This window comes from Capsicum annuum, chromosome 9 (genome assembly GCF_002878395.1).
Source record: "Capsicum annuum cultivar UCD-10X-F1 chromosome 9, UCD10Xv1.1, whole genome shotgun sequence".
In the NCBI taxonomy this organism is placed as follows: Eukaryota; Viridiplantae; Streptophyta; class Magnoliopsida; order Solanales; family Solanaceae; genus Capsicum; species Capsicum annuum.
The window spans coordinates 169767617-169839705 of record NC_061119.1 but is presented as its reverse complement, the minus strand read 5'-3'; the positions used below and the strand labels follow the sequence as shown (position 1 = coordinate 169839705).

Genomic DNA, 72089 nt, shown 5'->3' with positions numbered 1-72089 from the left:
TCAATCTTTTCTTTTATATCCTTAAGCTACTTCGACTACCTCTATTCATAAGGAAACCCAAAGGATTTCTTCTTAATCAAGGATTTGAATTGATTCCTTGATTGAGGGATTGCACCATGTGGTACATCCATATCAGATATGTCCATACTTGTGGTTGTAACCTTTTTTTCTCAAATATAAGCTCATAACCATACATATCCATATCAGATATGTCCATGTAGAGGGTGTGATATTCTTTCTTTTTTCCTTATCATGAGAGATGTTGTTGTGATTGACCGTCAATCATCTCCCTTATACTTAAGGATCTAATAATATCCTTGATTAATGCTATTCCAATTCAGCATCGTCTCCTTATATGTGGATACTAATTTCCTTGTGCAAGATATTTTTCCATATGTTTCTCCTGAGAGATCTTCTTTGATGCAATTGTATCTTCATTGTATCCTACAAAATATTTGTTTATTAGTTTGTCATTATTAAAACATATTATGTGAATGTGGAATTAACAATCTCCCCTTTTCTGATAATGACAAACAATAAACATCAGTTGACTTCCCTGTTCCAATAGTCGACTTGCTCCCCCTGACTCGAAGGCCATTATGATATTTTTATATTCTCCCCCTTTTGACATAATAAAAAAGAAAAACACACAAAAAAAATGCAGGCAAAGAGAAATATCAAGCACATAGCAGATAAGCAGTCAAAGTACTATCCCAAAAAAAGAGTATGGCAGAGTGCGTTAAAAATTATTTACAACCCCCCCAAAAGGTATCAGGACCCCTTTTTGAATAAAAGTCTTATCTTAATGCTTGGCAAGAAAATATGTAAGAGTATTTTGTATGTTTTGACAGAAACATTCATTTGATTTTTTGACATTCTTAGAGAAGGAGGAATTAGAGTTCTAGACTGATATTACAAGGTTGTTATTTGAGAAGTTGGTTTTGAACTTCAGAGATTTCACGCTAGCAAACAACTTATTAAAAAACTTGAAGCCTTCCTATTTGAATCTGTCAATAGTGAGTCGTACCTTGCCTACACCAGTGCTTGTGTCTTCCCCAACTGTAGCAGCCTGTTAGTCGACTCTTGAAGAAGCATCAACCCTTCCTCAATTGTCTTTATAAACCCTTGAGCTCCTATAATTTCTTCAACATAGGAAGCATAGGGTTAAATTTAGACTAGCTTAGCTTAGGAAGATCTGATTTTACTTTTGCAAAGTCCTTCTTGCTCCATTCATTGTCCAAAAAAATGTATCCCGTGTTAGAAAAGGTCTTGGAATCATAAGTTACGGAGACTTCCACTACTTGGTATACAGATAGATCAATGGAGTAATAGATGAGGATTCTAGTAATCAGTAGTCCATAAGGAAGGCTAGCGGAGGCATGAGCATAAATAACACTTTCCAGCATGTATTCTCAAAATGAAATGACCCAATATATTTTGTACTTTTTCACCATGTAGTACAACACAAACACATCACGATATGTCATATTGCTAAAAGAGCCCTTTCGAGGAAACAGTGTGGTGACGATGGTATGAGCCATGAAATGGTATTTAAAGTAGAGAGACAGGGTACCAAAGTTGAATGAATTGATGTCCGGGTCATACACAACCTTTTTAGCTTCCTCAAATCTAAATTCAAAATCTTCAGGCCAGGAACCACTCATTAAGGGAATTAATCCTGAGAATTTTGTGTCAAAAACTTTTTCAAACAAAAAATCATTGAGAATGTTTCTTGTGCCAAGCATTAGAGTCTCCAGTTCGCCACTGTCTTCAACAAGGCGAAGGTTTGCATAAAACATGCGCAATGGGTCCTCATAGAATTCCAGTCCATAGAGATGAAAAACTAGAGATAAATCTTGAGATTTGAAAAAGGAACGTACATTGCAGTGAGATTCCTTTAACTAGGAGAGATTTAATATCCGTCCAGTCATAATTGAGCGGTTTTTAAAAACTATAAACTTGTCCCTTTGTGAAAAAGTCCAAAATTTATGTATGTACTCTGGTAAAAGAGAATTTACAGGAGTCAAACGAGATTTTTTTACCGGTAAATTGGGGCTTGGAGCGGAGTATTTCTTAGCGACAAATGAGTGCCGAAAATATAAAAAGGCTTCCTCAGAAGAGCCAAAGATAAGCATAGGATCATGATTATCAGAGTGACAATCAAGAAGGCTTTTGGTGAGATTAGCCACTGATTGAGTTCTAGTCATTTAAGAGAGAGAGAGAATCTTAGCAAGGGTTTAAAAAGGTGGAGAGGGAGATAAATGAAATGGGGTGAAGTGAATCAAGAGGAAGGTGAAAAAAATGTAAAATGAATAGAGGCGACTGCTGAAGTGAAAGAATGGCAGACGTGTTGGGAAAATGAAAGGGTAAAGTGGAAATAATTAAGGAGAGAGAGAAAAAAATAGGCATGAAAAGTGGTAAAAAGATGATGATGATAATTTAGAAAAGGAATTACTAATATTTAAAAAATCACAAGTCATTAACGAAGGTAATACCAAGCCTTTTTTGTAAGTAACAAAATCTTTCTTCTAACAAGGGTTCTGTAAAAATATCTGCCAACTGATTTTTGGAATCAACAAATTTTAAAGAAAAATCATCATTTTCTACATGATCTTAATAAAAATGATGTTTAATGCCAATGTGTTTAGCTCTAGAATGATGCACAGTGTATTTAGATAAGCTAATAGCACTAGTGTTGTCACATATTATAAGTACAAATTCAAATGACAAAATAAAATCAAGTAATTGATGTATAATCTATAAAATTTGAGTACCACAACTTCCAACGCCTATGTATTCATGAGCTTCAGTAGTTGATAGAGCAACTGAAGTTTGTTTCTTTCTATGCCATAAAATCAGGGTATCACCAAGAATTTGACATATTCCACTAGTGCTTTTTCTATCATTCTTATCACCTGCAAAGTCGGCATCAAAGTCAGAATCTGAATACCCAACTAAATCAAAATAAGAGGAACAAGGGTACCATAGTCTAACATCTTGTGTCCCGATAAGATATTGAATAATTCTTTTGACAACAATCAGATGAGACTCTTTGGGAGCCGATTAGAACCTTGCACACACACACGCTGAACATGATATCCGGTCGGCTTGCGGTCAAGTAGAAGAGTGATCCAATCATCCCTCTATGTGTCTTTTTATGAATATCTTTTCCAAATGAGTCTGAATCAAGATTTATGGAGGGGCTTATTAGAGTTCCATATGCCTTTCCCTTTTTCATATCAAACTTTTTTATGAGTTCCTTAGTATATTTGGCTTGACGGATAAAAATACCTTTGGGATTTTGCTTAATTATTAATCCTAGGAAGAATATGATCTCTCACATGAAACTTATTTTAAATTCTTCTTTTATTGAGTTTGTAAAATTCTTACACAAGGAAATATTAGGGGTACCAAAGATAATATCATCAAAATAAATTTGCACAATGAGTAAATTGGAGTCAAACTTTTGTGTGAAAAGAGTTGTATCTATTTTACCTCTTTGGAAATTATTGTTTATCAAGAAAGTAATCAACCTCTCATACCAAGAATTTGGAGCTTTTTTGAGCCCGTAGAGTGCTTTTAATAGTTTAAAAACATGGTTTGGATAGGATGGATTTTCAAAATTGGGAGGTTGTTTTACAAAAGTTCTTCATGAATAAAGTCATTTAAAAAGACACTCTTGACGTCCATTTAATATAATTTAAAGCATTTGAAGGAAGCATAAGCTAACAAAATTTGAATTGACTCAACCTTACTATAGGAGCAAAGGTATTTTCATAATCAATACCTTCTTGTTGGGAAGAGGCTACAAGTTTGATCTTGTCTCTGATAACCTTACCTTCTTTATTCAATTTATTCCTGTAGACCCATCTGGACCCAACTACTAAGCAATTTTTAGGTTTTTTGACTAGATTCCAGACTTGATTTCATTCAAATTGTTCTAATTCTTCACTTATGGCCTTGACTCAAGACTCATCTTTGAGGGCCTCATCAACTTTCTTGGGCTTGATTTGAGATATATGAGCAACAAATTCTTGTTTTCTTAATGAGGCTCTTCTCTGCATCTTATTATCAGGGTTTCCAATGCTTAATTCATTTGGAAAGCTATCCCTATGTCTCCATTCTCTTGGAAAATTTGTTTTAGTTGTTTCATCAATGGGAGTTGACTTTAGTTGGGCAGTAGTGGACTCATCGGTTGATAGTTCAGGAGTTATGTTTGCTTTGGCTCCTGATTATTGATTATTTACTTGCTCTTCATCAAAACTCAAACTCATAAGAGAGTGATTAGCTTTATTCAATACAATATGCATAGATTCTTTAACACATAAAGTCTATTTATTATAGTCTCTGCAAGCATGACTAGTGGGAGAGTACACAAGAAAAATACCTTCATTACTTCGTGGGTCAAACTTCCCTAAGTTATTCTTACCGTTGTTATGAATGAAGCATTTGCATCCAAAAGGATGAAAGTAATTGATATTAGGCTTTCTCCCTCTTCATAGCTCATAAAAAGTTTTCTTTAGGATTAGTCTGATGATACATTTGTTGAGAGTCTAACATGATGTGCTTACTGCTTATGATAAAAAATGATCTAGTAAATTATGTTCTAGAAAAATGATTCTTGCAGTTTCTTGAAGAGATCAATTTTTTTGTTCCACCACACCATTCTGTTGGGGAGATCAAGGAGATGAAAAGTTCTGAGAGTAGGCGTTTTGAGAACAGTAATCCTCGAAAGCTTTGTTTTTAAATTCTTTACCATGATCACTATGAATATAGGTGATGAAATGTCCTGCTTCTCTTTTTACTCTCTATAAAAGATCTCAAAATTAGTGAATGCTTAATGTTTATGAGCAAGAAAAATTACCCAAGTAAAATGAGAATAATCATCAATAATAACAAGTACATGTCTTTTTCCACGAATATTTGTGGTCTTGGTGGGGCCAAACAAATCCATGTTGATTGTTTAAAGAGGTTTTGTGGCAGTGACAATATCTTTGACTTTAAATGATGTTCGATTCTATATACTATATTGATAAGCATCACGGATGTGATTTTTTTCAAACTTTATCTTTGGCAGACCATTCACCAGTTCAAGTCTAGAGAGTTTCTCGATGGCATGCATACTGACATGCCTAAGCTTTCTATGCCACAACCAGGTGTCATTGGTTTGCACAGTGAGACAAGTCATAGTAGCAAAGTTAGGATTATTAAGAGCATAAATATTATCAACACGTTCATCGATAAGAGAAATGTCTCTTCTTTTATGTTTGATGGAGCAACTCTCAACTTTGAAGGGGACTCTGAATCCTGCGTCACATAGTTAACTGATACTCAGCAGGTAGTATTTGAGTCTATCCATGAGATATACTTTAATAAGTTTGCAGGAGGAGTTGAGCATCACTGATCCGACTCCAATAAAGTCACCTTTGGCGTTAACACCAAATATAACTGATCCTCCTTCTATTTTCTTTAGAGAACACAATTTTTTTCAGTCATGTGTCTGGAACATCTACTATTGATGACCCACATTTCTTTCCTATAGATTTTGCGGTTATGTTCCTACATGATAAGAAAATAAATTTTGTTTAGGTACCCATGTGGTCTTGGGTCCTTGAGGGTTCGATGTACTTTCTTTGGATCCCCAAACCCACACACCTTTAGATCTTTGTCTACAGTTGTGTGATTTGTGTCCCTTCTTACCACAGGTATAACAGACTAGTCCTTGAAAAAAGAAAGAGGTTTTAGCCGACTCAAACAAACTTAATGAGGAATTTTTTTATTTTAAAAGAATTTAATCGTATGGAACTGTGACTTGGTGATTTTCTAATGCTGTTTAATTGTATTTTTACATCCTCAAGTTCTTCTTGAAGTAAGTCAATTTTTATTTGACATGCTTCAAGTTTTGTTCTTTTCAAGCTTTCGTTTTAACTGAGCTTCCTAGTTTTTCTTTTCTTGAGCAAGTTTATTATATTCATCAATAACTTTTTATTAGATCGTTAGTAATCATAGCAAGATCTGTTTGAAGAATATTGCAATTATGGCAATTGTAGGGTCTTACCTCACTTAGTTCACTTTTTTCCATAAAGCACATATTGGCCATTTTTGTCTCTTCTCCAATTTCATATTCACCGCTCCATGCCCCAAAGTTCTTATTTCTTCTAGATAATATTCTCCTCATTCTAGACAATTTTGTTTAATGTGACCTGGCTTTCCACAGTAATAACAATGATCATCATTCCTTGTGAATTCATTGTTTTTGAATCTTTGTGGTCTCTGCTGCCTTTGTTTCAAGATCTGCCTTAGTTCGCATACAATTTTACTAAATCTAGCAAATATTGATTCCATGCCTTTATTTTCCTCCATCTTGAAGAGCTCGTACTCATTAACTAGAGTGCTAATTTTTTCCTTTTGGACTATGGTGGTTCCTTCATAGGTTACTTCTTATTTGTCCCACATTTATTTTGTGGTTTCACAAGTTGATATCTTGTCATATTCTTCATCGCTAACTGCATAAAGGAGTAAACTTATAGCTCTTGCATTAGTTTGAATTACCTTTTGTTGTTCATTGGTGACTTCAAAGTTTTCAAAGTCACCCAACTCAACATTACTTGATTCCTTGTCCTTCTATTTTTCTTTGAGTCCTAGAATGGGCTTTGGTTCCTTCTTAATGACAACCCGCGCTTGGAAGTCATTTGATTCAAAAAAGATTTTGAATCTATTCTTCTAATAGGAGTAGTGTTGTCCATTGAAGTATGGTAGTCTTATGGAAGAGTGAACATCTTGAAGGAGATCTTTTGAAAGTTGATAGTTTGCCAGTGGATCTTTGCTCACGTAAGATTAAGTAATACTTTTAGTGAAACCCGCTCTGATATCAATTGAAATTCAAGAGGGGTTGAATTAAAAAACTTTTCGTGAGTCGACTAGTCTGACTTGAAAATCATCTCACCTGCAGATCGGTGTACTTAATAGAGCAGATTAGATTTAAATAAATAAGCAAGTAAATACATAATTGAAATAAGGACACAGATTTATCCTAGTTCGAAACACTAATGCGGTGCCTACTTCCAGTCCCTTTGGGTTTCAAAAGTTTCCTTAGGGTTTTTCAATGTGAAGTCGGAGTACAAATGTAGTGGACAAGTTCTAAAGCTTATTTTAAATTTCAGATCTTGTGACACAACCTCAACTAGATTGACTAAGTTGACTCGATCCTACTCTTTTGTAACTATTGTAAACTAAGAAGTACAAAGCTTTATTGAGACTAAGATTGAGACACACTAAGAATGTCTTATGAAGTTACATATTGTTTTCGGTCCTCAAACTTTTCCTTTATATCCTTTAGCTTCTTCAGCTTCTTCTCTTCACAAGTAAACCCAATGGATTTCTTCTCAATCAACGATTTGGATTGATTCCTTGATTAAGGGATTCCACTATTTGGAACGTCTATATCTGAAATGTCCATACTTTTGGTGCAACCTTCTTTTCTAATTTATAAGTTCATAGCCATAGATGTCCATATCAGGTGATAAGATCCTTGATTGATGCGGTTCTAAATCCAGTGTTGCCTTCTTGTGGATGGATACTAATTTCTTTGTGTGAGATATTTTTCCATATGTTGCTCTTGAGAGATCTTCTTTGATGCAACTGTATCTTTATTGTATCCTACAAAATATTTGATTATTAGTTTGTCTTTGTTAAAACATATTATGTGAGTGTGGGGCTAACACCTGCCGCGTTCATAAAGTTGATGAACCGGGTATTTCGATCGCATCTTGACTCCTTTGTTATTGTATTTATAGGTGATATCTTGATTTATTCCAAGGACGAGGCTGAGAATGAGCAGTATTTGTGGATTGTAATTCAGAGATTGAGGGATGAGAAATTATATGCTATGGTCTCCAAGTGTGTGTTTTGGTTGGAGTCTGTTTCTTTCTTGGGTTATGTGGTGACTAAGGAAGATGTCATGGTTGATCCAGCAAAGGTTGCAACAGTTCATGATTGGTCTAGACCTACTTTGCGCACCAAAATTCAAAGATTAGTTTGCTTGGCAGGTTATTATTGGCGTTTTGTTGAGGACTTTTCATCTATTGAAGCTTTAGCGACTAAGTTGACTCAGAAGAAGATTTATTTTCAAGGGTCCGATGGTTCTGAGGTGAGCTTTCAAAAGCTCCATGATTGATTGACTTTAGCTCTTATATTGACTTTGACCAAGGAGAGCATGAGTTTCATCGTGTTTAGTGATGCTTCAGGTATTAGATTGGGTGTTGTGCTGATGCAGGAGGGCAAGGTGATTGTGTATTCTTCTCTTCAGTTGAAGCCCCATGAGAGGAATTATCCTACCTATGATTTGGAGTTGTGTGTGGTTGTGTTTGCCTTGAAGTTGTAAAGGCTAGGTCTTCTTTGATGGAGTAGATTCGAGCCCATAAGTTTGATGATGCGAGATTAAGATCGATTCGAGATAAGGTGTTGAGTGTCAAGGCTAAGGAAGTCTCACTTGATGCGGATGGTGTTTAGAGGATTGGATTTGTGACACGATCCGAAATAGGGCCTTGTTGTAATGGGCATCCCAGGTCCAACAAGGATCGGGGACAACTCCTGATACCCAACCCAACCTCCAAGCGCATACCCTGAGTCGGATGAATTCCAAACATACAACAAGATATCATTTTTGAAGATATAATGACTTTGGGATAAGTCTACTTCCTAGACCAACCCAACAAGTCAATCAGTCCAATAACCAACCAAACCAAGACAATAACCCAATATTCTTATGTATATTCCCAAAACACAATCATAAATCAAATACAGTCGACTGGTATTAGCCATAATACCAATACCAATGCCAAGGCTGACACCAATACCGACACCGCCCATACCAACCCATATTAGTCCCACAAAGCCTCTAACCAAAAGCAAAACAATATCTGGTTGGGACATGGCAACCTTTAAAACCAAGTAAACAACCATATGCATTCACATCCACACACACACATACACAAATATGTATAAAAATATATATAGATAATCCATGTCGGGAAAGAGAACCAGGTTTAGCATGCCTTAAAAACCATTAACTTGGGTATGTGTAGATTAACTGTTCTAGAACCACCCTTGGGCTATATGGGTCCAGTTTTACCCCTGAATGAGCCCCGATGTGTGTAGCCGCATAAACCAGAGATACCATAGGAGTAGGGGATTCTCGTGTACCTTTTGCTCTCCATAATACATATATGGAAGTGTAACTTAGGGTATTCCCATGTACCCCATAAGTATCATTTATGGTCGCCATGACCAATCCTCATGTCGGCAAACATGAGTTTCCAGTGTTTATCCATTGGACTCACACCTTCATGGTTAGCTATCACACCCTACCATTATTGCCCAATTAAAACCATTAGCACACAACTAAACCACTATTTCATGTAATATTAACTAAGGCTATAAGTAGTGGTATCGTCATACCGACTTTAGCTTGTAAGCAATGTCCTTAGCCAATCTTTCAAAGAATTCCCATGTACCCGAAGATTCCATTATCATCAAGTTTAATTGGGGGATTCCTATGTACCCCCACAAGTAGTTCATTATTATGTTTGCTTGGGGGATCCTTTGTGCCCCACAGTGCTTTCAATTAAACCAAACCATGACCTCTATGACCTTAATATTTAACCATTTAAAACCATCCAATCTAGTTTAAGTTACATTACCAAGTTGTATAATGCAACAGTTTCATAAAAAGTCCAACTATGTAATAAAAACATTCTCATAGGCATTTTAACAAACACATTGGGGACATATAGCCTCCAAAATCAAAACCAAGTACAAATTAGCCATTACAATACAACCACATGTTCAAACCACCATTAAAATATAAAAATCATAATTAAAAGACGTGGGAAACCATAACTAACCATTATAATCAAAAACACCAATATATATTTGAAAACCCAAAACCATACCACAATTATGCCATGTAAACCATACATTAAATCATGCCTCTAGTTGAAATAACAATGAGGGAGGAGTAACATGCCTTAGACTATAACAATGACGGAGAGACACCACCATTTACAATCCCCAAATTGATCCTATTAACGAAACCCTAGCCTTTCTTGACCCAAGAGCCTTGAGAGAATTTGAGAGAGTGTTCTAAGTGTTTAAGATCAGAATAATAGGGTAAATGATGTCCCAATAGTGTTATGAGCCGTGGGGCCTTAAGTGGTTAAGGTGTAAATGTCCAGATTACCCCAACTAAAACTATATAAAATTCCCACATAAAGGTATGACCACCCTCCCCCAAACCATACCCTATGGTATGAGTGGTACCCTAATCTCATATCCTATGCCTCCTCTTGGACCCTAACACTGTCCAACATACTACCACCATGGCCAAACTGTACCCAACCATACGACCAGTACCCAAAAGTTGTACCATAGGCAGAATAGAATCTACTAAGTTAAACATTAGGAAACATACGATTGTCAACATACTACTAGTACCCTAAGATACGTCTAGTATGACCCAACCGTACCTTGGATAGAGATCTACCAACCCATAGTGATTACTATATGAACAAGACCAAACAAACCATAGCACATCATACGAGAAGTACCCCAAGTCATATTATGTCCAGAAGCCAAAAACTGAAAAAAAATTCTAAGGATCAAAACTCAGGGTGTTTTAATTCTCCCCCACTTGGATCATTCATCTCTGAATGATGGACAAGGTAGTTAAAGCACGATTTACACCCCAACACCTAGACTCTAACCTTTAACTAAGTTAGAAAACAAAGATGCAAGGAGATCTATCTTTCCTTTAACAAAGTTTGAAAACAAAAGTATGATGAAGAACACATACCTTCCGCACGAATTTTGGGAGCAGAAAAGAGGAATAAATACTTGTACTTTATGTCCTCTTTCGCTTTCTAAGTAGCCTCTTCCACCTTGTGGTTCCTTCAAAGAACCTTAACCAAAGCTATATCCTTAGTCCACAACCGACGAACCTGCTGATCCAAGATCTCAATCGGGACCTCCTCATATAATAAGGAATCCGAGATACCCAATCCTTCTAAAGAAACAGCCGATGAAGGATCACTGACACATGTCCTCAACATAGAGACGTGGAACACCGAATATATGGAGCTCAAACTAGAAAGCAACTCTAATTAATACACAATATTGCCAACCCTTCTTAAAATTACATAAGGACCAATGTACCGGGGACTAAGTTTCCCTTTCTTTCCAAATCACATTACTGCCTTCATGAGACACACCTTTAGGACACCCTATCCCTAACCTCAAATTCCAAGTCTCTTTACCTTACATCTACATAGGACTTTTGGCGACTTTGGGCAGCCTTAAGCCTATCCCAAATAACCTTTACCTTCTCTATTGCCTGGTGAACTAAATTCGAGCCAAATATATCTGCCTCATGAAGCTTAAACCAACTAATAGGAGATCTATACCTCCTACTATACAATGCCTCAAAAGGGGCCATACCAATACTAGAATGATAACTATTATTGTAAGCAAACTCTGCAAGAGGTAAATGCTTAACCCAATTACCACCATAGTCAATCACACATGTGCGAAGCATATACTCCAATGTATGAGTAGTCCTCTCTGCTTCCCTATTCATTTGTGGGTGGAAAGTAGTACTCAGACTAACCTTAGTCCCCAACCATTTCTAAAACGATCACCAAAAGTGAGATAAAAACTATGTACCACGGTCAAAGATGATAGAAACCGGTACCTCATGCAGCTTCACAATCTCATGAAGCTACAACCTCGCATAATCCTCAGCCAAAAAGTTAGTCCTCACTGGCAAAAAGTGAGCCGACTTTGTACTCCTATCCAGGATGACCCAAAATGAATCAAATTAATTTCGAGACCAAGGAAGACCTATAATGAAGTCCATATTGATTACTTCCCATTTCCATTCAGGCAACTCAATTTCTTAATACAACCATCCGGGCCTCATGGGCTTAAATTTTACTTATTGACACACCATGCACTTGGCAATAAAATCATCCATATCTCTCTTCATAACAGTCCACCAATATATCTCCTTGAGGTCATGATTCATTTTAGTTGAACCTAGATTAAAAACATAGCACAATTCATTTGCCTTAGCCAAAATCCTTGCTCGCAGACTATCGACATCAGAAACACAAAACCTTTCTTGGTGCCACAAGGTACCATCACCACTAATCTCGAAGTCCATCACCTTCTGCCCACCAACATCACCCTTAATCCTTAACAAGATAGGATATAACATTTGTTTCTCCTCGATCTCAGCACCAAGAAATGACTGCACCACTTTCTGAATGAACAGACCACTATTCTCAGAGATCAAGAGGCGAATTCTAAGGTTAGACAAATAATGAATATCTTTAACCAACTTCTACTTCTCCTTATCCACATGAGCTAGACTCCCCATGAATAACCTACTAAGAGCATCAACAACTACATTAGCTTTATTTGGGTGGTAGTAAAGACTCATACCATAGTCCTTGAGAAGCGCAAGCTATCTCTTCTGCCTGAGGTTAAGCTCTTTCTGAGTAAACACATACTGCAGGCTTTTATGATCTATGAAGATATCTGCATGCACCTTATACAAATAGTGCCATAAGATTTTCAATGCAAACACCACAGCTAACAATTCCAAATCCTGAGTAGGATAGTTCCTCTTAAGCACCTTCAACAGCCTAGAAATATAGGCTATTACCTTACTATGCCGCATTAAAACACAACCAAGTCCCACCCGAGATGCATCACAGTAAACCACAAACCCTTTAATGCCTTCCAGCAAGGTCAACATCGAAACCAATGTTAGCTTATCCTTCAGCTTCTCAAAACTACCCTCACACGCATCCGACTAAGAGAACTTTAACTTTTTCTGAGTCAACTTAGTAAATGGGGAAGGTATAGTCATAAAATTTTTCACAAACCTCCTATAATACCCGACCAAACCCAAGAAGCTCTGAAAGTCGATTGGAGTTATAGGTTTAGGCCACTTTTTAACCACTGTAACCTTTTGTGGGTCCACCATGATTCCCTCACAAGAAAAAATATGACCCAAAAAATTGACAATATTTAACCAGAACTCACATTTCAAGAACTTGGCAATAACTGCTGTTTTTTCAAGGTATGCAACATAACTTAGAGGTGATTGACATAATCCACCTCACTCTTAGAATACACCAGGATGTCATCTATGAACACAATGAAAAAATTTATCCAAAAACTAATGGAAGACCCTATTGATCAAATCCATGAATGCCACCAAGACATTGGTTAAACCAAATGACATAACCAGAAACTCAAAGTGCCCATACCGGGTACGAAAAGTAGTCTTGGGGATATCCACCTCCCTAATCTTAAGCTGATGATACCTATACCGAAGATCAATCTTAGAAAAAAATTTGGCACCATGCGACTGATCAAACATTTCATCTATCCTTGGAAGAGGATACCTGTTTTTAACCGTCGCCTTATTCAACTGTCGATAGTTAATAAACATCCAAATGAAACCATCTTTCTTATGTAGGAATAACACTGGTGTACCCCATGGGGACACACTAGAACGGATAAAACCCTTGTACAAAAGATCCTTAAGCTGCCCCTTAAGCTCTTTCAACTCAGTTAGAGCCATTCTATGAGGGGGGGATAGAAATTGGATGAGTGTTCAAAACCAGATCAATCCCAAACTCATTCTCCCTATCTGGAGGAACACCAGAAAAGTCATTAGGAAATTTATTCACCACCAAAACAGAATGTAAAGAAGGACCTTCCGAGTTAGAATCTTTAACCCGAATCAAATGATAGAGACCCCCTGGAGATTAATCTTTGAGCTCTAAGATATGATATAAAATTTCCCTTAGGAGCTAGGGAACCACCCAACCACTCAATAATCGGTTCACCAGGGAACCTAAAGACAACCTTATAGGTCCGACAATCTAAGGATGTGTAGCACGAGAGCAACCAATTCATACCCATAACAATATCAAAATCCACCATATCTAACTCATACAAATCCACCAAAGTCCCCTTACTATCAACAGATACCACACCCTCCTATAGACTCTTTTAGCAATCACAGAGTCACCTATCGAGGTAGAAATAGAAAAGGGATTCGAAATAACCTCAAGACCAAAACAAAAATACACAACCATAATATAAGAGAGAGTAGACCCTGAATTAAGTAAACTATACACATTATAGGAGAAAAGTTTAACATACCAGTTTCGATATTACGCGATGCCTCAAACTCCTGTCAGGTAGTGAGTGTATATAATCGGTTCTGGCCTCTGTCAGTACCAAAAATAGAAATAGATATAGAAGAAGCACCCTTTGGTGTAGGAGCATATAAAAAGGAAACAAGAATCTTTTTTGCTCCCGAAGCAACCTTACAAACTGGAAAGTTTCTAAGTATATGGCTTGATTGACCATATTTGAAACACTTGCCCCTCTCCTTATCACAAAACCCCCAATGTAATCAACCATAGAACCTACAAAGATGATACTATAAATCCAATTGTGCCCCACTAGTTTGAGATTGGGCACCCTATGCCCTAAAGTTATTGCCACCCTACTGACGCTTATCTCCCGACTACTTCAATTAGGGAGCACTAGCTATGGAGAAAGAACTAAAACTCTCCCACTTTTTCTTTGGTCACTTACCACCATCTCTACCACTTTGATGTTGGCCACTACCCTGCTTAGAGAACCTAAACTTCTTACCCTGTCTTTTTTCAAATTCGGCATGCTTTCTCTTTTTTCTTCTTAACCTGTTGCATATAAATAATCAACCTAGAAATATCCATATCCTTGATTAGTAAGACAGTCTTACTTTTAAGGATTAACAAACGAGACAGTCCTGAGGTAAACTTTCTCATCCTAGCCCTTATATTCGACACCATCTCCGGAGCATACTTAGACTACAGGTGAAACTTCAAGGCATACTCCTTAACCGATATCTTCCCTTGTTTCAGATTAAAAAATTCCTCCACTTTTGCTTCCCTCAAATCCTAAGGAAAGAAGCGGTCCAAAATGCATTAGAGAAAGTCTACTATAGAGATGACTCCTTAATATTACCTTTTGTAACATCCTACTCCTCGTACCATTGGTACACCACATCCTTCAATTGGTAGGCAGCAAAATCCACCCTTTCTACATTCTTGGCATGCATAACCCTGAAAATTTTTTCTATTTCATCTAGAAAACCTTGAGGATACTCCTCCACCTTAAAACTAGTGAAAGTTAGAGGACACAACCTCATGAACTAGCCAACCCTTATGGCCTCCGAAGATGGAATACCAGATGCACCACGTCAGCCTGAGAAGCTAACAACTGAGCAATCATATGAATCATATGATGAAACTCTGCATTCATCACATCGGCCTAAGGAGGACTAAAGAAAATTGGTAAAACTCTAAGAAAAATTAGGTGCTGGACTCATTGACCGAGTATGGATCCCATGAGTAGAGCGTGTCCCATCAACATCATCCCTAGTTGAGACAGAGGAGTTTTTGTACGTATCAGATCATCGAGGCATGATCGTAAAAGTAGACAAACTAGAATTAAAGAGGATTTCAGGACCTTAGACTTTATATCTTGAAATCAAAACACAAGAAAGGGAAATGTTCCTAAATGCCTTGTATCCCTTCTCTTATGAGTGTGGCACGCTACACATCCTTAAAAGAGACTCTACTCAACATGGCTTTCTGGACTTCCAATTGATCAAGAACCTAGGACTCTGATACTAACTTGACATGACCTGAATTGGGGCCTTGTTGTAATGGGCATCCCATGTCCAACCAAGATAGAAGATTACCCTTGATATCCAACCCAACCTCTAAGCTCATACCTTAAGTTGGATGAATTTTGAACATATAACAAGATAGCATTTTTGAAGATATAATGACCTTGGGATACGTCTACTTCCTAGACCAACCAAACCAAGTCAATCCGTCCAATAACCAACCAAACCAAGACAATGACCCAATATGTTTATATATATTTCCAAAACAAAATAGAACAATCGTAAATCAAATACAGTCAACCGGTATCAACCATAATACCAATACCAATTCTAAGGCTGACACTAATACCGACACCGCCCATACCAACCCATAGTAGTCCCACAAAGCCTCTAACCGAAAGCAAAATAATATTCGGTAGGAACATGCCCCACACTATAGCCAAAACCATAGTCTATAAAACAACCAAAGTATGTAAAAACATCCATAACATAAAATGGAGCCTTCCAGAATATGGAATCTTATTACTTTAATCCAATTGTGTTGTCCCTAAATGTAATCACTAAGCAGAAGGAGTACAATGGACGGTTCCTACATCTCGTGGGGATACTACGCCCAAAGATGGGTTAATGGGTGAACGCTAGCATGAACTCAGGATAAGGATAAAATAATTCGAACCTTTAAAACTAAGTAAACAACCATATGCATTCACATCCATATACATATATAAAATTCATATTGGGAAAGAGAATTGGGTTTAGCATGCCTTAAAAACCATTAACCTAGGAATGTGTAGTTTAACCATCCTAGAATCGCCCACAAGCTATATGGGTCCAGTGTTACCCCCTGAACTGGCCTCGATGTGTGTAGCCACACGAATTACAGATACCATAGGAGTAGCGGATTCCCATGTACCTTTCGCTCTCTATGATACGTATATAAAAGTGTAACTTAGGGTATTTTCGTGTACCCTATAAGTATCATATATGGTCACCATGACTAATCCTTATATCGGCAAACATAAATTTTTAGTGTCCATCCATTGAACTCATACCTTCACGGTTAGCCATCATACCCCGCCATTATTGCCTAATTAAAATCATTAGCACACAACGAAACTACTATTCCATTTATTATTAACCTAGGCTATAAGTAGTAGTATCATCATACAAACTATAGCTTGCAAACAATTTCCTTAGCCAATATTTTACAGAATTCCCATATACCCGAAGATTCTATTATTATTAAGTTTACTTTGGGGATTCCCATGTACCCCAAAAGTAATTCATTCTTATGTTTGCTTAGAGAATTCCTTTGTATCCCACAAGGCTTTCAATTAAACCAAACCATGACCACCATGTCCATACTATTTAACAATTTAAAACCATCCAATCCAGTTTAAGTTCCATTACCAAGTTGTACTATGCAATAGTTTTATTAAAAGTTCAACTATGTAATAAAAGCATTCTCATAAGCATTTTAACAAACACACTGGGGCATATAGTCTCCAAAACAAAAACCAAGTACCAATTAGCCATTACCATGCAACCACATGTTCAAACCATGATTAAAACATGAAAACCTTAAGTAAAAGACATGGGAAACCATAAAAAACCATTATAACCAAAACCCCCAACAAATATTTAAAAACCCAAAACCACACCACAATTATGCCATGTAAACCATACATTAAATCATGCCTTTAGTTGAACTAACAATGAGGGAGGAGTAACATGTCTTAGATTACAAATATGACGAAGAAAAACCACCATTTGCAAGCCTCAAATTGATCCTATTGATGAAACCCTAGCCTTCCTTGAACCAAGAGCCTTGAGAAAATTTGAGAGAGTGTTCTAAGTGTTTAAGATTAGAATAATAGGGTACATAATGCTCCAATAGTGTTATAAGTCATAGGGACTTAAGATCTTAAAAGGGTAAATATCCACATTGCCCCCAACTTAAATCGTATAAAATACTCATAGAAAGGTACGCCCAACCACCCTTAAACCGTACCCTAGGGTATGAGTGGTACCTTTATCTCGTACCCTAGGCCAAAACTTAGACCCCAACACTATCCAATATACGACCACCATGGCCAAATCATACCCAACCATACGACCAGTACCCTAAAACCATACCTTAGGAAGAATAGAATCCTTTAGGTTAAACATAGGGCAATATACGATTGGCATCATACTACTAGTACCCTAAGATACGACTAGTATAACCTAACCGTACCTTCAATAGAAACCAACTAACCCACACTGGTTACCATATGACCAAGACCAACCAAACTATGCCATATCATACGAGAAGTACCCCAAGTCATATGATGTCCAGAAGCTAAAAACCAAGAAATTTTTCTAAGGGACAAAACCCAGTGTCTTTTAATTAGATTGATTTTGGAGGAGACCCATTTTTCTAGATATTCCATCCATCCTGGAGTGACTAAGATGTACCGTGATTTGAGACAACACAACTGGTGAGGTGTATGAGGGAAGATATAACAGATTTTGTGGCTTGTTTCCTATATTGTTAGCAGGTGAAGGCCGAGCATATGAGACCTAGTGGTTAGCTTCAGAGGTTACCTATTCCTGAGTAGAAGTGGAATGGATCACCATGGACTTTGGGACTGGTTTGCCTTGTACATCTTGTGGTTCTAACAGTGTGTGGGTCATCGTGGATCAATTGACCAAGTCAACCTATTTCATTCCAGTTCAAATTTTATTCAGTGCTGAGAGGTAGACCATATTTATGAAATTATGAGGCTTCATGGTATGCTCATATCAATTATTTTATATCATGGTTCAGTGTTCATACCTCACTTCTAGAGGATATTTCTGGATAAGTTGGCACTCAGATTAAGCTCAGTACAATAATTTACCCCTAGACTAATGGCAAGTCAGAGTGGACTATCCATGTTTTGAAGGATAAGCTCCATATATGTGTGATGGATTTTGGCGGCCAGTGGGAAAACATTTGGCTTTAGCAGAATTTGCTTATAATAATAGCTACCATTCTAGTATTGATATGGCTTCTTTTAAGGCATTATATGGTAGCCATTATCTCTCTCTAGTGGGTTGGTTTGATGTTTTAGAGGTAAGGCCTCGAGCTACAAACTTGCTTCGTGAGTCTTTGGACAAAGTTTAGATCATTCAGGATGAACTTTGAGTGGCTCAGAGTAGACAGAAGTGCTATGCAAATCACAAGCTTCATTCCTCCTTGATATTTGGTGTTGTGATCGTATTTTCCTTAGAGTTTCACCCATGAAGGGTATGATGAGGTTCAGGAAGAGGGGCAAGCTTAGCCCCAGGTATATTGGTCCATTTGAGATTCTTCGAACTATTAGTGATGTGGCCTATGAGTTGGCCTTGCCCTCGAATTTTTCAGTTTTTCATTTAATTTTTCATGTTTCTATGCTTCACCACTATATTCCTAATGAGTATCATGTTATTCGTTGGGATTCAGTTTAGTTATATGAGCGGTTGTCCTTTATTGAGGAGCCAATCTCTTTATTTTTGGCTAGGGATATTAAGCAGTTGCGTTCTAGAGTTATCCCTGTGGTTAAGATTTAGAGGCAACATCAACCTGTGTAAAAGGCTATTTAGGAGGTCGGGTCTGATATGCGTAGTTCCTATCGCCAACACTTTGTTGATCTAGGTATTTCTTTCCCTTAGTTCAAAGACGAACTAGGTTTTTACTGGTGAATAATGTAATGAACTAAAAATTTGATGATGAAATTTGTGATTTTATTGATTTAACTATTTTACCCTTTTTCAAAGGTGCATTGTGCTATTTCTGGGATTTGGGGGTGATTGACATGATTCCCGATGCATTTTGGTATCATTTATGCGATATTGTGATTTTTGATGGCTTCGAGAGCCTTATTTTGGACTTATATAGATATCTTTTGATCCCTGCGATGGATGACTAAATGGACTATGCCAGGATCTTTATAATATCAATTTTATACTAGTTAAACCTTTGGTTCGGGTCCCAAAGCACCCGAGATCACTTCGACCTATTGGTCAAAAAATTGAAAAAATTAAAAATATAGGTGTGGGACCCAAATTTGGTTGAAACGACCTTGGATGGAAAATCCAACTTCGCCAATGCATCTGAAACATTGATTTTAGGGTTGTAACATGTTTTCTTGGGTTTTCATGGCTTTTAAATTTCATTTCGACCCTCAATTTATAAAATTGTGATTTTGAGTTTCAGGGGTCAACTTTGAGAAAATGACTTTTTCTTTGAAAATCTGACATCACCATTGAGTCTGAAGTGTCTAATTTTGTGTAGTTACATAATTCATTTGTACATATTAAACTTTGAACGAATTTTGAGCACCCCGTCGAAGTTCAAGTTGGACTTTAAAAAAATTTAATTTTTAAAAAAAGTTGGTGTAGTGTATAAAAACAGCTTTCCCACCCTCTTTTTGCCTATTCTTTCACCTTGCCTTTTCAAAGTTAAACCTTAAAATAGTGTGAGAGCTTGTGGGAGCTTGAAAAGCTAGATTAACGTGTATTTCTTGATTCTTTTATGAATTTGAGGTGAGATTTCATCCCTTTCTACTCTAATTCCTAGATTAATTTCACAAAACCCCAAAATTCTTAGGGCTTGTCTTCAAACCCCAATTTCACTTCTATTTACCTGAATAATGTTTTAATCTTATAATTAATATTTTTCATCAATTTAACCATCAAAACAACTTTTATTCTTGATTTTAATGCGGAATTCAAAGATTTTATCCAGTAAAACTTAAAAATGGTTTTTCTTTGATTTGAACCTCATTTTTGACTCGATTTGACTTGGGTTTTCATCTACAAATTTTAAAACATACGGGAAATATATATTTGTAATAAAGTTTTGATTTTTTTATTTTTTTTTAAACTCGTTTTGGGGGTTTGTTGTGACTCTGAACCAAAAGTAGGTAATATGGGTATCGTTGACTTTATTTTTACACGTAGATTCTATATTTCTTGGTTTTAGTTAATTTTGGTATAATTCGTGGAAAGTAAGGCCGTGAGTTCGAAGTGTAGCGGACCAATTTTGACATTCGAGGTAGGTTATGGTTTAACTCTTCAGATTGGGTTGGGTAGTTAATTTGTATACCAAAATGCATGTTAAGGGTGGGAACTAATCATGAAAAATGGCTATCTATATGTTGTGACCGTGTGGGAGCCTATATGTGCTGTAATTATTGAATTTGGGATATTAAGTGATATGTGTGACCGTGTGGGGTCTTATATGATGTTGATAGCCTGCAATATACGTGAATAATCATATTGTGGTACCTTGGGTGTATTGTGATATATTAATACTTTGTGGGCATATGAATTATGTGAAAATTCATGGATGGTGGGAATAATGAGTGGATGTTGGCTCACGTGGTTGTGAAAATATAACATTGTGGTTGGTTATGGAAATACATCATATGGATTGGTTGTGAAAATACTCATTGAGATTGGTTGTAAATATTGCATCATCATCCTATGTCATCACATACATTATTTCACTTAGTTGCTATATTGCTTTATATATACTTATTGTCACGTATATGTACTTGATTTGAATATGATGTTATATATGTGCTCTAGAAACACTGGAAATATTTGAAATGCTGGAAATACTAGAAATATTAGAAACACTGGAAATATTGGATATTGGTATTATATATTGGATTTTATAAACCTTCTCCGAAGGATTATGTTGGAGAAAAGTCATGGATATTGATGGTATATGGGTTGATGAATCCTCCATGGATCCTGCATCAGGAAGGCTTGCATCCGTAGGTGTATACAGGGTGGTATATGGGTTGACAAACTCCCTGTGGGTCCTACAATAAGAAGGCTTGCCTCCATGGGTGTATACGGGGGTGGTGGGACAACCTCGTGCATCATCATTATCAGCAGCATTATCATCATCATCATCATCATCTTATACATTACACTTGTTTTATTGTGTTTATGTTGTGATTAAATTTCCATATTGACTTGTTATATGTCTACTTGCTCTATATCCTGTTATTTATACTCAACCATCTTGTAATACATGTTCTTCTCTATTTCTACTTGCATGTGATATAATGTATACTTGTGTTCTACTTACTGTGTTGTTGTTATTTTTGTGATATATTAGAACTTTTAGTGCAAGCGGTATGGGCTACCATTGTGAGATATTTTTTGATTGCAGGTGACATACCCTTAGTGTGTATTTTGTGCACTTTATTTTCTACTTTGCTCAGTTGGCCTATGATACCTACTGAGTACAAGTAGACTGTACTCACTCCTACTATACCCTTCTGGTGCAGATTTAAGTTCGGGTGCGCCCCACGCTGTTTGACTCAAACGATTATTGGAGCTTTTAAGGTGGTTGATGATTTTTAGGGATTCTAATGTCTTCTGCTACCTTTCTTTATAGACTATGTCTTTACTTTCATTTTAGAGACAGAGTTTCTCATATATTTGGACATCTTATATATTTCCTTGAATTCAAGTTGTATTTAGATACGTTCTTTTACTGTTAACACCTGGTTTTGGGAGTTATGGTTGTATTTATTATACTTGTAAGGTTCATCTTCATTCTAGAAGACTTACCTTGGGGTTATTATCATCTTTTTCCCTTTGTGGATTAGTTTGGGTGATAGGCTTACTTATCATGGTTCGCCACAGCAAGTTCTATTACGACTCTTTGGATTTTAGGCCGTGACACATATGGGGGTACTTCTATCACCCGCCTCAGACAACTGACTATCAAGTTTGACACTAGCAAGAAGTATCATAATCAGAACATCAAACAACACCTTAGGGTGATGTCTAATATAATACCTCAGCTCAAAACTGTTGGTCTTGTTCTCTTGGATGAGCAGTAGGTTCAAACAATTATTCGATCTCTTCTCAATAGTTGGAAACACTTAAAGGTTAACTTAACCCACAATGATAGCAATAAAACTTTTTTTGATGTTGCCCATCATGTTGAATTTTAAAGATGAGCGGGTTGGTAATGCTAAAACTGCTTCTAATGCATTTGTAGTACAATCAAGTGGTAAGAAGTCTTCAGGCTTCAAGCGCAAGAAGAATTTAAAAAATAAAATGAAGGGGGAAAAAATGGGGGAAGGACCCTCTAAGAAAAAAACAAGCAAAATTCTAAGAAGGAAAAAGGTTTTTTCAAGAAGAAAGACAAGAGCAAGATGAAGTGCTACAATTACCAAGTTCTGGGGCATTTTTCTCGTGAATGTCCTGAGTAGAAAAAGGCAGAGTTTCTAAATGCATCTCTAAGTGCTACATATAGTTCTAGCATTGTTTTATTAATTGAATCTTATTTTATGTGGATTGTAGACTCAGGAGCCACCGACCATATAAGTCGAGATCGAGAAGTGTTTGTAGAGTTTCGGCGAGTTTCACCTTGATCAAGGTGGATTTATATAGGAAATAATGAAAGACTTGAAGTCAAAGGGATTGAAACTTGCAAAGTAGAGTTATGTGGAGGCCGATCTTTGGTGTTAAATGACATCCTATATGCTCCAGAGATTCAACGAAACTTAGTGTCTGTGTCTATTCTTTTAGATGTTGTTTTTATTTATTTTGGACATCGTTATGATCGCTTTATTGTTTTAGATTGTAATCCTTCAATTTATGACTATTATGTTGACCGTTGTGTAATGTTATGTTATTCTAGTAATAATGATATTAATATGCTTTCATGGCATGCTAGATTGGGTCACATAGGGAAAGATCGAATGAATATATTGGCAAAGGAAGGAAATCGAGGTTCTTTCTCCAAAATTGATATTCCAACTTATAAAAATTATCTTGCCAGAAATATTACGTGTAAACTGTTTGGAAAGGTTAAAAGTACTAAACTCTCGCTACAATTAATCTATTCTGATATCTATTGTCCAATGAATGCAAGAGCAAGGTCTGGTGCTTTATATTTAATTACGTTTATTAACGATTTCATGTGCATTGGTTATGTATATTTGATCTATAATAAATCTGAAGCTCAAGAATGCTTCAAAACATATATGAATAAAGTTGAGAATCAATTAAATAAAAGTATAAAGTATATAAGAATCGATAGAGGTCGTGAATATTTCTCAAAATAGTTTAAAGAATTCTATATTGAAAAAGGCATTATCAGACAATTAACTACTCTTTATACACCTCAACAAAATAGTGTAGCTGAAAGAAGGAATAAAACATTGTTGGATATGACAAGGTCCATGATGGCGCATGCAAATTTGCTAATCTCTTTTTGGGGAGATGCACTATTAATTGTGGCCTACATATTGAATAAAGTGTCTTCTAAATCAGTATCTTCTACTTTGTATGAACTATGGACTGGTAATAACCTTAATGATCTACGACCTTGGAATTTTGTTGTATATATTAAAGACCGTTTTAATAAGTTCAGAAAACTAAATCCAAAAGGAAAGAAATATATCTTTATGAGATACTAAGAACACTCCAAAGAGTATGTGTTAATTGGTGAGTTGGAAGATGGAAGTACTACTGAGATTGAATTACAAGATGTCACATTCTCGAAAAATGGTTTTTCCAAAAGGGGTGAAATAAAGAAAAAGGGCCTCTTTATGAAATGTTGAATTCAGATGATTAAATAATGTCGTCAGACATGCTTCATAATTCAATAGATCAAGAAATAATTCTTAGTCAAAGTGGGAGTTGGGAATCTCAAAATTCTATTGAGGAATCTGAAATTCAATTACGTAAGAGTACCAGAAAAGGTGTACCTAAATGATCTTATGAGATTAAGGATTATTCTTTCTTGGTATCTCCCACAAAATTAGATGAACCTAATTCTGTGATTGAGGCATTATTAAGCTCTGGAAAAGATAAATGGATAAAAGCGATGAAAGAAGAATTTGAGTCCATGAAAACCAATAAAGTCTGGGATCTAGTTGACCTTTCTTCTGTGCGTAGAGCTATTGGGAATAAATGAATTCTCAAAGTTAAACGCAAATCAGATGGGTCAATAGAAAGGCACAAAGCACGATTGGTGGCCAAAGGTTTTACTCAAGAAGCTAGAATAGATTATGAGGAAACTTTTTCACCAGTTGTGAAATTTACCTCAATTCGCTTACTTTTCGCTATTGTTGCACGTTTGGATTTAGAATTACGCAAAATGAATGTGAATACTACTTTTCACAATAGAGAACTAATCGAGGAAATATACATAGAACAACCTGTAGGTTTTGTTATTAAAGGCCAAGAAAAAAAGGCTGGTAAATTAAACAGATCAATATATGTCCTAAAGCAGTCTCCAAGGCAGTAGTACCTGAGATTTCATAAGGAAGTGATTTCATTTGATTTCACCATGATCGATGAAGACCATTGCATCTATATAAAAAAAGTCCAATGAGATATTTGTGATTCTTTTGCTTTACGTGGATGGTAATTTATTAGCTGAAAATAATTTGGAGTATGTAATTATTAAGTCATGGCTTTCAAAGTCATTTGACATGAAAGATATGGGTGATGCAGACTGTATATTGGGAGTTAAAATCCAAAAGAGATAGTTCTAAGAAAATTTTGAATCCTTCTCAAAAAACATGTAAAGAAAATTTTGGAACGCTTTCGAATGAATAGTTTCAAATCCATGGATACTCCTATAGCAAGAGGTGAAACTGTAAGCCTTGAAATGTGTCCAAAGACTGAAAAAGAAAAGGAAAACATGTCTCGAGTACCATATTCTAGTGTAGTTGGGAGTTTGATGTATTTTATGATATGTACTTGCCCAGATATTTTTTATGCCATAGTTCTAGTTAGCATGTATCAATCCAATACTGGAAGAGATCATTGGAAAGTATTAAAGAGAATTTTTCAACACCTAAAGGAAACTACAGATTATTCACTATGCTATAGTGGATCTGATTTATTCATAAGAGGTTATATAGATGTTGATTGGGCTGGTGACCAGTGTAATAGAAAATTATCCTCCAGTTGTACTTTCTTATTAAATGGTGGTGAAATTTCATGGAAAAGTAAGAAACAAACTTGCACAACCCTGTCAACTATGGAATCTAAATTTGTGGCTTGTGCATCTGCAGTACAAGAAGCTATTTGGTTAAAGATACTCTTTGAGCATTTGAACATTGCAAAGAATTCTAATGGTCCCATGATTTTATGTTGTGGAATTCAAGCGGCTATTGCATATACGAAGGATCCTAAATATCACAGCAAGACCATGTACAATGACATTAAGTATAAATTTGTGAGAGACATAGTAGCTAGTGGAGAAATAAATTTACAATAAATTCCTAGACAAGAAAGATAGTTGATCTCTTTACAAAGGAGATATCTAGAGTTGTGTTTGAGAAACATGTGATGACTCTAAGATTACGTAAGATATGATTATATTTTGGTATTGTAAAATGACTTTGATTGTAATTATTATCAACATAAGAGTCTTGAATTTATGTTCATCTCATATGCATGTAAAAATATGTTTTATTGATAAAGTATGCCGAACAAGTTGTGAGATTGGCTCTCTCACACTAGCAATCGCCTCTTACATCGAGGAACGTGAAGAGATATGTTCCACCATCAAATTGTGACTTATGTTGTAAAGTCATATGTGAGTTTCTCTAAGAGTATGTATTTGGAGATTATTAAAGAAAGAAACTCAGGTTAGATATTTAGAGATGTCTAAACCTAGATCTGTACGATATTGAATAATTAAAAAGAATGAGACACACACATCAATATAAGGTGAGAACATCGTAGTACGTGTTTCATACCATGTGTGCTTAGCGATTAATGAATTAATGAAAGAATGAATCCCTACTTCATCATTGTGTAAGACCCTCAAAGTTAGGTTAACTTTTCATTGAAATACCCTTAGACCTTTGACTGTTCTTGAAGTTTCGATTGTTGTTACTACTTTAGCATGTTACTAATAGCCATAAGTGATTCGGCAATGTAGTACATGTCCAGGAAATAATTGATTTGAAATAGATAAATTCGAGTAGAAAGGAAAGACGATTAAAATGAATATTTTGACTTGTCTAAACAAGCCAGCTATTATACTAACCATATAGGTATTGAGTGTAATTGTGTAAATAAAGTTAAATAAGAAATCGTTCACCTCTTTAGAGGATGAAAGATCGGATAACTAACTACAAAAGTAGTTAACGATGTTTGAGGGTATTGTGAGTATTAGAATTCTCATATTAGTGGAGAATTCTTTCCACATGTGATTAAATTTCTATATGTATCTTGTAAAACCTAACAAGTAAATCTTGAGATGCTCACAAGTCGCACGAACTATTTGTCATATGAATATGGTATCTTGTTAATGTCGTACTGGCTTGGGTCTGGTCCAATATGTTCAAAGTCATAGATGTTAGAATTCACGGGTCACAGGATACCTATCATCCATATGTACCGACCCAATCCAATCTAATTTTATATTAATTGATGAGAAAATATGATGAAATTATTTTAATTCAAAATTTGAGGGGGGGGGGGGAGGACCGGTTACAATGTACCTCTAAACTACTGAAGATTCCCCTTTATATTAGGTGTGCTTCATCATCAGAAATAAGTAGACAGATTGAGAAAGACAACATATATCAGTGTTTTAGTAACTCAAATTTGATTCTCCACTTAACAAAAATACCAAAATACATCTAGTTTGTGATGAATTAAACTTCATTTTCTAGTGATTCGAAGATTGACTTGGGGTAATTATTTTGGTAGCAAAATCAACAACTTCCGCTGCAACATACAAGGTACACACTATTTTTGCTTTATTTTAATTACAGTTTATGAAGATGTTTATTATAGTTTTCGTTTTGAGTGAGCCATATTCCAAAGATAGATAGGAACGGTGGTCTCTCTAAAGGTGTCATGTGGGTTGAGTTAAACCAGTCCAGCACAGTAAAACCGACCCATTTATAAAATCGGACCGATTTGGATCAAAATTGGTACCTGGACCGAACTCCTAGGCCATGATCCCAGGCTAGGCCGTTTGGCCTAAGTAGTCCGGTGGACCGACCTAGTTTAGAAACCGGACCAAGCCCACCGGTTAGCTGAACTGGATAGATCCAGTATTTAAAAAAAAATTAATAGGATAGTGGCCCAATCAGCTGAAAAACGATTTTGATCGTTGGAGCCCAACGGCCAAAATAATTTTTTCAACCGATTTTTTAAAAAAATATTTTTTTTTCAATTTTTTCCCTATAAATAGCACTTATTTTGAATCATTTTTCACATAACTCACAATCTTATTCTCTCAATCTCTCTCAATTATTCTAATTATCTCTCCTAAAGTGCTTAATTTTTATTTTTTATTTTGGAATTAGAAATATCAAGTGGAAGTTTTCTAAAGTCTCAACTTTGGGATGCTTCAAAAACTTGGTATTGTCGTTCCATTAATTAGTGTATTATTGGTTGAATATTCATTTTTATTATTTTTGTGTTTTTTGAATATTTATTAGTTTAATTTGTAATATGGATAAATTAAGAAAAATTGGTAAAAGTATTAGAAATTTGTGTCCCGAAAGTGGTAGTAAAAAAATAAATTGTTGCAGTTCCGGTAGCAATAGTTCAAGTACTAGATATATACGTGTGCTTCTGGTATTAATTAGCGAATCGTTTGAGAATGAAATATGTGTAGGTGCTCACGATATGAATTTTTTAGAAGCTCAAAAAAATTATGATATAGAAAAAAGAATGAAGTAGTCGCGGTTGATTTAATTGTAGATAATGATAATATTGATGATACACCCGAAGTTGGTAATGTTAATGTTAGATATAAATCGATTAATCTTCCTCCCCGCCCCCTGTAAAATCTCGTAGAAGAACTAGTATTGTATGAAATTTTTTTATGAAAATAGAAGGAGAAACTATGGCCCAACACACTATTTGTGAATTAGTATATGAGCATAAGATTGGAGGTAATAAAGGGAGTAGGGTGCGTTGATGAGACATACAAATACACTTAATAGAGCTAGCTGCGGCACAAGGTGGTAGGACTGTTAGTGGGCCAACTCAAAGTAGATTGAACCCAACAACCGATCAATTAGTTTGGAATTATAATAAAATAAAGAATTAGGAAGAATTAGCCAAAATGATAGTCGTGGGTTGTTTGCCTTTCTCTTTTGCTTCTTCTAATGCTTTTATTCATTATATTCAAGCAATTTATAATTCTATATTTATAGGTATTTCTTGAAGTACTTCTCGATCTGATATTTTTAAACTCCACGCACCATATATTTAGTATCAGCATTATCAAAAAAATATTTCATGTAGAGTTGCTCTAACTTTTGATCTTGGTTGTGTTGCTAATAAAAATGATTATTTAACAATCACTTGTCATTGGATAGATAGTAATGTTGTTATGCAAAAATATATTTTAGCATTTTTGTATGATGAAGATCGTAGACACACAGGAAGATTTATTTCTAAATCTATTTCTACAATTGTAAAATATTATGGTATTGAAAGAAAAGTATTATGTATATCTTTTGATAATGCATCTAATAACAAGACTGTTGTTGAGTTGTTAAAAGTTAAACTTTCTCCGCCTTTATCCAAAATATTTCATGTTAAGTGTGCTTGTCATATATATAATTTAATCGTAAGAGATGGTCATGAATTTTTTGAGCTTTATATTGAAAAAATTAGGCTTGTTGTTCGATTTATTCAAGAAAATCATTGAAAAATTAGAATGAGAGAATTTAAAAGTAAATGTGAACAGAATGGGCTTAGACCGATATTAATGTCTAAAGAATGTGATACTAGATGGAATGCTACTTATAATTATTTACGAACTTGTCTTATTTATAAAGTCCCTATTACAATTACTTTTAATCAATATTCTGGTTCTTTTTCTGAGTGTATGTTATATGATTATGATTGGGCTGCAATGGCTAATCTTGTTAAATTTTTGAAAAAAATTTATGTAGCTACGGTTGAATTTTCTGGTGCTTATTATCGTACTGTTTGTAATATTTTAGCTTATTTAGACGACATTTCTTATTTGCTTAATGAATGTAAGAAAAAAAAAGTTACAAATAAGTTATTAATGTAATGATTGCTAATTTTTTTTACAAAAAAATTATCCGCTTTTCCCAGTTTACTTGATTGGTGCTATAATAAATCCATGTATGAAATTTAATACTATATCGAAATTTATTTTTGGTATTTATAGAGCTTTATATATACAACCTAAAGAATAACTCATTTTGTTTACGGTTATGGGTGATGCGAATAGTTACATGTATGCATTATACAATCATTATGTTGATTTACTTGATGATGTTGTACCGACACATATCACTCCACTCCCACCCCCAAGCTCTCGAGGAACCATCATATTCTAAAAATTAGGCATATAGTAGTTATCCTGATTACTTTTTTATTCAAATTTTTGAAACAGGGTGCCGCCTTCAACACATAAAATCATTTCTCGAGAAGAGCTTAAGTCTTATCTTAGACAGTCGGTAGAGGATCGTAGAGTAAGGATCAACAATATGGATTGGTGGAAGGAAAATGAAAGACAATATCCTATACTTTCAAAATTAGCTAGAGATATATTGAATGTTCTAATGTCAACCATTGCATCAGAGACACTTTTGGTCAGGGACGACGACAACTTGGAGACAACCGACAATCAATGGAAGGCAATGCTATGAATGTTCTAGTTTGTCTTAGAGACTAGATTACAGTGGAACGAAGAAATCAAGAAATTGAGATGGAGCCGAGGGAGGAACAAAATCTTGAAGAAATTATGACTTCTAGGGCGAACTCAACGCAATCAAGTCTATTGCATGGCTTTGGCCCCATTGATTTTGACTGTCCTCAAGCAGTTTCCGTTAATATTAACATGCATGAGTTGAGAAAAATGATGCAAAATTTATAGAATTGTCAATAAAATAAAATACAAGATTCATTCACTCCTTACATATTCTTTTCATTTAAATTGAATGTCTAATTTGAATTAAATACTTTTAATATATTACTATCAAACATTACATAAAGTCATAAACTTAACAAACATATACATATAATGAAAAAAGTGTTAGCAAATATTACTTAGACAACTAGTATTGACATATAAAATACTGTATAAATTTATCCTTTAAGTAGTGTATGTAAATTTTTGAATATATGTTCAAGACTTCAAGTATTATTATATTTAATATACATTGTATGTATATATGTTTGTATATTCTCTAAAGTATTATAATATGTAATGTATATATGTTTCAAGTGGTATTTTAAGTAGTATATATTGTATATATATGTGTATATATTTTCTATAGACTAAAGTAGTATATATGAATGTATATATGTGTATATGTTTTCTAAAGTAGTATATATGTAATGTATATATTTTGTATGTATAATGTATCAAGAAGTATTTTAAATAGTATATATTGTATATATATGTGTATATATTTTCTATAGACTAAAGTAGTATATATTTAATGTATACATATGTATATGTTTTCTAAATTAGTATATATTTTATTATATATATGTTGTATGTATATTGTTTCAAGTAGTATTTTAAGTAGTATATATTGTATGTATATATGTGTATATATTTTCAATAGGATAAAGTAGTATATATTTAATGTATACATGTTTATATATTTTCTAAAGTAGTATATTTGTAATGTATATATGTTGTATGTATAATGTTTCAACTTTCAAGTAGTATTTTAAGTAGTATATATTGAACGTATATTATTTCTAGAAGTATTGTCACCTAAATGTATGTATATTGTATGTATTTTTCTAATGTTCTATAATATATAACGTACATAAGTTGTATGTATATTATTTCACTTAGTATTTAAACTCATAGATATTGAATGTACTTATGTGATTGTATTTCTTAAAGTAGAAATTGAATGTAGTACATGTATGTTTACTAAAATAATATAATATGTAATGTACACATGTTATACGTTTTAATTTTTAACGTATTTAATAGTATATATATGTGTGTATATATAGTATATACTGAAAAAATCACGAAGATTTAAATTTAATTTAATATTTCTTTTAACATCAAGGACCGGTAACTAGCCTATTACTCGAACTGGTCGGGTTGAACCGATCAAGACTGGTTAAAATCGGTAGTAATGCTACATGGGCTGGTCATAGGTTGTTAGGCCAATTTATATTGTTGGGCCTGGTACGTATCAGCCCATTAAGAATTGGGATCGGACCAGACTGACCCACAGATAGGGTAAAGTAATTGGGCTTGTACCGATTTGGGCAGGACCAACCCGATTAACGGGTTTAGGTTTCCCATTTTAGAATATGTCCCTGCAAAGAGGGACCTAATTCTCTCAGTTGATCTAGCCAATGATCGGTTCGGTAATTCGGTAATCGATAAATTAAATTTTGATTCGGTACGAAATTCGGTATTATCATATTAAAGTTGGACATGCTTATTGTGATCCTATTTGGTGATAATAGTGGTGATTTCCAACCAACGTTTTGAGAAAAAATCAATTTTGTATGCTAGTTTTGCACCTCTGAATACACAGTTTTACACCAGAATAAATCAATTTTGTTTGGTCTTGTTACAAGTTGATATGTGTGGCTCAATTAATGAAACACCTTAAAACCTATGTTATTGTAATTTGATCCAGCTCCAAGAAGAGGAGAACTGGATGTAACACGAATAACATTTACATCAAATTGGATGTAACATGAACTGGATGTAAATGTGATGCAAAGTCATAATATTACTTCTTTAAATATGATGGAGAGCAATCTATGTTATGTTGTCTGCCAAGTGTTGAGTTTTTCGATAATTTCCATCTGCTGTTGACATGTGAACACAAGGATTAAGAAGGCTTGACCAAGTCCCCTTGGTTAAAGCCATATTCCGACCTATGTTAGGAATATTAGAGTTGGGCAAGTGCAGTCAGCAATGGTGTTATGTATCATGTCATGAAGACTTCTTTTCTGTTGTTCCCTTCTACGCCCTGATTTTCATTCTTAGCGTGATATTTTCGTCAACAGTTGTCATATGTTGGTTGCAAGGAAGTCTGCTGTGTAAAGTTAAGAGTCTACTTTATGTGTATGTTTAATAGTTCAAAGTTTACTTGAGCAATATTCACACAAGTATGTGGCCTTTGGAGTGTGAACTAGGTATGTGGCCTATGGGTCACTTAACTATTATTGGATATTCGAGAAATATCAAATACCAAACGGTAGTAATATTTTTTACCAATTCCGAACCCAAATATCGTAATTTTAAAATTTTACTCCCAAATACCATCCAAATACCAAATTACCGAATACCAATTACTAAATTTTTTGATTTGATACGGTAATTCGAATTCTGATATTTTATGTCCACCCCTAGCTACTAGTAGGGAGCCTGATGTGCTTACATAACCACAAGAAGAATTTAATTTTATTAGGATAATGTAGTTGGCAAAAGACAGGTTATTTCTTATATTTTTTAGTTATTCTATTAATTCTTTTATATTTTTATCTTGACTGTCTTGTTCTTCTTTCTTTATCTTTTGTTTTATTTTATTATTTAAAAATTAATATCTTAGTCGTACAGTGTTAGCAAAAGGATGTCAATGAATTAGTCTTTATATATCAAATGTTAGGCTATTCTTTTATTTTCTAGTTTCTACATTTTAATAAGTGAAGTTTTGGCAGTCCAACGAAGGGTATATTTCACATTTCAATTGTATGAACATAGTTGAATTCAATTCTACAAAGAGTTATTTGAGATGTACTTTTATTGGGAGGAACACAACTCATGGATGCATATATATGTATTATACGTGTCACCTTCTCTAGCAATTTTTTTCAGAGTTTGCTTTGTTTGTATTATCACTTCTTCTTATCTTTCTCCGAGGAGAAATTACAAATTTCATCCAAACTTTTTAATCAGTGAAGCTTTGATAGTCCAAAGAAGGGTATATTTAACATTTCAATTGTATGAATATAGTTGAATTCAATTGTCCAAAGAATTATTTGAGATGTACTTTTATTGGGAGGAACACAACTCATACACGTGTATTATACGTGTCACCTTCTCTATCTAATTTTTAAAAAATTTGCTTTATTTATATTATCACTTTTTCAGCTTTCTGAAGCGGAACCACAAATTTCAACTAGAAAAAAAGGTTTCAAGCGGAACCATAAATTATCTCGCTTATACTTGATTTCTCTGCTTTGATTCGACTTTGTCTTCAGTGTTGAAGTATTAACTTGTAAGTTTTTCTTCTTCTTTCTTTAACTTTTCTAGACTTTTTCTTCTTCAATGTATCCAATTCTTAAAGATGGAACTACAATGATAGCTTTTTCTTCCATTTAAAGCATTTTTGGGTTTGTATATCAGCAATTGTATCTTATTTGCCAATGCATGTTTGAAAATAAAAAATAATTACATATATCAGTTTGGATATTTGAAGAATCAAAATCAAGTTTTTCTCGATAATTAAATCTAATGAACATATTTCCTCCTCAAAGTTATAATACTGGCAACAAATTATATGATTTAATTATTAATGACGCTATATTCTTTTTCTCTTAATCGATAACAAATGTCCATTTAATTGCTTACCCAAATCTGATTATGCGCGAGTGAATTTTTGAGGTTTGGAGTTTATTTTACATAATGGGTTGCCTTATAAATGTGTTCTCTCAGTTTTTTTGGCAGGTGGTTCGTCAAAGTAAATTCTTTTTCTGTGCTTTTTCTATTTTTGGCCTTGAGTACTTTGAGTAACATAATATTCATTTTACTAAGTTAGCATTATAATAACATTGTACACAATATGCATGTAAGGTACTTGATAATATGCCTGAAATGACTCAATTGGTTATTGTAGATGTTTTTTTTTTTTTTTTTTCGGCAGGTGATTCGTCAAAGTAAATTCTTTTTCTGTGCTTTTTCTATTTTTGGCCTTAGTACTTTGAGTAACATAATATTCATTTTACTAAGTTAGCAATATAATAACATTGTGCACAATATGCATGTAAGGTATTTGATAATATGCCTGAAATGACTCAAATAGTTATTGTAGATGTTTTTTTCCACGTCCTACAATAGATTCACTTCTCATCTGGAATTCAAAGGGTGCATCTTTTTTACTTCTAATGGTCACTATTGATATGCATATATGCGACATTCATGATTGATGCATTCTATTTGCATGGATATGGATTTTCGTTGCACTCTTGATATTATTTGTTAAATACTTTTGTCTTAACAAAAAAGACTAGATATTTAAATTATAGAGTACTCAAAAAAGAAATGACCAAAGTTTAAGATAACTGGATATGAAAAAGTGATGTTTGATTTATGCCTTTAATGTTTGACATAGTACTAGCTTTCTCTCAAATTTCACATGTATTCTCCCATTAAAATTAAAGTATGATATTTCGTTTATGCCTTTAGCAATGAAGATCGTTAAGTTCAGGGTGACTTTTTAATCATAGATTCATGTTCTTGCTCGCTTTGGCATTCGTTATGGGATTCATAGCTATAACTTTATTAATGCATAGATATATGCAGTAGGAATTTCTTCACAGTACAGATTGTTACAAGATAGACTGATGAATTTTTTACTTCAGATTTAATGACACGAATTGTCAAAGATTATAATTAATATGTGATACGCAATCTGGAGTGATGATATTCAAGAAAGCATCTTGGTCTAAGTTACATAAAGGTATGTATATTCTTTAATGTTTAAATTGGATAGTGTCAATAGTTTATATCTCTTCGAAATCAAAAGTAACTTTTCTTTAAGAATGTAATGAATAGAAGTGTTTTAATTGAATAATATAGATTTTTTGCTAGCATTTTCTTTACATTTAATTTGATTGTTCTCTTTGTTGGGTATTAACTTTATTATTTTCTTTTTTAGATAAAAAACTGAGAATGAATAGGATTTTGAACAAGTTGCATGAGAGAGCAAATTAACAACAAGAGAAAGTGAAGGAGAACGTGTACTTTTCTTCATTTCGAACATGAGCTTTCAAAATGCTCTAAGGGAGTATGAACTCGAGATTCCACTTGAACTGGTATCTCTCCTATCTTCTATATTTTCACTTTCTTTCTGGTGATACAACTTGTGTTTGAGGTTATAACTTTGATGTTCTTTGCAAAATCAAGTATTATATGATGTAGGCAACTTGATATATCTCCTCCTGTCTCTTCACCAAGCAGAAGAAAAGCTTGTTTGGATTCTTAAAAGCCTTAACTCTCATTTAGATTTTTACCGTTTAAGAAAAAATTAGTAACTGAAATCTTTATTTTTTTAGTTATATTGGGTCATCTTCGTTTGTTTTTTAATTTTTTAAAATGTTTATATTAGGTCATTAATTTTTTCAGAAGCTATTTAGTTTCAAAAAAATATTTCTAGAGGCTACTATCGTTCATTCTCTCCTTTCCTTCTCGCTCTTTTCATTTGCCATCAACGAATTCCAGTTTCTTAGTTTCAAAGTTTTGATAACACACCCTATACGTGTGAATTAATTACCCTTTTCTTTTCATATGCTGAAAGGTTGATGGACATATGAATGTGATATGATAAAAAGTATTATTCAGTATCTAATGATAAACTAAATGATATCAATCTGCTATATTTTTTCCCACACTCAATTGAGAAAAGCATAATTGCTTCTTCATGATTAGGCAATTTAAGCCGATATCCTCTATTTTATAAAAATGGTTATTATATTTTCTCAGTCTCACAGCCTACCTACTAAATAGTAACTACTATATTATAATTTCGAGGTCAGGAGAGTTAAAAAATAATCTAGAAGTAAACTTTGTAAAGACAACTTTCTGTGTCTTAGAGCTTCTGAGATTGACAAAAAGAACTTAGTTCTTCTCAGGAGTAGTGATAGTTTAAATGATAAGGAGAAAAAAAAAATTAAAAGAAAAATATAATGATTCTTCTACAATCGAGAACTCTTTCGTGGAAAAAGATGAATACAGTATTTTAACTGAGTTCATTATTTCATCGACAATTTAGTGGCAGACATACAAGGAAAATAATCCTATTCAACTCTACCTCTCGAGATGGATTCATAAGAATATAATTTCTTGATGATCATTTATTATTTCACTCCTAGAAGTGAGCTAAGTCATACTTTGTATCTACTGTCAAAAGATTCGTTTTAACTTATAAATTCTCCCATTTATATTACATATATTGTCCCTGGACATGCAGAAACATGAGCAATTATCCTGTGTCCACAATTTAGACTGACAATTTTAATTGTTATTCTATGAATTGAGTTACCGAGTATTATATTTCTCGACCTAGCAACTGTTGTATTTAGACTTGGTTGATGCAGGTGTTTAATGAACTACAATAAGATATGTTGGATGCTTTCTTGGATGATTTTTCAGACCGTCCATCCACTTCAAAACACTATATGTAATACTTCGATGGACAATTTTCTAAACCTTCCTTTGCCGGATTAAACTGATGCGATGCTGGTAACATAAAGAACAAGTTCTAAATGAGGATTACTTTTAAACTATAGTAGTAGTTTGGTTCAATTGTGTATAAATTTGAACAACCTTGCAAAGCAAACGAAGAATTTGATGAAGGATGTTTGATGAAATCAAGAATCTGTGTATAAAGATGTGATTGTTGGAGAAGAGCTTGCAATCAAGAAAATGAAGTGGAATGTCCTTGAACTCAGAATCCCACACAAAGTGAATTTTGTACTCAAATTTCCATAACATTAGATATCCACTCAACAGTGGATTTTTATGCTATCTAACTTTGCAGGCTCTCTTTTTTTCTTTACAAGATTGCACTGATTTTTCTTTTCTCTTTGGCTTGGTAAACCCTAGACCTCCAAACCTTCCCTCCCCAGAACAACAATGCTTCCTTTCCCTTCACTATTCGAACTCCAAACCTTTTGGTTGGAAATGAGATGCTCTTACAACTAGAGTACTTCCTTCTATTGTTGCAATTTGTACTTACTGATTAAAAGAGGGTGGTCCTCTTTTTAAATATTTTTAGCTGTGGTACGTGTAAATTTGTTATACTATGATGATTACACTTGCTCTATATTAAAGTTTTTGTCACTGCAGGGTTATATATAAATGCTTACATATGTTTCTGTCTAATCTTGTTACAATTTGGAACTTCAATATTGTCTTTCATATTTTTTGAGACAAGTGTTTTATACCAATGATATCTGATAAGTGATTTTAAACCGTATAATTCAGACTTTGCAGGTTACCTCCTACCAGGAAAAAATTTGAAGCTTTTATTCTCAATGATTTCTTCAGTCATATGTATTTAAAGGAAAAAAATTGATTTTAGATGGATGCTGACATTAGAAGATATTAGTTGTCTAATAATTATCCCGATTGTGTAATTGTAACTAAAGGAATATCAGTGCCTTTTGTTTGTGTAATTGTAACTAAAGGAATATCAATACCTTTTGTCCATCAGTTACAAAAGTTACTTTATCTATATTACCAAGTGTTAAAGTTTAGTATGATAAAAAGATCAACCTAATGCACTAAAGCTCCTGTTATGTGCAGAATTTGAAAAGGGTTTCACCACAAGGCTCCTGTTATGTGCAGAATCTGAAAAGGGTCTCACCACAAGGTGCATTGTACGCTAGATTCTGTTTCCAAGTTGCAGCTTAGCATAATGATCTTGTAATAATACACTTCATACACATAGCCATATTGAGCATGCGGCCATGCATAGCACGGTCTATTATAAATAAAAGCGAAATTCTCCAACCTTAATGTTCCGCTACGAAATCCTTCTATCATACCATAATCTCTCTCTCTGTAGGAACCTTACCCGAGTGCACCCACCACAATGTTCCTACCACAACGTCTTTAGATGTAGAAAACTTACTAGAGTTAGTTCGATAAGACATCTTTCCTTGGGAGCTATCCCGAAGTACATAACCTCACATTCCAAAACTTTGAAAGAAAAAGAATGAAGGAAAGTTCCCGTTTCCTTATGAGGAGGGGGCTACCTTAGGAATATTCTTAATCCACACCTTTAGAAAAGACTACATGGCCGCAAGGGAGTGAAAGAAGACATCTTTGCTTAGGAGATATTCCAAAGTTCATAAACTCACATTCCAAAACTTTAACTACAAAAGAAGGAAGGAAAGTTCCCTTCTCCTTATAAGGAGGGGTCTGCCTTATGAATATTATTACTCCACACCTTCAAAAAAGACTACAAGGCCTTATGGAGTGAAAGATCTATATAAGCCAACATGTAAGAACTTTGAAGATTTCAACGTTTGAATTGTCAAAAAAAAAGGTCTACTCGATGAAGAAAGAGAAAAATTGGTTTGTAAATTTTAGGTTAAAGCGAGCGGAAAGGATTTGAAATAGGACTCAAACATCTGAATAGCAAAACCAAACCCTGCTATCTTACCACTTGGCCAAAAGAGAGAAGGAACTAACCATCTCCCTCTCTTAGCATTTCTTGAACATCTATTTTCTTTTGCTTTCACGCAGAACATTGTTACTTCTTAAGTCATTAGTTTTGATGATTGACAAAATTATATGTAAATTGTATGTTGGGACCTGTTTCTGGAGATTTTGTGATGACAAAACTGCTAAATTAGGAAATAGGTTGGTCTCACCTGTCACTATCACATGGTCAACAGTCACAGCTGACACAAAGTACAAATATTGATGGGAAAAGCTGTTGCCACTGTTTTACCTCAACCAATGGGATCTCTCCTAGGTTTTCTTGTGTTACACTATATATTGCTCATATTCCTCAATAAGAAAATCAACACTTCCATATTTTTACAAAAAAATATCTTTCTGAAGTTGTGAATCAAAGACTGGAGTGTGCAATAGGGAACTGATTTTTTATCGAGTTGTATCCTTATTTCCTTGTTGTACTTGAGTCTTTATATATTGGTCTTAAATATTTGCCTATATTTACTTATAATTGTAGTAGGTGTTGAGGTGCAAAGATTCCTATGTAATCATCTAGGGTTAGGTAATTGTTCAAGCTAGATTTAACTTGTGGAGTCCAGTTAGAGTTAGCTGGAGGTTGTAGCAGTAGAGGTACTGCTTGTGTTTCTTTGTAATAGAGTTGTTGCTAGAAAACAAAGTATTAAGAGGTTAATCCTTGGAGTCTGTATTCAAGAAGTTTCTTGAGTATAGTGGAGCTTAGAAATCCTGAAGGTAGGCTGTGGTTTTTCTTCCTTGAGTAAGGAATTTCCACGTAAAAACCTTGTGTCTTCTATTTACTTTATTTCTGTACTTCTTACATTATATATCTCCTAGTTCTTGTTGTGTGAGTGTATCTAGGAACAGGTTCCCGAGTTGAGGAGCAATCCACTGCAACCCTTCATTTGGTAGCAGAGTAGGTCTTCCTTAATAAGGCTAACACCTTAGAAGGATCCTGAGAAATGGTAGCTCCTCCAAATCTAGAAGAAGGAAAGTCAACCACCAGACCCCCAAGATTCAATGAAGAATACTATGGGTAGTGGAAGACAAGAATGCATGACTTCATCATGGCTGAAGATTGTGAGCTATGGGATATCATAGAGGATGATACCTTTGTTCCAACAAAGCCAGTGAAGATTGGTGATGTAACTTCACAAGTTCCAAAAACAAGTATTTTGATGATACTGACAGAAAAAAAAAAGGAACTATAAGGCCAAGAAGTCCTTGTGTGTGGTATTGGTCCTGATGAGTACAATAGGATCACTACCTGTCAAACTTCTAAAGAGATCTGGGATTGCATCCAGAAAATCCATAAGGGAAATATTCAAGTAAAGTAGTCAAAAGTGGATATATTGACACAACAATATGAGAAGGGGAGTCCATACAAGAGACGCACACAAGGTTCAATACAATTACTAATGAACTGTTTTATCTTGGTGAGATCATTCCAACTCATAAACAAGTTAGGAAATTCTTGAGCATCTTTCCAAAGAGATGGAAAAGCAAAGTTGATATCACCACTGAAGCTAGGGATCTGATAAAATGCAAATAGATGAGCTCATTGGGAATCTCAAAACCTATGAGATGTTGAAGAAGCTTGGAAAGTAAAGGATTGGGCCTTAGGTTGAAAAAGATTTGGTCTTTAGGGCTGCAAAAGAATCTATGAGGGCTAAAGATGAATAGATAAACCTATATTACAAAGAGGGTTCTCAAAGCCTTGAGGAAGTCAGGGGCCTTTCCTAAAAAAAGAGATTCCAACAGGATCTTAAGGAAAGGAAATGGAAATGACACCTGTCACAAATATGACCAGCTTGGTCACTATATTAAAGATTTCCCTATGCATAATATTGAATACAAGGAATATGATAAATAAAAAGAGAAGGATCGGGTTCATGTAAGGCTTAACAAGAAGGCTGAAGTAGATAAGGCTGTCAATCAAGTGTTGACAACTTGTTGGTGCGACTCCTCAATTGATTTAGAACAAGAAGAATAAACTTTCAAGATGGTAATGGAAGATGAAGTATCAGTATTTGACTCATTTTTTCTCTAATGGAAGATACTGATAATGAGAAGGATAAACCGATCACTCTCCTTGATATCAAGGAAAATTCGAAGGACTACTCCTTGAGTAAGTTAAAATCTCTTGCCTCTGTATTGATTGAACCTCTGAATGATCTTGATAGAGACAAGGAAAATATGAAGGAGGCCTTGGAAAAATGCGAGGAAGAAGTAATTGAAATGAGTGTTCAAGTGGCTGAATTCATAAATAAAAAGAGAAGATTGAAGGGAGAACTGGCAAAATGTGAAGAAAAAATAGTGGAACTGAATATGCAAGTGGATAAAAATCTAGCCACCTGTAAGACTCTTTCCTGTGAAAATGATCTACTAAATAAGAGAGTAGATAAAATCTCAAAGTAGGAGTCTAAGGGTAAAGATGAAGGGAGTAGAATACAGTTTCAGCTATAAGAAGAGTTGACTAATGTCAAGGTTGACCTGATTGCCTCATTTGATAGAAACTCTAGCCTTGATGAGGAACTAACTAGGGTGAAGATTGAACTTGATAAAGATCTAAAGTGGACTACCTCCTCACAAGCAATGACAAACCTTGCCAGTCAAGAATCTAGTAACATAAAGGGTTTTGGATACAACAATGAAGAAGATGGATCTAGCATCTCAATTATACATGCAAGGAGAAAAAATGATGTCTCGTATACCTATTGTGAAAAGGATGGACACTCTAAGGACATGTGCTCTTTCAAAACTGCAGAAAGGGAGAAAAAAAGCTCCATAGCACTCAAAAAGAGGAAACAAAGACTGCTTAACTGTACAATGAAAAGCCAAATCTTTTCTTTGTCACCTTTTTGGGAACTCAGACTCAAATGGGTTCCCAAAGCTGATAAGTAATTGATGACGCATGGAAAGGAAAGATGGAGCAACCGATGATAATAATGGTTGCTCGGAGCACTTGTTTGAAAATATAAAGATCACCCCTTATTGAAAGGACCTTAGGGAGACATGTCTCCTTGGTGATGGAATTAAATAATAGAGTATGATTGATGTTGGTGCTGCTATAGATAAATTGGAAAAAGGGATTATCTCAAGTTATGAAGGAATCCTCGACAATAGGGAATAGGTCGAGTGACACAAGAAGGGGTAGAGCGAACGAAATCTTGTGGATGCAGGAGACCCTCATGATTTTTCATTCATGTCTATGAATTGGTAAACGGGTATCCTGGATTAGAAAATGTCTTGTATGTCTAATTCAGTCTCATATCTTTGCAGATATACACCCACGGAAAGGAAGAAAAAAAATGAAAAGAATGGTAAGACAACACAAAGTCATTGGATTTTAACATTACTTAGGGACCAAATTCCTAATCAGGTTAGTACCACTTGTTATTCCTAAATAATAACCATTGTAAATATTTAATAATTGTCACGTCACTTTCCCACATCTTCCAAAAAACTGTCACTCGTACTTTAAACTCAACAGACGCGTCCATCTGACCAGACACGACCCCTCAAACGCATCGTATATTTTAATCTCAACAATTCTCTTGTACCCAATATAAAGCCTAAAATCAGATCTTTTCTCCCTTATTTTTAAAAAATCCTCTCCCATTCAATATTATCTGTTCCCAAACCATTCATCTTTTATCTTTACTTGTGCTATCACCTCACTTCTATCTGATCTTTTTTGCTCATATAAGTGTTGCCTCAATGACCTTGAATTAGCATATATGCTTATCTATACCTTGTTTACTGTATCACCCCTTTGATGATGTCAAAAGGAAAAGAGTGAGTGTGGTATGGTGTGGGATGTAGATGGGTGGTCTGTGTCAATCAAGTTAGGGGTTCTCTCACTCAGGGGGAACTTGATGCTCTTTGATAAGAGGAATAAGGTGTAGGATGCCTATATACTCATAGGTATCAGAGATAGAGGATTGGTTGGGCAAACTGGTCTGATTGTGGCTTTGTGGCTTGTGGTGTGTTGCTGGGTTGTAGACTGTGCTGAATGCTTGCATAGGTTTGTCATCATTAAAAAGGGGGAAATTGTTAAGTCATTAGTTTTGATGATTGACAAAATTGTACGTAAATTGTATGTTGGGACCTGTTTCCTAGAGCTTTTGTGATGACAAAGCTGCTATGAATTAGGTAACAGGTTGGATTCACCTGCCACTATCACGGCCAACAGTCACAGCTAACACAAAGTACAAAAGTTGGTGGGGAAAGTTACCACTGTTTTACCTCAACCAATGTGATCTCTCCTAGGTTTTCTTGTGTTACACTATATATTGCTCATCTTCCTCAACAAGAAAACCAACACTTTCATATTCTTACAAAAAATATCTTTCTGAAGTTGTGAATCAAAGACTGGAATGTGCAACGGGGAACTAATTATTTATCGAGTTGTATTTTTATTTCCTTGTTGTACTTGAATCTTTGTATACTGGTCTTAAACGTTTGCCTACATTTGCTTATGATTGTAGTAGGTGTTGAGGTGCAAACATTTCTTTGTAATCATCTAGAGTTATGTGATTGTTCAAGCTAGAGTTAGCTTGTGAAGTCTAGTTAGAGTTAGCTAGAGGCTGTAGCAGTAGAGGTACTGCTTGCAGTTCCTTGTAATAGAGTTGTTGCTAGGAAACAAAGGATTAAGAGTTTAATACTTGGAGTCTGTATTCAAGAAGTTACTTGCGTATAGTGAAGCTTAGAAATCCTGAAGGCGGGTTGTGATTTTTCTCCCTTGAGCAAGGAGTTTCCTGCACTTCTTGCCTTATATATCTCCTAGTTCTTGTTGTGTAAGTGTATCTAGGAACAGGTCTCGGAGTTGAGGAGCAATCCACTGCAACCCTTCATTCCTCCTACCGGTCTGAAAGAAATAATAATGGTTTTTAGATAGAGCGTTGGCTATGGTGTCAGCTGGGAAGGAATGGATTTCACTTCCTTTGCTACACAAACCAAATGAAGGAAAACTTGAACAGAAGTCTGGACATACTTCAATCAACCTAACGACAAAGGTACACTCCAAGGTTAACAAAGAACGGACGTTCTTTCAATGAACATGCAGATCTTAAAGAACTTAGATGTTTACAATCTTGAAACTACACCAACCAAAATCAAACATGCATAGTTACTCTTTCTACCAGCTTCATTATGACTTTTCCATCCTTAGTCAAGGATGCCAAAAAAAAAAGGCATGACTTAAGATTACAAAAAACAGACCTTGTTATTGCAACACTGAAAGCAATACCAAGTTTCCCCGCTCTACTTTTAACTTTCATTATATCCTAGACAAAATGTGTGTATGCTAAAAGAAGTAGGGGAACTACAAGAGCAGCAGGAGCAGCCCATAGCCAATAGTTCATTGCCTTTTTGCGCTTCAGTATAGTTTTAGGAATTTCTGTGCCTTTTGCACGTATTGGTTGATGCTTGACATTTTTCCCTTTCCCCTCCTTGCGCTTAGGTGCAACTGATGTTTCAATGTTTTCCTCCACCTTCTCTTCCTCAGCAACCTCTGCAGCTGTTTCAGTTGGTTCCTCAGTAGAGTCCTGACCAAGAACAGAAGCTCCAGCCTTCTTCGCTTTCTTCTCAAGTTCCTGAAAGAATAAGATGCTATGAAAGTCCACAACTAGTGTAAATCCTATGACATAAAACAAAAAACAAATGGTAGAATAATAAGGATAATTTCCTTGAGCTTCCTCTTTTCAGCTTCTTTCTGAGCTTTTATTGCTGCTTTGGCAGCTGCTTTCTCTGCCTTCTTCTTCTTCCTCTCCATTGCCTGCCGATTTTTCGCAATCTCCTCCTCTCTCTTCATTTCCTTCAATTTTGCGTCATCATCAGATTCCTTGATTTTGGGTTTCACATCCTTGGGTTGCTTTTCTAAACCATGGATCTCCTCTTCAACATCAAAGACGTACTTTTTTGTTGTACTTTCAGTAACTTTGTTAATTGCATCTTTCGGCTTCTTGGTAATCTTCTCTTTGTTTACTTTCTGAGCAGGCACTGCTTCTTCCTTTGATGGTTTAGGTTTAGCAGTAGTTTTCTCAACAATCTCAGTCTGTGGAACAGTCTGCGCCTGTGGTAACACCAGAGGCTTCTCATCAGGGTTCCTCATCCTGCCATCCCGGCTCAACTGCCTAATATCAAGTGATGTCAAAATTCTCCTCTCATAGTCATCCCTAAAGGGCTTACCACTCCATAGGGAGATGAATTTATCGACCTGAAAAGAAATGAAATTATTGTCATCAAGAAACATGAAAAACTTCAAATTAAGAAACTAACGACAGATATAAGGTACCTCAGTAAGTGAGAGTTCTTTAAGGGCTTCAGTATCCTTCTTGGCTGCTAGCAATTTTGCCTTTTGCAACAGTGCAAAGTTTTTGTAGAAAGGAGCATTCTGAGAAAATTAAATGACATCGACTATAAAGACTGTAAAATGCACACACCATTTCTCTTTCATGCTTGCATTAAATTGGACCATTTCATTTTAATGTAATCGAGTGCCCCATAATATTTTGCAGTAAATCAACTACTACTCCATTGAGAAGTAACATTTCCTCTTCCTTCTCTTATTTACTTTCTTTTCACGAGGTGTAACCCTCCTCTAATCTTGAGATGAAAGTGTTCTAGAAAATGCCATGTAAAATTGGTCAGACAAGTCTAAAGGTAAAGTACTTGTCTAAGTAACCAATTTTCACTAAGAGATCACGAGGAAGTTAGGACGTTTCAAGCCTTTACATCGTAAATTGAAACTTTAGATCTTTCTCTTTTGAGTTCTGTAGTAATTTATCATCTCAAAAGGAACGTCCAAATGCTAATATCATGAAAGTTACTCTACTCGTAAAACATAAAAGAGATTGGATACTCTGATAGTATAATGTGTAGAATCAATAGATATGTTTGACGATTGCAAGCTAGTAGTTGTCCCATATCCTTAAATTTAATCAGCTGCCGGCATTTCTTAAGGTTCCTCATAACTCTCCTATCATCGTTTTCCAGTAATATTATCTAGTCGCAAAGGAAAGCTTTCTAACAGTTAAAGAAAGGTATTAAATTAAGCAAATTCCTTACGCAACTACAATTCTGAGAGCCGGAGAGAAACTCAGATCCCTTATCTGTTTCCTAAATCTTAAAAACACGACTACAAGACTATCTCAAGAAAGAAAAACACAAGCACAGCTGGTACCAATGGAAGCTCATACTCAGATAAACATTAGATGTATACTTTTTCAGTTTGTGTCAATGAAATACATAGTAATTGAGGTGCTTCATGACCAAATAGATCTATCGACCATTCACCAACGGAATAAATGAGATTTAATCGGATGCATAGCATATATATCATAATTCTTTTCTAGTAAACTTCAGAAAAATGCATTTGACATGGAAAGAACATCATACCGCTTCTTCGCGTTGATTTCTCAATTCCTGAAGACGTACAAAAGCTGTGTCCCTCTTCTTTGTTACTTCCTTCAATTCCTCATCCAAAGACTTAATCTGGCAGGTATTGGCATCGAGCTGATCATCTAGTATCTTCCGCTTGGCCTTAACCGCTTGTTGCTCCTTATGAACCCCATCAAGGTTACCACTTATAAGCTATAGTACCACAAAGTATTGAGTGTTGTTAGTTAACAACAGCATTCTAGCGCAAACAAAGGAATATTCTTAAGGCCAGAAAACTTAATATTTCACATCTGTACATGTATTCTAAAAGATTTGACCCTTACCTTGACCTGCTTTTGGATTGTTTCTTTTTCACCCATTGAATCTTGAATTTGTGCCCTCAGAGCCACTTGTTCTTTAACCCCTCCCCTTGTTCCTTCAAGTTGTTTAATTTCTCTTAGAATTTTCTTCTCTTCAGTCAGAGTAATGCTTTCATGCTGAATGCGGTATTGCAAACTCTTAATCTAATTGGTTTGCAAGTAAGAAAAAACAATGAGCACTAGGTGGTTTTCAATTGGCAAGCTGATGAAGATAAGCAGAAAATGTAGAACAGTGTTATAAACCAAATGGGAGAGCCCAACCCAAAAAACTAGCCTAGCAGGTGGGAGAACCCATTTGGTATATAACCCCATTAGCATTTCTCTATTTTTGAAATGTGGGACAATTGATTCATAAGAAACAACAACAAAGGAAAAGGAAGGGGGAAAAGAAAACTTAAGAAGCTAAAAGAACAAAGAGACTAGAGCTTACAAGATTATCAAGCTCCTCCTCAGATGAACACAGAGTCGAAACCCCCTCTCTCCCATCTTTCCTAGGACCACGGAGCTTTCCCAAGGCATCCTGAAGAGGTTTTATTTCCTTTCTCTTCCCTTCAATTACTGTCCAAAACTCCTGATTCTCAGCACTCACAGATTTCCTTTGGCCTATCAACTGTGATCTTTCTGCCTGCAAAATAATTGATGAGTTATCAAATTATTAACATCAAGATATCTGAAGATAGATGTTTGGACACATCCAAATAATCTTGTAAAGTCCTTGGTAAATAGGTAAAATATCAAACTACAATTTTGCAAAGCCTGTCACGGTTGAGCTAAAGGAGTTAAATTCAAGATAAATACTCTTGATGTTGAGAGGGGATCCTTATTCAAATCATGTTGGTAGATATTCAAATATGTGTACAACATACAAGATATTGAGCTTTATAGTTAATTTAGAAGACAACAAAAGCCATATTAAATAATCTGAAACTACGACACGCCCCTATTATGACCTGGAAACAAATGGCCTTTATGCTTGCATTTCACCAGAGAACTTTTCACCATTGAAGAAAGTTCTCTTTGGAATTTAGTTAGATATGAAAGTTCTCATCATTAGCATAATCGAACTTTTAAGCTCGTATTTTCGAAACAATGGTTCCCACATATAAAGTAAATAAATGATGCTTACAGGAAATGTTTATGGGGAGAAGGCAAAGCAATTAACCACACCAAAGAAACATAAAATATTTGGAATGCTTGTATGCCTAATGAATAAGAGACAAGAGATGAGAACAGGCTGATATAATTAGCAACTCTTCAACTTATAAGAAACTGAAAGGAATAGGCTTCTTAACTTGATTATAGTTATCTAAGAATACCATTGGCTCCATCATTTTCCTTCTCTTTCGTCTCTTTGCAGTCTTTTTTCAACGTTCTTCACTTTATTTTTCTTCTTGTTTTAAATTTCGTCTAAACACATTAAACAGAACAAGGAACATTGTTGCCACGTTCATCTGAAAGAAGACTCATGGACAAAACTTACCCTTATGGCCCGCAGTTTTTCAATAAGCTGAAATCTTGCTTGGTTCATTTTTTGTAGCTCTTTTTCTGCCTGATCAAATTTGGACTTGAGATTTTGGTCCTCAAATCTCCGATATCTAACAAGGTAGAAAGAATGGATCTTCCTAGGTTCAGGCCAGTCCTCAGCTGCTTCCTTCCGGAGGCCGATCACAGGAACTTTTTTCCCTTCCTCCTTAATAGATTCTTTAGTACCATGAGAGCCAAATTTTATCGGCTCATTAACCTCTACACCAGGATTCATTTTCTCATTTTCCTTCATAAGGTTGTTCTTTTCACTTTGAGAGTCCATATCTCTACCCCCAATTCACTGAGAAACAAACCAAGATCGGCCTTCAACTCTAAAATCCTGAAGCAAGAGACACAGAACATATTAGCATAATTTACATATTAATTACTAACTCATAGGAGAATAGAACTGTGCCCAGGGGACACAAAGCACCTGATGGAGAAACGACAACGTGACAAAAAGTTTAACAGAACCTATTCACAACAACAACATACCCAGGGTAATCCCACAAGTGGGATATGGGGAGGGTATCGTGTACCATGTATGCATCCTTTCCCATACCTTGTGAGGTAGAGAGGTTGTTTCCTACAAACCCTCAACTCAAGTAAAACATATCAAAATAAATTATGGAAATGGAATACAATAATGAAGAAGCCATGCTAAAAATAAATGAGAAGAGAACAGTAGAAACAACAAATAATACAATAACCAAAGCAAATGAAACAATAGAAGTAATAAAATCGAAGAATGAGAATGTAAGACTCATAATAACAATACCGATAAGGGCTACTAGATAACGTTTGACTATCTAATAACCTTCTACCCTAATCCCTGACCTCCATACCCTCCATCTAGGGTCATATCCTCGGTAAACTATAGGTGAACCATGTCCAGTCTAATCACCTCGGCCCGATACTTCTTCAACCTACCTCTACCTCTCATACGCCACCATAGCCAACCTCTCACACATCCTCACCTGTACATCTCCTTCCACATGCCCGAACCATCTCAACCTCGCCTCCCTCGTCTTGCCCACCATGGAAGCCACTGTCAGAAAAGGGCAGCCCGGTACACTAAAACTTCTGCTATGTGCAGGGTCCGTGGAAGGACCCCACCACAAGAGTGTATTGTACGTAGTCTTACCTTGTATTTCTGCCAGAGGCTGTTTCCAAAGCTTGAACCCATTCCTAAATATCTTCGTTCCTAATCCTATCTCTCCTAATATCCCCACATAACCATCTCAACATCCTATTTTCCGCTACTTTCATCTTCTAGACGTACAAGTTCTTGATCGGTCAACACTCCGCCCTATCCACACTGAACTTCATTTGTAATAGTTGGAACTTGCTCCGTCTGCCAAATACAGATGAAATGAAAATGAAAAATGATGTTCAAGACCCATTCAAGTAGCATGATTCAGACCACGCAGTTCCACAACCAATTCAAGATCAAAAACGTCAAACAACCATTTATCTTTATGCAACAAAATTATAGATTGTATAGATCTTTGAGTAAGACCTCCTCCAAGATACCCCAGATTTTTTATTTTTTTTAAAAAGGACAGCACGGAAAGCTTCCAGTATGTGCGGGTCCGGGGAAGGCTGGACCCAGATAAATTATAAATTTAGATACTCACTCAACCTGAAGTTTAGTACAAGATCTTGGAAAGATGAGTGACACAAACAAAATAGTTAAGAAAATAAGTGTGGCAAATGATACCTTCAGAAGCATAAATGGGAATAAGAATAATCAAAAGAGGAAGAATCCCATAAAACATTAATGTAAATTTATGAATCACATAAGAAATAACAATAAAGATTATACTTCTAATAAAGATTAGACATTGCATACAAGTATATGCACAAGTAGAGGTGATAAAATTAGCCTATGAAATCATAATCAGCTCAAATTTGGGCTCATTATTGACCCGCTCATATCTATTAGCCGCATTTCAGTCCATCAAAGTTTGAGTTGATTTCTAGCCCAACTGATTCATGCGAAATCTTTTAAAAATATTTTCAATTTTTTGTTAATTTAATATGTTATGTATAGCCGTAATAATGAAAAATAATAATTTTATAAGATACTAAAAAATCATAAAAGAACAAATAAAAATAATTAAAAATTAGTAAGAGTTGGGCGGGTTAGGTTATGAGCCGTATTGTAGCTCGTTTTGGGCAATGCTCATTTCAGCCCAAGTAACTTTAGAACGAGTCAATAATCCGTCCACCATGACTTGCCATTTGACACCTATATGCACAGGTATGGGTGAATATAACAAAACAATGGATGCATGCATGCATTAATGCAATGTATTGCAAACTGAAAAGATTAAAAATATTCCACTCCAAACAAAATTCAATTGCCAAGAATGATCATATAGCAAAAGCACTGCCACCCCAAAATATCAAATTTCAATCGAAGAAACCACCCATGCAAAACCCAAATCAAATTTACAAAATTTTAACGAAAAAGGAAGGAGGGTCATCTGAAGGATCACACGCATACACACAGAACAAAGGTTGCTCAAGGATTCAAAAATTATAATATATGCATAAGCACATAAAATTTACCCTATACATACAACATAATTTTTTTGCCAAGGAGATTTAGGTGAACACCCTCCCGCCCCTCTAGATACGCCCTAGCATGCATTAATGACAAAATTTCCCATGCAAAACCCAAATCAAATTTACTAAATTTTAACGAAAAAGGAAGGAGAGTCACCTTGAAGGATCTAGAGAAAATATGATATTTTATTTTTTGATTTTTTTTTGAAGAAGAGAAAAGTAGGAGAGGACTGAAGAAAGGGAGAAAGAGAGGATAGAAAAAATAAGTCTGTATAGAGGAGATTGAGGGCAGAGATTTAAAAGAGAGTGTTACCCTTTCGTTTGGAACAAACCATTCGAAAGAGAGATTCAGAGAGAAACAAGTGACACCCCCCACATATAGAGAGAACAGAGAGGCTTGCATTGGGTGGGGTACATTGGTAAAATAGTGGTCGCAACGATGATAATCACCTTGTCACTTTCAACCTAAAGTTGTGTGTTTGAGTTTTAAGCAAAAAGATTACATACACAAATATATGTCAACAAATAATATTTCCTCATTATTTTATTTGTCACGTTTCTCAATCTGGATCAAGCTATATGAATTTTTTAACTAATTAACATTATTTTAAGATAGTGTTTCTCGTGCCTTGAGCCGGGGTCTATCGGAAACAGCCTTTCTACTTCATCAGAGGTAGAGGTATGGACTGCGTACATCTTACCCCTAGATCCCACTAGGTGGGAATACACTGGGTTTGTTGTTGTTGTATTAATATAAAAAAGATTGTAATGATAGTTTTAAATAGTTTTTTAATATTTAAATTTAAAATAATGAATTGGTAATTTTATTTAGCTCTAAAAATTATCCAATTTATTTTCAACAACAACAACAAATTCAGTATATTTCCACGTAGTGGGATCTGAAAGTGAAATATACGCCGTTCATATCACTACCCCGATAAATAAGGCAAAATATCATGATAAATAAAAGTAAATGAAAAATTTTTTGTGTAGAACGTCATAGAAGTTACAAGTTATCTGAATCAAACTGATCTTAATTATTCAAGAAAAGTTTTTAAGTTCGACTGATAATTACTTATCTCAAATTGCAAAACTTTAAAAAAAACATTAAATTGTTAAAGTAACTTGTTTTTTTTAAATTTATCTAGGTTATTAATTAATAGCACAATTAATCTTATTAGCAAATCTTTTAATTTCTACTCATCTATTCGAATTATTCTAACCCCGTCTATGAAATTATAAATAAAAAAAGTATCTTTATCTGATCCAAACCTTAGCATGTTTCTTCTCGAATAAAATAGCTTACTTTTGGTATGTGCGCTAGGACATTAGCAATTACTTCTAAAATAATTAAGCAAGATAATTAGGTTATTCTATCTTGATCTGTAAATAGACTTGCTTTATTCAATCCTCTTGTAAGGAAAAATTCACCTTTCAAATTCAAGTCAAGGGGCTCTCCCATCCCTTTGACAACAGTTTATACCTTTGATGTTGGATCTCCTCATTTAAAACGCAGGAAATTACATGAAAGGTGAAAATCATTTTTCCTCTTTAACTTTATCTAAAAAATTAAACTCCCCCTTTAACTTTGAATAATAACCATATTTTTCTCTTTATCCTAATTGAAATTTTAAAATACCTATTATACCCTCTCATCATTAACTTTTTTTTTACTTTTTTAAAATCATCATATTTTCATTTTTCCTAAGATCCATATAAAAGAATTTCATAAAAACATAAACAGTATCTGCTTGGCGAAAAAAGTAAGAAATACTAATCAAATATATAAGCTAATGATGATCTATAATGAAGTAAATTGACACAATAAGGATATTAGTTTTATTAATAATAATCAAAACTCTAATATTTATTTTACAAGTGAACATAATAAGTAATATTAACTTTATAAACATATTTCAATGGAGAAAATACAAAATAATGAATAAAAATAAGCCCGTATTTAAGATTATATTTATTTAGATAAATTATAATTTATGTAATACTCTATTAATGTCAATCACAACTTATTATTTATAATATTGTTTCTTATCACTTGACTCTCATACTAAAAAAAATTATTTTAATTTACTTGTCCAATTTATCAAATTAAGAGAATTGTATTATGTTTTTTTTTTACTCTTAATATTAAGTAACTACATAAAGTAGTAGTATAGACAAATTTAAAGTTTTAAAATATCATTAATAAGGTTAATTCTGTAAAATACACCTCTAAATAATTTTTTTTAAAGAATTGTGTCATGTCAATAAAAGTCAAGTAAAATGAAACGAATGTAGTAGAGGGCGGTGAAATACAAAAATATGTAGCACATGCATGTACATACATATACACACACTTAAGGGTGGCTTGGTTGAGAACAAGTTATTTTGGGATTAGTTATCCCGAAATAAATTGTACCAACATGTATATGTGATAACTTATTCCATCACTGTGGTATAAATGGTAGGATAAATAATTTTGAGTCTAACTAATACCACTAACCAAACGCAGGATAACTGACACAATCCAAACCAGGGCCTAGTCATGTCGGGCATCTCAAGTCCAACCCGGACCAGAGACCGCCCTCAACACCCAATCATAACCGTTCTGCACTCTATGTTGGATGAATTTCGAACATATAACAAGATAGAACAATTATAATTGAAAGACATTTAATAAAGCTCATAACCATAACTATCTAAACATCCAACCAAGCATCCGAACGTTATCAACCCCAAATACCAAAACCAATGCCAAGGCTGACACCAATATTGATATCGTCCATACGAAAATAGCTGTAGTTTTAGTATCTGGGAGTATTGCAGATGAAAATCCATTTCTTCGCTTATCAAAATCAGCAATCCAAAATTTTTAGTGTTATTCTCCATTTTGCTTAGCTTTTTGGGTTTGAGGTGCATTTGTTTGACTATTTTTGAGCAATTTCAAATTCTATTGATTTACTTTGTATTTAGGGTTTGTGAAATTGGATTGTGGATCTGTTCATTTTTCAAACATATCCAACATTGAAGATAATTCATTAGGGCTGGTGTTTATTTATGATTTTCTATTTCAAATAATTCTAAGTAGGTCTTTTGTTTAAATCTTGTTGATTTTGTACTGGTAAGCATGTGTAGATTTTGTACTTATAATGATCATATAGAGGAGGTGAATGGTCATAGTGGTGTGTGAATTGTATTTTAAAATAAAACACAACATTTTGTTCAAAAATAATTGTGGTAGAAGAGCAAAAGTGGCACTTTTCGGTTGAAAGTGAAAATTGAAGTGTTCGCTTTAGACCTTGCTTTGTACTGTCTTGAGTCTTTACACTTGTGTGGTAGATGTGTGTTGGTTTGAAAATGCTCAGTTTTATGTTTTTAATGCAACCTTGTAGTACGGAGTTACAAAACTTTAGACCGAAGTCATTGCATTGCCTTAATCCGTGGTTCCAACTAGACAATTCAAGAGAAGTAGAATGAAATTGATGTATTATTGTGATGGGTAATAGTCTAGTCCATATTTGTATTAACATTTTGTTTCTTGCAAAATTAGTAAAAGCTTGATGAAGTAAATAACTAAATGATTACATGAGGTTTTAGCCCGAATGAGGAAGGTCATCATGAGGTTTTAGTCCGAATGAGGAACGTCTTTTTCTGCTGCTATGTTGTTTATTACTCGAGCCGAGGGTCTTTCATAAAAAATCTTTTTCTATCTCCTCGAGGTAGGGTGTAAGTTTACGTGCAATCTACCCTCTTCAAAATCTTCTTTTGAAACTACAATGAGTTTGTTGCTGAGGAGGAAGTTTTTTCTCTCTCAGGTTCTGTTATGGAAGTTCCATTAACAATGACTTGAAGCAAAAACTTGTAGGCTAGAGAAATAAAAATAGTTTTTTCTTGAGCTCCTGCTGCTGTTTTGTTACTGATTCATTCAGGAAGCTTTACATCCTTAGTAAAGTTATTCCTTTTTAGCATAGTTTTTATAGTAGTGTATTAGAAATGGTACCACATTAATTTATGGCAATGCATTCATGGCAGTCCTTTTCATTCTAAAATGAATGCAAAATATGACTATGTTGATACAATGGGCTTGGACTGGAAACAAATCTAAAGGTACGTGCTGATTTTGGTTTCCACTAAAGATACAGAATAGATTCCTGCTTCTTTAAAGAAAAATTAGACTTTTAGTAATTTAAATATTATCTTTGGCCTTTCTTTTGAATAATCTATTTGCTTATAAAAAAGCTAAAACTTCTTGTTCTTGGAAGAGTTCTCTCGGGAACAATGAACCTGAAAAATCCCGCTAACTTAGATCACATGGATAAATAATTTTGGGTTCAATATCTTCCTAACATGTGGGATTTTACTGCTGGAGATGGATAATCATAATGGCTGATAGACACACTTGAAAATAGCGAAAGCAAATGTTACCTTCCGATTGCACTATTTTAGTCCAAAAACATATGTTATTTAAAGTGATGTCTTGTGACCAACTTCGATTCTTGTTAGTGACCATTAAAGTTGGTGTCTGGTACTTTAACCATTTTAGATACTTACAATTTACCATCTTTATTTGCCTTTACGGTCTATCACCTATTTGACTTACGTCTGTAATTTGTAAAATCTATTCAATTTACCACGTTCGTCTTTTTTGTCAGGGTCGAGGAGGACCTGGTATGGTTGCAAATTTTGGTATATGTTTCGATTTTGCTTCTTCTTGTCACCCTTTGCTTTTTAATAAGCAAACTAAAAGTGCACGTGAGGTTCATATCAACAGTAGGAATTGTTTTTTCCCCTCTTTAGCATATTAAAACCTGACTTTTCTATGGTAATGTCTGTTAGATCCCACAAAAACACATTGGGGGACCTGCTGTCCCTGTGGATTCTACACTTCAGCAGCCATTAGGCATGCTAGTAGCATGACTGCTACAGCCGTTATGGCTGTAGCTCTTGGAGATGCTCAGAGTGGCAGCTTACTCGGTCAGTCTGGAGTAGATCCTTTAACACTATACATGTCCAAATTTTCTAGGAGCCAACTGAATGATGTTATGTCTGAATTCAAGGTAGGATATTGATCGAACCCTTCTCCCACTAATGATATTCTAGTTCTGCTTGAATGTTGCTACAAATTATAACAAAACAACAAACTTGGACAACAACATAGCCAGTGTAATCCCACAAGTATGTGAACCTCGGGGATAACTGCTTGACTTGATTATTGTAATTTTGGTGATAGGTAATATCTACGCCAACTGCTGCTAACAATTCCAAATTGTCAAAAGCTCTTTTTCAGGTATTAACCTATGGTAGATGATTAATGTATTGTAAGTTTCTACTGTTGTTTAGCTTTTTTGCTATTGCTGACTTCTCATTTCTCAATAATAAAAACAATCATCTATTCTTCATAGTCGGTGACCCCTTAGATGAATATAGCTTCTCTACTTATGTTATTCATTACTACTGCAGTATGGCCAAGAAATCATTTAAGGCTTCTAAAACTTTACTTGCAGTATTTTGTCCCCGGCCCTTCTTTCATTAGTATTTGAAAGTCACAATTTAAAACTTTCAGCTGGATTAGGACTAATGAATTTGTCTATGTCCACTGATGTTTGTGACATGGTTTGCGAATATGCATAAGTGTTGTAAGAGTAGGAACAACAGCAAAAGTTAATTAAAAAATATTGATTTTGCCAACATTATCCCTCTAAACAAGGTCCCCTTGGCTTTGGCCTAGTATCTAAGAACTAGTTTATTTGAAATGGCTTATTTTCAAATGGTGTTCCAGAAAAAGTATAACAGAGGCCAAAGCACTAGGTGATTTCTTTTCATTTTTCAAGACTTGGTAGATAAAGTTATACTGTACTTGTGCTGGTAGGAGGTAGCAGGTAGCTAGGTACTTCGTAAAATTAGTTGATGTGTGCATAAGCTGATCAGGACAATCCTCAAGGACCACATGTTGGCATGCCTTGTTGCCAGCATTAACTACATAAACTTTGTTATACTTTACAAGAAGGTTGATATAACCATACAACTGCCTATAAACGTGATTACAGGCAAAGTTTTGGTTGCCAATTGAATTATTCTCTTATTTTAATATATAGATTTATGTATATCTGTAATAGTCAAATAGATACTTGAAAATAATTTCAAGCTGTTGTACAAGATTTGTAGTGGTAAGAATGCTCCAGGTAGCATTAGCAAATAAATTTAGTTTGATTTGTTGAATACTAATCTCTTTATTCTCAAAACATCTGAGGTTCCTTTCCTTTCTGATTGTCCATCATATGCTTGCAAGCAGTATTCTTTAATTGTTTCTATTCACAGTCTATACTCCTGCTTTCTCCCAGCTATGTGGTGCATCTGTGGTATTGCCCGGCATAGACCAGATAGGTTTACTGTGTCATAGTGCCTTTGCGTATGCGTATGTGGGTTCAGTTAGCCTTGAAAGAGTAGTTGATTTTAAGACCCCGTAAAAATTTTGATCATTTTATTTTTAACCTTTTCGTATGTGTAATGTATTTTTTTTACTTTAATTATGATAAGGAATGTTAAAAAGGTGTTTTGGTAAAGTTTCAGAATTATCAAAAGTCATTTGGGGCCATTTTGGGACCCCGAAGTAGTATTGGATGGGATTTACCCATGTTGCTGCCACAAGTCCACTTTGACAGTTCACGGCCTTGGTGATTCTAATCTTTTTATGTCGTCATTTAAGTGCTAATTTATATTATTTGTTATCTTTTTATATGTGTCCAAAATGAAGAAAGTGATGAAGACATTGACCTTACTTCACAAGATTTTTGGTTTGTGGATAAATGCTCTAACATCAATAGTTTAGTGTTGAATTTCTTGAAACTTATCACGACTCGAACTTGCTCGTATGTAAAAACTTAACTAATCATTTGGACTTGATTACATTTTGCTTTTGGGTTTAAATTACTAGCTTATTGCATATTTTGAATTATGAGATTAATAATGAATGATTTTGTTTTGTGATGTGTATATATTGTGTTATAATTTATTATGTATATAAATAAAAATTTACATTAATACAAGTGTTTATTTATATAAATCGTTTCAATTTAATAACATGTGGCAATAATTATTGCAATAGATCAATAAACCACTGCAATAGGTAGTCAAAAAGCGTTGCAACAAAATAACAAAAGCTTCACAATAGATGCTATTGCAATGGTTTAATGTCGTTGCAATAAATGAAAATAGGCGTGCCAATAAATAATGAAATAGTTGTAATAGGTATTCAGAAAGCGTTGCAATAGATGTTATTGCAACGATTTAATGTCATTGCAATAGCTTCTATTACAAAGGTTAGTAACCTTTGCAATAGATGAAAATAGGCATCTCAATAAGTCAAAAAATAATCGTCGACATAGGTCAATTTATGGCGACGGTTATCTGAAACCGTCGCTATAGCTTGACCTATGACGACGGTTCAGACAACCATTGCATAAACCGTTGCCATACACCTATTGCAACTCCCACCTATAGGACGCTTACTGAACCGTTGCAGTAGAGCTATGACAACACTTTTGTTGTCTATTGCAACGGTTTTGCAACCGTCACCATAGGGGTAATTTCTAGTAGTGAATTACCACAACAATACCATGAAAACCATCCATTAAAACATGTTTTTAGTTGAACTAACAATGAGGGAGGAGTAACATTCTTTAGACAACAAGGGAGACAGAGAGATTACCTTGAAGAAAATTCTAGCCTTTTTTGAACCAAGAGCTTGAGAGAGATTTGAGAGTGTTTGATTGTGAATAATAGGTTAAGGAAGCCTCTAAAGGTGTTTTATGTCGTGGGGTCAAAAGAAGTTATTAGGGGAAAATGTTCAAAATACTCCTAACTTAAAGTTTAAAAAGGACGAAGAAGGGTACAATTGGATCCCTCAACTCGTATCCACATCATACGAGTGGTACTTCTACTCGTATCTTGATCAGAAAGTTGGACACCACATTCTGTCCAACATACGACTCCTTAGCCTAACTCGTACCATCACTATACGACAAGTACTTTTCAAGTTGTACCCTAAGCAAAACATCAAGGATAGACACTGGACAATATACAGATGTACACTATACCCCTCGTATCATGAGCATACGACTCGTCACCACGATAGAAAATCAACCACCAAACGCTAGACACCCTATAAGTTGGGTCATCTGACTCATATCCAAACCATACGACTAGTATAGTGAGTCGTATGATGACCAAAAAACTCAAAACTCGAGAAATTTGGAAGGGCCAGAACACCCTGGACCCAGGGTGTTTCAATCCTCCCCCACTTGGATCATTCGTGCTCGAATGATGAAATAAGGCAGTACAAGCACAATTAAACCCCCAAACGTCTCTACTCAAACCTTTAAGACAGAAAACAGAACACCAAGGAATTCACCTCTTTACCTTTAACATAGACAATAAGCAAATAAGTTAAGAACCATTGCTACCTTGAGCACGAACTTCCAAAACGGGGAATAGGAATAGATACTTGGACTTCATGTCCTCTTCAGCTTCCCATGTATCCTCTTCTACCTTGTGGTTCCTCCATTAAACCTTTACCGAGGCCATATCCTTGGTTGCAACCAATGAACCAGATGATCCAAAATCTCAATCGGGATCTCTTTATAAGAAAGAAAATCCAAAATACTAATATCCATTATAGGCACAAACTGCGACAGATCACCAATACACTTCCTCAACATAGAGACATGGAACACCTGGTGAATAGAGCTCAAACTAGACGCAATTCCAACTTATATGCAACATACCAACCATCCTTAAAATCATATAAGAACCCACATATCGAGGATTAAGCTTTTCTTTCTTGTCAAACCGTATCACTTCCTTCATAGGAGATACCTTCAGGAACACCCTATCTCCAACCTCAAACTCCAGGTCCTTCACCTCACATCTGCATAGTACTTTTGACAACTTTGGGCAGCCTTAAGCCTATCCTGAATCACTTTCACCTTTTCTATAGCTTGGTGAACCAAATTCGCCCAAACATATCCATCCCACCAAGCTCGAACCACTCAATAGGAGATCTACACCTCTTACCATACAATGATTCAAATGGAGCCATCCCAATGCTAGAGTGGTAGCTATTGTTGTAAGCAAACTCTACAAGAGGCAAGTGCTCAACCCAACTACCACCATAGTCAATCACGCAAGCCTGGAGCATATCCTCCAACATCTAAAAATGATTTTCTACTTATCCGACTGCAGGTGAAAAGCAGTACTAAGACTCACATTGGTCCCCAAACCTTTCTGAAACGACTACCAAAAGTGAGATAAAAACTACGTGCCGCGATCCAAGATGGTAGAAACAGGTACCCCATATACCTTCATAATCTCTTGGAGGTACAACCTTGCATAATCCTCAGTCAAGAAGTTAGTCCTCACTGGCAAAAAGTGAGATGACTTTTTCATCCTATCCACGATGACCCAAACCAAATCAAATTGATTTCGAGATCTAAGGAGACCAGTAACGAAATCCATGTTGATCACTTCCCACTTCCATTCAGGAAACTCAATTTCTTGGTATAATCCTCTGGGCCTCATGTGCTTAACTTTCACGTATTGGTATACCATGCACTTGACCACAAAATTAGCCACATCCCTCTTCATATTGTTCCACTAATACATCTCCTTGAGGTCATGATATATCTTCATCGAACTGGGATGAACAATATAGTGCGACTCATGCGCCCCAGCCAAGATCCTCTTTTGCAAACCATCTACATCATGAACACATAACCTCCCTTGGTAACACAAAGTACCATCTACACTAATATCAAAGGCCATCACCTTCTGCCCACCTATATCACTCTTGATCCTCATTAAGACAGGATCTAACATCTATTTTTACTTGATTTCAGCACTAAGAGATGACGCGCCACTTTCTGCACCAACACACCACCATCCTTAGAGTACAAGAGGCGAACTCCAAGGTTAGCCAAAGGGTGAATGTCCCACTAACTCCCGCTTCCCTTTATCCATATGAGCCATACTCCCTATAGATAACCTACTAAGAGCATCAGCAACCTTGTTAGCTTTACCTGAGTGGTAATGAAGACTCATGTCATAATCTTTGAAGCTCAAGCTATCTCCTTTACCTGAGGTTAAGCTCTTTCTGAGTAAACACATATTGCAGGCTCTTATGATCAGAAAAGATATCCATATGCACCCCATACAAATAGTGACGCCATATTTTCAATGCGAACACCACATCTAACAGTTTTAAGTCATGCTCGAATAATTCCTCTAATGCACCTTTAACTGCTGGAAGCATAAGCTATCATCTTTCCATGTTGTATCAGAACGCAACTAAGTCCCACACGGGATGCATCACAGTAGACCACAAAACCATTAGTGGTTTTAGATAAAGTCAAGACCGGAGCCGAAGTTAGCTTATCCTTCAGCTTCTCGAAACTCCCCTCACAGGCATTAGACCACAAGAACTTTACCTTTTTTAGTTAACATGGAAGCTATGATAAAAAAACTCTCAACAAACCTCCTATAGTACCCAGCTAAACCCAAGAAGCTCCAAATATCAGTTGAAGTCGTAGGTCTAGGCTACTTCTTCACCACTGCCACTTTCTGCGGATCCACCATGATATCTTTACTAGAGAGGATATGACCCAAAAAATTAATAGCATTCAACCAAAATTCACATTTTAAAAATTTGGCATACAACTGTTGCTCTTTCAAGGTCTGCAACACAATTCTAAAGTGATCGTCATGATGCACCTTACTCTTAGAGTACACCAAAATGTCATCTATAAAAACAATGACAAACAGATCTAGAAATTGATGAAAGACCCTATTTATCAAATCTATGAATGCCGCAGGGGAATTGGTCAACCCAAAGGACATAACCAAAAACTCAAAGTAACCTTACCTGGTACGACAGGCAGTCTTAGGGATGTCCACCTCCTTAATCTTCAACTGGTGATACCCGAATCAAAGATCAATTTTGGATAAAAACTTATCACCTTGCAACTGATCAAACAAATCATCTATCATTGGAAGAGAATACTTATTCTTTACCGTTACCTTATTCAACTGTCGGTAATCAATTCACATTCGAAGGGAACTATCCTTCTTACGCAAGAATAACACTGGTGCACCCCACGGAGACATACTAGAACAGATGAAACTTTATCTAAAAGAACCTTGTGTTGCTTCTTAAGCTCTTTCAACTCAGCTGGAGCCATTCTATATAAGGGAATAGAAATTGGACGAGTGTCTGGATCAAATCAATCCCAAACTTAATCTCCCTATCAAGAGGAACACTAGGAAGGTCATTAGGGAAGACCTCGGGAAATTCATTCACCACCAAGATAGAATGCAAAGAAGGACCATCCGAGTTGGAATCTTTAACTCAGACTAGTGATAGAGACACCCCTTGGAGATTAATCTCCGAGCTCTAAGACATGATAAGAACTTCCCCTTAGGTGCTAGGTAACTACCCTCCCATTTAATAACTGGCTCATTAGGGAATTTAAAGACATCCTTTTGGGTCCGACAGTCCATAGAAGCATAGCATGAGTTCAACTAATCCATCCCCAGTATGACATCAAAATTCACCATATCTAATTCAATCAGGTCCACCGCGTTTACTACCAACAAATACCACACCCCTTATAGACTCTGCTAGCCACAACAGAATCATCCACTAGGGTTGAAACAGACAAAGGGTCCGAAATACACTACAGACCAAAACCAAATGCACATCCATAAATGGGGTTACATAAGAGAGGACCCTAAATCAAGTAAATAATACACATCATGGGAAAAGAGTTTCAACGTACCAGTCACGACATCGAGCGATGCCTCATACTTCTATCGAGTAGTGAGAGCATAAAGACGTTACCGACCAGTGTCGAAACTAGATAGTGCACCCTTTGGTGCCAGAGCTGATAATGAGGCAACTGGAACCCTGTTTGCCTCAGAAGAAACCTTAACAATAGGACAATTTCTGGGCATATGCCCTGACTGACCATAATTGAAGCACCTGTTCTTTTTCTTATCACAAAAACGCTGATGTAATCTACCGCAAAACCTGCTGGGTGATAAAGCTGATTGGGCCCTACTATCCTGAGATTGGGCACCCTATGCCCTGAAGTTGTCGCCACTTTAGAAACGCTTGTCACCCAACGACATTGGGTAGGGAGCACTAACCATCGAGTAAGACCTAGAGTTTCCCCACTTCTTTTTGGGCCACTTTCTTCCATCCCTGCCACTCTACTATTGCCCACCACCCTCCTTAGAGAACCAAAACTTCTAGCCCTCATGCTACAGACCATTTTCGGAGCATACCGAGATAACTGGTGAAACTTTAAGACATATTCCTTGACTGACATCTTGCCTTGCCTCAGATTAACAAACTTTCCCGCCTTTGCTTCCCTCAACTCCTGAGGAAAGAAGCGATTCAGAAAATCATTAAATAAATCCTCCTAAAGAGCTAACTCAGCATTGTCACCCTTTGACTGATCCCATTCCTTGTACCACTAGTACGCCATGTTTTTCAGCTGGTAGTGGCAAACTCCACGCCCTCCACATTCGTGGCATGTATAACTAAAAAATCTTTTTTATTTCATCCAAAAAATCCTAAGGATTCTCTTCTACCTTAACACTAGTAAAGGTTGGAGGGTTCAACTTTATAAACTGGCCAACCCTTGTGGCCTCAGAAGATGGAGTAACAAAAGTACCACACTTAGCTTAAGAAGCTACCAACTGTGCCAACATATGATTAAACTGACGAAACTCAGCATTCCTAAAGGGAACCAGGGGAACTCCAGAAGGGCAATCATGAACTAGACCTTAGACCGAGTATGGACCCATAAGTAGAATAGGTCCCATTAGGATTGCCCATAGGTGGGACAGAGGAATTTCCATAAGCATCAAATCATCGAAGAGACATGATCTGAAAAGCAAACAAACAACGATTAAAGAAGAATTTAGGACCTTAAACTCTACAGCTTGAAAACAGAACACAAAAAAGAGAAACATTTCTAAATGCTTTGTAGCCTCTCCCTTATAAGTGTGATGCGCTACACACCCTTAAAAGTGACTCTACTCGATACGTCTTTGTGGAATCCCAAGTGACAATGAACCTAGAGCTCTAAGACCAATCTAGCATGACCCAAATTAGGGCCTAGTCGTGTTAGGCATCTCAAGTCTTACCCGAACTAAAAACCGCCCCAAATACCCAACCATAACTGGACCAAAAAATGCCCCCAATATCCAACCATAACCACCTTGCACCCTACGTCGGATGAATTCCGAATATATAAAAAGTTAGAACAATTATAATTGTTTTGCAAAAATGTTTACATTTGAGAGTCACCATTTAATTTATTTGAAAAGGAAATAAGAAAACTTTTGAAAGTTACTTAAACGACCTAAAACAAAAAAAAATCATTTAAGTTTGAAGATTCAAAGTAAGTAATTCCTATTAATACTCTTGAAAGATTGTTAAGGCACCAACAACATCTATTAACTTGCGGTTATCCGATCTGTTTAAAAAACTTGTTCTTTTGAAAAAAGAAGTTGATTTTTTGAAAATAAATTGATTAAGACAAAAAAAAAATTTCAAGATTTTTCTACAAAAACCAGTTTAGACGACTTAGCGAGAATTCAACTAAGTCTAAGCAAATAAAATAGCAAATAACACATAAAAAAGGAAAGGGGAGAAAGTAAAAGACTTAGGCAATTAGGCCCAAATCAATAATCTTTGTCGTAATCTAATTGAGTTTTCGATCCATCTTCACTTGTCCTAATCTAAGTATTGGGCTTTGGCCCATAACCTGTCCTAAACTATATTCTCGAGCCCTTTTTGGCCCAAAATCCGCTTCACCTGTATTAGTTTACAACTTTGGCTTCGAGACCCAAATGAATAAATAAATAAAGACAACAATGAAATGAATAAATAAATGAGACTTTCAAGTCTCTTGACTGCTTCAAGGATGGGACTTTAACCCATTCTTCTCCTTTCGACTCTCATATCCATACATTATTTAACCGGCTTTGGGCTTCCTTTCGGCTTGACTCAGAAAGATAGGTCATGTTGGGCCATTATGAGATTCAAGGTAAAAGAGCCCATTTGGAGTCGAAAGTGGGTTCATGCAAAGAAAACATAAGATAAAAGAAGTATAAATAACATAAATACCAATCTTTTAAAAGTAATTATACTCTCTCCCACTTTTTTAATTACTTTACTCTCTCTCCCTATTAATATACATAACATAGCCGACATATACAAGGAGTTGAAATTTTTTGTAATATTGAAAACATAAGTTGTGTATTTGTGTAATTTTTAAATAAAACAATTAACATAAGTGTCCAAGATTTCAGCAATTAATAAGCTATAGGATTCATACTTCATCCTAATACATTCACACACAGGTAAAATGCAACAGGAGCAAAAGTCTATAAAGATTTGAAGAAGACAGTTCATAATCAATTAAAGAAATTCCAACTACAGAAGGGAATAAAGCTCATAAAAAAAGCTTCTTATGGTCCTTAGCAAATAAAGCAAACAATTTATCATTTTAATGCCACGAAAGGACCAATCAAGCATGTCACGAAGAAAAAAGATTTCATAAAGCAATCGTAAGAGTATAAACCAATAGGAAAAAAATACGATGAAACAGGCTAGGAAAGAAACAATAGGACTATTTCTTAAACAAAATCTAAATCTTGGTTTCTTAATTGAATTTTTTTAATTTATATATAGTGATTAATACTCGGGTTAGAAAAAATTGTAAAGCCAACAAGTAGATTTCATACGATACATGACGGATAGTTGGATCTCTTTTTCAAAGAAGCCATAACATTCGAAAGGGAATATATATATATATATATTTCATTTATTATGACAAAGGGGTAAGTTGTTATTATACCTTGAAAGCTACAAACAAGAAAAGACCAAGTAAAGAAAGGAAAAGAAATTACAACTCTTGGATCGTACCACATAAACCATGGATCACAGAAGCAATGTTCAGATTTCAGAACTCCAATCATGCAAAAAATTTAAAAGTTAACCACTTTAGGCAAGGAAGCTGAAACTTCAAATAAACAAGGCTGAAACTTTACTGCTTTCGTTACCACTGGGTTAACAAACAAATGAGATTCAAACAATGCACAAACCCAATTTTAGGTAATTTAACCGAGACGAGATGCCACAACTTCTTATATGCGAACAATAAAAGAAAGAAAGGAAAGAAGCTTTAGCCAGTCAAACTTTAATTTGTTCTCATGAGTCAATTACAGCAAATTTAATTAGCCAGGAAGAAAACATAATTCGGCCCTATAGTCTACTCTCATGTTTTAAAATAAACTTTAGAATCAAATGAGACCATTGTACATCGAGAGTGGCAAGTAGGAAGAAAATAACATTCTAGTTCTTTATTTATAACAATCCTCTGCGTTTGAGCGAGAATGATATGCGAATAGGTTGCCTAATATCTATCTTTAAACATTTTTTGAATCCCGAAAACACGTAAAGATTTTATTCTTCTGCTCTTTATGAACCACAAAACGACATCGAATATGAGATCAGCAAAACAGTTTCTAGAGTCAAAAAATTAGAGCTAATGAGTAACATTCAGACAGAATGAAATGAGAGAGAACAAGAGATGAACGACAGCCAAACAAACACGGGCAAGAGCGAGTTTTTAGCAGAACCATATACCAAACATGAAAATCCTATGCCTTCCAGGCCTCTACAACAAACTTTCCCAACGCTACTACAACTATTAACACGATGACAAAGCTAAACACTAATCTATCGACGGAAACCAAAAGAAGTACCAAAATAGAGCCAAAAGGGTGAAGGATTACTTGTTTTGGAGCAGCAAAACAGGACTTCGGGCTGTCGTCGGAGTCACGACCACCACCAGAAAGCTCCACAACTACTCCGAGAACCTTAACGGCTTTTCGCGATAATTTTTTTTTTACTAAAAATAACAACTTTTGCTTGAGAGCCTTTTTTTGTAGCTATCCTTCCCGACCTCTTGTTTTAAGCTGAATATTGAGCTTTATATAGAAAAATGTGGGGGATTCAATTTGGTCTTCAAACGATGTGGGAACTAGAAAATTCAGGGGTAATTTGGGAATTTTTTAGGGAAAAAATTCAAATTGAAGCTGAGGATCAGGTTACCCCTCAAAAATTTCACCAATTTGATTTTTCTTCACCCAATTCGAGATATGGCATCCAATAGGAATGAGGAATAACGGATTATTCCCCAAGAACCAATAAAAAGCGCACACCCATGTATGGATTCATACAAATTCGTTCAAGAGTAACAAATTTTGTATTTTGGGGGGCACCTACGCTGTTTCTAGAAGCTTATCGGGCTATTGAACCAATATGCTGGTTCGGGTCATGGGTTGCGGGTCGAATTCAGGTCGGTTGGGTCGGTTTATGTGGTTCGACGGTGGCTGGTGGTTCGGGTTGGGTATTGGTTGTTGGATTGTTGGTCGGTGTTCGCTGGTTGTTTGTACGCTGATATTGGTGTTGTACCGAGTTAATTGTCGGCTGACGTTGCTGATTAAAGGAGGAAGGAAATTGGAGGCCGGGCCGAGTCATATCTGTTGGGCTTGGTAGTTGATGGTTTGGGCAGATATTGTTGTTAGTTAAAGGCTGCTGGGCCAACTGAAATTAAAGGGAAAATGGGTTGGATGTTGGGTATTAATAGGATTGGGGTTATTTAAATTATAACCCCAATAACCCTAAATTAGGATTTAGTCACCCATTTAAATTTTGGCCAAAATTTAAATTAATTGGCCGGTTGCATAGCAATTGTGGCCAATTTGATTTCAATTATGACCAAATTGAATAGGTTGACTAAATTAAATTGAAATTCGATACGAATTAATACCCATTTAATTCTGAGCTTCTTGATTTAATAAAATCAGACACATATTTAGCCTAATAAATTATTTTGATAATAAATTAGATTAAAATTAAATTTTAATCATTATATTTATTTTAAAAAATAATTCTTAATTAAAATATGATATTTCATAGAATAAATATTTAAGTAATCAAAATATATAATCTAGTATAATTGAACACGATAATATATAATCACTACTTAAAATAACAAAATTACGTACAAAATATTTTGAACAGTTTTTATTTGGATGAAATAAATATTTCAATTTTATTAAAAATTAAAGAAACTCAGGATTAAACTTAATCGTGGAGGGCAAAAATTAGGTGTCAACAATTGCCCCCTCCCTTTGGGTTGGGTGGATGGAAGTAACTCTAGGCAAAGGGAGGTTGAAGTTCCTAATTTTTTGTCCAACCATAAATTCAAATCTGAAAGAGGTTAGCTTTCGCACGAGTTTCATAGAGTTATGGCCGAACCTTGGTAACAGGTTTACTATATATCTTAGGTTATATAAGAATTCAGGCCACTCTTAGTTCATAAAGTTTGATTTAAATAACGATTTTCAAAAAATTCACCAACTATCTCGGTTTGGAGTTTTTGATGAAATCGATAGCTGAAGAATAAAGAGATTTAGGGGGGAGGTTGGAATGCAGTCGAGTTTTCAACAAAGATCCCAGCCTACATATCCCCGAGACTCAGAGAATCAGATTGCTTGTAGTTCGACTAAACGGTAGAAAAGGTCATTTTTTATTTCAAATGATATTTGGCTCAGGATGAGTGACAAGTTGATCTCGTTGCGGAAAAGAGGCTCGTAACCACTTAACCATGAATGTGGGATCCTTCACATCCATAGGCAAGAAATTACCTGGACATAATTTCCAAAACTCTAAGTATGTTGTCACCCGAATTTGAAAGAAAGAACATGTTACCCTCGGTAAGAGTTTAGGGATATCTCGAAGGTGAAGCTGAAACAAAAATATCTCAAAATACCCACATCCCTTCTAATAGGGGTGTGGTTAGATGGTAGTGGCAATCATCTTTTAGCTCGCGTACAAAAAGTTTAACGTCCCTCTCTAGACTATGTTCCATTTTGCTGCTAAGAAAGAGTTTCACATTGTGCTGCATCTTATTTGGAGTCATCCGCACCATATATCCACGTGCGTTGTCACTTGAAAAGTAAAGTCATCCTTTAATGTACCTGTTTGGAAGGAAATAACTTGCAAAGACAGACACAACAACCCTCTCGGTTATTGCATAATTATCTCATTTGTCGGTTGAATATGCCTTCAAAGTGGGTTAGCCCTTTTAAACACCGATGATACTTTATACAAAACGATCCCTGCAACCGTGTAATCTTATGCTGATGCGACAACCCTTTTTATCGCCTATAATGTTTGTGAAATGATAAACTCTTCGGTTATTGTCAATGATTCTTTGCATATAACATCAAGTAAGTCTTGCGCATATTTTGTATCAATACGACTTATAGATTTCCCTTGAATTATCAATCTTTGGATAATCTCGGATATTATTTTATATTGGATATGAGGTGACTTACAAATATCCTTTGAATTTCTAGATTTTAGGTGATCCTGCACATTATCCGACCTTGGATAAGAGATGACTTACAGATATCCCTCCAATCGCTAGCTCTCAGGTATTCCTGCACATCATCCGACCTTAGATACAATATGACTTACATATATGTCTCAAATTGCTAGTCTTTGGGTAATCCTGCACATAATTGATCTTGGATATGACACGGCTTATAGAGAACCCTTGGACTTGTAAATTTGATAGTCTCACATATTTTGTGGTAAGGATTTAGTTGCGACTTATGGATAACAATCGGACTACCAATTTTTGGGTAACCTTGCACACTATCCAGTTAGAATGTCGTTATGGATTACAGATGACCTATGGGCTATCAACTCATAGGTAATCTTTCATGCTATCCTATTTTAAATAATATGACTTACAGATGACCCTCAAATTGTCAATTTCTAGGAAATCTCATATATCACTTGTCTTTATATAGCGACTTAAAGACGTCCTTTCAAATCACGTGCTCTTAATGCGTTCAGATGCTGATTCATAAAATGATGAGATATCCTCGATGCTAATATTTGTGTCTCGCATGTTAATAAATATTAAATGCTAATGATATCCTCGACACCAGCGTTTTCTATCTCGCGTGTCAACAGATATTAAATTCTGATAATATGCTCAACACCAGTGTATGCTATCTCGCGTGTCAACAGATATTAAATATTGATGATATCCTTGACGCCAGTATATGCTATCTCGCGTGTCAATAGATATTAGATGGCCCTCTCGGCGATGGCATGAATTGTCCCTCTTGGCGATGATATGAAATGACCCTCTTGACAATGATATAAATTTTAAATTTTTGAATGGTGTAATTTTATGTGGAACAACTTGTATGTAATGTGTAAAATTTAATTTGACTAAGTCAAGAGTCGAAATAATAAGTGGAAGATCATTGCGAGTTTGCCTTATCTTAGCTTGTGTTTTGATTTGTTGTTAAGAATATTTTGTTGTTTTGATCTTTAATTTGTGGTGTGTGATATTGTAGGAGGCTTTATGAGGTGAATATGGTGATATATTGATGATAAAAAGCCTCAAAATTTATTAGAAATACACTATAAAGGGCATGGGCAAAGGATAGGATGTTCTACACTTAACCAAATTTTTGAACGCAAATTCCAGTAAGACTACGTGAAATCAACGCATCACATCGGTGTGCCCAATGTGTTGAGCAATGTATCGCATTGATAATTCCTACGAAGAAATTGAATGCGGTGACACATACAGTGGCTTGTCCAGTCACAATTCAAATTGCACGTATTTCAAAAGCTAGTGGAAATCTTGGAACTCTAAAATTCTCTTAATTCCAAAGTTCTTAGGAATTTAATATTATATAAATTGGGGATAACATTATATAAAGAAAGTGTGGTGGACAGCTGGTCACCCTTTTTTGGACCAAATTAATTCACTGGACACGCATAACATACGATTCAAATTGTTTTGGATGAAAAGCGAAATAGAGAGATCGAGCATGAGAATAAATAAAGTTTGGGTTTTATTCTTTTATAAAATAAAGAATTAGTGTCTAGGACGGGGATGTACTTAGATGCCTTACTTGATTCATACGTAGGATGGTAGCTTTAATTAATTTAATTAGATTATTACATCCCCGCTCAACGATGTAGTTGTAATATCCATATTAGATACAAAATTATAGGTTGGGAAACCATGATCATGCAATTAAGCCTATGAATCAACAACCAAGATAAGCAAATTAACAGATTAATTTCAATAACATAGTATGATTGTTCGGAGTGCTTTAGCCCTGGGCTTTTCTCCATTGATTGTTCCAAGAATTTATTTTTTCGCATTATTTATTTTTATTTATTTTTATTTACAATAATTCAAAATTCTCTTTTTGTTTACTTTTGCACTAAATTAATCTAGACGATGAATTAAAATTAAATTGTTGCCAAATAAAGTCTCTGTGGGATTAATATTCAGCTTTCTTGAAGGCCACTATATTACTTGGTAGACCACATACACTTGCATGTGCGTTTGGGCGCTGTCAAGTTTTTAGCGCCGTTGCCGGGGACTTTTAATTTGGTAATTATTTATTTTAGTTTTACTTTTAGATTTTTTTGGTGTTTTTATACTTGGTCTTGTTTTTGTGATTTGCAGGAATCTGGTTAAAATTATAATAGGTTGGTAAGGGATTGAGAGTTGGTTGAACCAAACTCAGAACCTGGGTAGCTTTACCATCAACGCAGGAGAGAAACAATTCTTCTCCCAAGAATTCCACAATTCCAAGAAGACCAAGAGAATCCTACTCCTATGGCTGAACAATAAGACTAGGTTAAGGAAGTAGCAGTCCTACTTCCAATGAACTTGACTTCCCCAATTCAAAGACCAGTAGCTGAGGGGAATTTTGAGTTGAAATACAATATGATGCAACTTCTTATTAGTAGTAGATAGTTTGCAGGGCTTTCACACGAGGATCCGCAAGTCCACTTGCAGACCTTCATTGAGCTTATAGATACATCCACTCCAACTGGGGTGACTCAAGATTATGTAAAGCTGACACTCTTCCCCTA

General features: G+C 35.3%; 1 protein-coding gene and 1 long non-coding RNA gene across 7 annotated transcripts; one reads left to right on the top strand and one right to left on the bottom strand.

Moving 5' to 3' along the window:
- Positions 1-33511: 33511 nt before the first annotated feature.
- On the top strand, positions 33512-37800 carry LOC107842391. Of its 3 annotated transcripts, none has more exons than XR_001665730.2 (4): positions 33512-33975; positions 35339-35436; positions 35635-35791; positions 37073-37800. It is a non-coding gene; the product is annotated as an uncharacterized LOC107842391 (long non-coding RNA). The 3 variants fall into 3 exon arrangements; XR_001665731.2 differs by having other exon boundaries at positions 33821-33975; positions 37058-37800; XR_001665729.2 differs by having other exon boundaries at positions 33821-33975; positions 35635-37800.
- A 6350-nt stretch (positions 37801-44150) lies between these two features.
- On the bottom strand, positions 44151-67650 carry LOC107842390 (proton pump-interactor 1). 4 transcript variants are annotated; one of them, XM_047397087.1, is made up of 9 exons: positions 51192-51387; positions 49608-49817; positions 48420-48803; positions 47370-47564; positions 46904-47083; positions 46578-46772; positions 45475-45573; positions 44866-45396; positions 44151-44773 (listed from the first exon to the last, which is right to left on the bottom strand). In XM_047397087.1, exons 3-9 carry the CDS (start codon positions 48744-48746, stop codon positions 44465-44467), a joined length of 1836 nt encoding a protein of 611 aa, XP_047253043.1. In that variant the 5' UTR covers positions 48747-48803; positions 49608-49817; positions 51192-51387; the 3' UTR covers positions 44151-44464. The 4 variants fall into 4 exon arrangements, with proteins under 4 accessions (XP_047253043.1, XP_047253042.1, XP_016541697.2 ...); XM_047397086.1 differs by lacking the exons at positions 49608-49817; positions 51192-51387 and adding an exon at positions 66893-67650; XM_016686211.2 differs by lacking the exon at positions 49608-49817 and having other exon boundaries at positions 51192-51424.
- Positions 67651-72089: the final 4439 nt, after the last annotated feature.

What these genes read in the sequence shown, in the direction of transcription:
- LOC107842390 (XM_047397086.1), bottom strand. Translation starts at nt 48,746, where the DNA reads ATGGACTCTCAAAGTGAAAAGAACAACCTTATGAAGGAAAATGAGAAA. An exon ending in AGGAGGAGCTTGATAATCTT is followed by an intron (nt 47,084 to 47,369) that starts GTAAGCTCTAGT and finishes CAAACCAATTAG; the next exon opens with ATTAAGAGTTTGCAATACCG. An exon ending in AAGAACTCTCACTTACTGAG is followed by an intron (nt 45,397 to 45,474) that starts GTACCTTATATC and finishes ATTTCTTTTCAG; the next exon opens with GTCGATAAATTCATCTCCCT.